General features: G+C 37.3%; 6 protein-coding genes across 7 annotated transcripts; 2 read left to right on the top strand and 4 right to left on the bottom strand.

The window, feature by feature from the left end:
• The first annotated feature begins 15728 nt into the window (after positions 1-15728).
• LOC128861295 (uncharacterized) lies at positions 15729-16757 on the top strand. Its single transcript, XM_054099329.1, has 2 exons — positions 15729-15998; positions 16153-16757. Exons 1-2 carry the CDS (start codon positions 15827-15829, stop codon positions 16419-16421), a joined length of 441 nt encoding a protein of 146 aa, XP_053955304.1. The 5' UTR covers positions 15729-15826; the 3' UTR covers positions 16422-16757.
• Positions 16758-22417: 5660 nt separating this feature from the next.
• LOC128861809 (uncharacterized) lies at positions 22418-25697 on the top strand. Its single transcript, XM_054100185.1, has 3 exons — positions 22418-23335; positions 23395-24106; positions 25405-25697. Exons 1-3 carry the CDS (start codon positions 22418-22420, stop codon positions 25695-25697), a joined length of 1923 nt encoding a protein of 640 aa, XP_053956160.1.
• A 3739-nt stretch (positions 25698-29436) lies between these two features.
• LOC128861491 (probable insulin-like peptide 3) lies at positions 29437-30164 on the bottom strand. Its single transcript, XM_054099660.1, has 2 exons — positions 29933-30164; positions 29437-29799 (listed from the first exon to the last, which is right to left on the bottom strand). Exons 1-2 carry the CDS (start codon positions 30090-30092, stop codon positions 29576-29578), a joined length of 384 nt encoding a protein of 127 aa, XP_053955635.1. The 5' UTR covers positions 30093-30164; the 3' UTR covers positions 29437-29575.
• A 6925-nt stretch (positions 30165-37089) lies between these two features.
• Positions 37090-41000, bottom strand: LOC128861292 (probable insulin-like peptide 1). The gene is made up of 2 exons (XM_054099325.1): positions 40754-41000; positions 37090-38456 (listed from the first exon to the last, which is right to left on the bottom strand). The coding sequence occupies exons 1-2, from the start codon at positions 40911-40913 to the stop codon at positions 38260-38262; spliced, it is 357 nt and encodes a 118-aa protein (XP_053955300.1). The 5' UTR covers positions 40914-41000; the 3' UTR covers positions 37090-38259.
• A 7123-nt stretch (positions 41001-48123) lies between these two features.
• On the bottom strand, positions 48124-49051 carry LOC128861362 (probable insulin-like peptide 1). Of its 2 annotated transcripts, XR_008454366.1 has the most exons (3): positions 48803-49051; positions 48364-48666; positions 48124-48311 (listed from the first exon to the last, which is right to left on the bottom strand). XR_008454366.1 is itself a non-coding variant. In XM_054099460.1 (2 exons), the coding sequence occupies exons 1-2, from the start codon at positions 48960-48962 to the stop codon at positions 48470-48472; spliced, it is 357 nt and encodes a 118-aa protein (XP_053955435.1). In that variant the 5' UTR covers positions 48963-49051; the 3' UTR covers positions 48125-48469. The 2 variants fall into 2 exon arrangements, 1 of the variants encoding a protein (XP_053955435.1); XM_054099460.1 differs by having other exon boundaries at positions 48125-48666.
• Positions 49052-53861: 4810 nt separating this feature from the next.
• On the bottom strand, positions 53862-54572 carry LOC128861594 (probable insulin-like peptide 3). The gene is made up of 2 exons (XM_054099835.1): positions 54337-54572; positions 53862-54208 (listed from the first exon to the last, which is right to left on the bottom strand). The coding sequence occupies exons 1-2, from the start codon at positions 54494-54496 to the stop codon at positions 53985-53987; spliced, it is 384 nt and encodes a 127-aa protein (XP_053955810.1). The 5' UTR covers positions 54497-54572; the 3' UTR covers positions 53862-53984.
• Between the last annotated feature and the right edge of the window lie 17348 nt (positions 54573-71920).

Raw genomic sequence — 71920 nt, 5'->3', positions numbered from 1 at the left:
GTCATTTTTTTGGTTAAAAATAATGAAGTGGCTCATATTTCTCAATTCGATTGAAGTTTTTTTGGTATTTAGTGTTCAAAATAATTTCGAGCTTGTGGTTATCTCAAGCATTTCTTATAAAGCCCAACCGGAAGCTTAATTAGTGAACTACTTTTTCTAGCCGCCAACCTTAGCCCTCTAATAATGCCAAGTCTTCAAGCGTGTCTGGTTTATCAGCATCCTACAGGACCACTTGATAGGTATATTTCTTGGGATGATTTAGTTATCAAATTTTTGCTCGAAATAAGTCATGGCCTCATGCGATGTATGGCATGTTGCATGGGCCATTTGCCCTATTGACGCGAGAAGCTTAAAGCCTAAATTTGCTAAACAGTCACCATTTCCCCCAAATTTGGCACAATCTTCAAATTTGAGAAGTATGGACCGTCCGACACCATTTCACAATAATAAAAAAATGTAAAAAATAACACACCAAGTACTAGTTTAGCTGATATCTCAATCGTAGGTTCTATGCGTTTAAAAATATACCCCTTATTGATAACAAAAACATATTCATTATCTATGGGTATATAAATATTTTAAATGTAACATAACTTAGCGGTTCCATTGTTACAAATTTTCTTTTTTTCTTTCAATGTTTTGTGTTTACCGCGTTTGTAAAAAAAACCAAAACAAAATTTGTTTTCTACATCGCACCGAATGGTCCTTGGCTGCAGCATGCGTATAAATTAATCTCTATTTTCTATAAATGGGGAATGAGCAAACAGCGGGAAACAAACAACACACGAAAATATAAAGAAACTTGACAACAACGCTGATAGCGGTTATTGACGTGCCCCAGCCGAATTCGTTGCAAACACACGCATTCAATATTTACATAAATAGGGTTTTCCAATACGAGCAAATGGAAATGAAATAAAATGCATATGTGGCAGGTGGCAATGCAATTCTTTGATATTTTCAAAAAAGCACATTTATGCCTCCATAAGTATTGAGAACGGCACCGTTCAAATGCCCACCGCTGCTTCGCATGTTCTCAATTATCTCAGAGGTCCACTTTTTATGAGTCCGGTGCGTAGTTCAGGCCGAAGTTGAGCGATGGTTAAGTTATGTTGACTTTGAAGACATCAATCAATTGCGAGTTAGATCCGAGTGGATCCGCGACTTCAGAAAACTCCTACAAAACATGTTGCACGCTCACATTGCACCATCTTAGTGACCAAATCAACATCACCGCAAGTCGTATAACTTTGTTGTTGGTTTAAGATCAGTGTCTGAGCAATAAAGAAAATATTTGACAACAGGTCCTATTACAAAACCCTATAAGTACATACTTTTGCCTCAGCCTTTATCATTGGCATGCTTGTGGCCCAATCAGCTGTTTTGTTGAAAAGCACTCAGATACTAAATTTGTTATTTAGTTGCGACAATTAATAAAACAGATTTCATAATTGTTGTGTATTAATAAAATGCGGTCGTCCTTGTTGTGTGTAGTGAACGTATGCGCGTATGTATGAATTTTAAGTACACACTTATAATGGGGGATATACTCGTACACTCTTGAGCATTAGTTTAGCAACCTTATATGGAAGCTTTGTGAAACTTCAATATTACTGACATCTGGAAATGAATATCACAATGTTTTATATGGACGAAACTGATAGAATATAGAGCAAAAAATATTGCATATGAAACATATACATAAGTAGATTATAGATTATAAAATTCAAAATATAGAATATGCAACTTATAAGCCTACTATCTACCTACTAAAGAATATAAATGGAGTATGGAATATAAAATATATAATATAGAATAGGGGCTGTCGTAGCTAAATGAGTTCGTGCTTGACTATCATTGGCATAAAAAATATTTATTTAAAAATGGTCGCCCCTGGGCGGGCAATGACAAACCCTCTGACTGTATTTCTGCCATGAAAAAGCTTCTCATAAAAAACCATTTGCCCTTCGGAGGCGACCCCAACTGTAAAAACATCAAGACGCGTACAACAAGTAAGAGGAATAACTCGGCCAAACACCCAATAAAGGGTATAAGCGCCAATTATATATATATATCATTTACTTATACATATAACCGAGGTCATAATAATAACACGGCGACATATAATATTGTAATTTTGTTTATTTACTTTTCCTCTTTCGTAATTAAAAAAAAGTCAAAAAATTTTCGTCAAAACTTCAAACATTCATGCTGAGTTCTTAGAAAAATTCCAGGTACATAGTTAGCCCTATCAATTTTTTACAACATTCGCCAGCTTAAATGGTTACGATTTTTGATATTTTTTTTGGTGGCGTTGTGATGCAATTTCCTCTGTATAGAACACGCTTCGAAAATGTAATGCATAGCAACAAAGAGAACATAGCATTTATCAACCCGAATTTCATAACAAAATGTTTATTTTTTTTTCATTTAGTACTTATGGATTACGAATATCGGACTCCCACAAGAAAAAATTTGATGTTTTCGTTCAAAAAGTAGTAATATGAAGTATTCATTTAGAATTGTGAATGATTAGTTATTTAAATAATGTTTAAAAATGCAGAAATTTAAGGTTTTACTAATAGAAAAAGCTGCGCCAATTACCACAGCAGATGAGTGATACCTTTAGCAATTTCAGGCTCAAAACGCCATTGAATTAAAAGTATATTAATTTGATTATATTATGCAATACATTGGGTATGATTTTACATCCTATCATAACACTTTTAGCCATTTATTGAGCTACTGGTAATAGAATCGCTTCTTTATAATCGATAATTTTCCAAATACATATTAGAAGACAGATTATGTTAATAGAAGTATAAAGAATTTGGGGAGATAGGTTTTGAACACACATTTTTTGAGTGACTAAGCCCTCAAAGCATTTTAAAAAAGGGCTTTAAACTTTTTATTTTCTTATGTGTGCACATGAGTTTGATTCCTGGAATCTGATGCAATAAATCACTCTGTATACTACAGTAAGTAAAAAGTTATCGATCTTTTTCATTAATTGGTGATAAAATCAACATATAAAAGTAACTTAATTTATTCATATGCCAAAATTGGTCGCCGAAAAGTGTATTAATCTCTTACCAATGGAAAAGGTGCAATCATGTCAGTCAGGCTTGGTTTTATCAACATTTTCGACATTAAGCTTACCAGAATGGAAACGTTGAGCCATCACAGCGAATTTTTTTCGCTTATATTCTTCGACTTTTCACCTTTATTTAACTCCAACTTGGAACGCTGTTACACACAATTGACTTCATCAAACAACTGGCTTTCCAAAACTTTCTTGAAAGCATACTGTCATCTTTTAGTCGCTCCTTAGTGAGATCCGATGCAATGTGCGCACATACCTCCTTGATCAATAAGTTCGCGGAACAACCGCAAGGTGACACACTAAGTCAACTGATTTCAGCTCTATTTTTTTTTTTGATTAGGTTGTCACATCTGTGACGAACATTCCTACTAACAGCACCATTGTTTGATATTTGCTAAAGTTATTTCGGCTCAGTAAATCTTCCTCTGCACTTTCTCTCATTTTTTTACAGTTTTAAAAAAGGATTTGAATTTGCAACAACGAGTTTGTATTAATCTTTTGGTGAAAAATGCATTCTGTGGTGCGAAGACCTTAAAAATATTGGGCAACGCGTTCGTTAATTATACTCTAAAGAAAACAGCCATTTTCGACGATGACGAAAGTAGTGGCCGTCGATATCGAAAAGGACATTTATTCGGGTTTGGGCCGTGCTACTGCAAATGGGACCAAAATTTCAAGGCTGAATCCGGCCTAACATTCATCAAGAGTATACGATACAAAATCCAGACATCAAACGAGTGAGTAAATATCGCCGAATGAACCAAGAACAAAAAAACCCACTTCGTTTTTAGTCAAAACAGAAATCGATGCTTACGGTTTTTATGGATTAAAGAATGGACTCGAAAAATATTGGTTGGGTTGAAAATCATTAAAAAGCAAATGTGAATATGCTATCAAACCAATTTTTACTTTATTTTCTTCTCTATTAAGCGTACTATTTTAAACAAAAAAACTCATATCAATTCTTTTCATTGTAAACGAAATCGCGCATTTTAGACTTGAGTCCTTTCGTTAGGCACTGGACATCTGTGTTTGATACGGTATCTGCTGTTCTCTGCCAATTTATTTTAAACTCCTGCTCATTTCTAATTTCTTTTTTTAACTTTAGCACTGTTCTTTTAGCAATTGCCAAAATATTTTTCAATTGACTTCAATTGTGGACAGTTTGGTGAGTTGTGGTCTTTTTAAATAATATTTAGCCAGAGATTTTCATACCAGTTCATGACAAGACGGCTACAAAGATGCAATGCTAAATCAGCCTAGAACAGAACTTTTTGTTGTTTTGTGAATAGCAGCAAACGTTTCTGCAAACACTACTTGATTGCTGCAAACACTTTCTTGATTTTTAGTGCTTGTGGTTATGAACGTTTTGCTTTTCATGCCACACTGACAGATGTCTTGTCAAACCAAATATTTTTCAGGATACTTCTCCAACACTTTTAGGTTAGATACCTGGGAGCCCCTCTCTTCGTTGCTATATAGAAATCGGCGCCGTGAATCTGCTTAAAGTCTACTTTGACCTATGTTTCATCGCCCATAACAACACAGCCATATTTATGGCTGTATAATTTTCGCGCTCGTGTTTTAGCACTCTATTTGGTTTAGTATTTCGATTGGGTGCTACGGTCATTTTATTTGATCGACATATGGGCCTGTTTTGTCGCATCTCGAAGTGAAAGGAAAGGTTTTTTCGAAATAATGACAGCACTTCTTGGGCTTTTGACTGCGACACAAATCCTTTTTTTCTTCTATTTCCAGACTTTTGTTCCACCAACAAGGTTTTTTTAACTTTTGTAACTCATAAGTTACCGTACTTTTCGGACAATTTAAAGTTTTTGCTATGCCATTGCACGTCAAACCACCATTTCTTGCTTTTTGCATACAAATTTCTCCGCAAGCTCACACTAAACCGAACACATTTTCTAGAATACTTTGAAGTTACAAAAAGTGAATACCCCAAATTAATAATAACAACAAACAATATGAATATCTAAACTTATTTATTATTTACAGTTAATGTTACGCCTGTGATGAGTAAACATATTCGACTAATTTTTTTTCGTATACATAAAGAATGTATGGTTTTTTTTAAGTTAATGAAAACTTTGGTATTATTTGAAGGTATTTGTTGGCAAGCAACTCGGAGATTTTGCACAGTGCCACCATTATTCGTGAGTTTTTGGCCAAGAACGAAACGCATACCATCCAGCAGTGGGTGCTGATATGGGTGCTTGTGATTTTCTTTGTCTGATCGAGTCAAAAAGCCACTACGGGGAATGCGTTTTAACAGCTCAAAGAAAGTAATGGAAAAATCGAAGACAGTTCTGATGGTTATACCGAAAATAGAGTTCCTGAAATGCTTCGAACGCCGGATCAAACGCTGGCCTTGTAGTTAATGGGGAATAATTTGAAGGCGACAAAATAACTTTGGAGGGACCTACCGTTTTTAGCCGATTCCGAATGGCAGATATTTTTTATGAGGAGCCTTTCATGGCAGAAATATATACGGAGGTTTGCCATTGCCTGCCGGGGGCGACCGCTATTAGAAAACACTTTTTCTTAATTTTTGTGTTTCACCGAGATTCCAACCTACATTCTCTCTGAATTCCGAATGGTAGTCACACACCAACCCATTCGGCTACGGCGGCATAGTGGGATACAATTCATTAAGGGGGGAAACCAGTTTAGACTTATCAGTTAAGACCTTTTTTATTGCATAAATTGTTAGTATAACTACTCAAGAATATGTGGTAAAAATTTTAAAGCGAAATTCGCATTATTCCCGATTCTATGAGCACTTAAGTGACTGCCCGTCGGTTCCGCACCGTAGAGCGCGTTAGTTAGAAAGACGTTTTTTTCGAAACTACTTTTTTTTCAACTGGTGGGAACTCTAGTTCAAAAAGTTATCGACCAATCGTTTTACATTTTTTCGGAGTATTCTTTATTAAATCCTAATTCATATGAACCTAATTCTGGGATTATATTATCATTAAAATATGTTTTTTAAGCAAAATGGATAAAAAAAAGGTATGAAAAAATTACATTGTGTTTAATCGCCTCAAAGATATGCAATTTTCAATATTATTTTATCAAAATTAGGTTCATATTCTTAGGAAACATGTTGTTCACGAAAAAAATTTTTGTTGATTAGGGAGAAAAATTGCAACTTCAGGAATGCCCACTAGCAAGATACGCGGATGGCGATCGTCCATGGACAACTCACTCTAACACCACTATTTCCGGCGGAAATGGCTTGAAAGAATTTTAAAGTGTACTTAAAAATATGAGCAAAATACACTCCAAGTTTAAACAATTTCTGATTATTCCTTCCTTGTTCAAAAAATTCACGAAGAACACCAAAATTTCGGCCTCCTAAACCGGTTTCCTCCTTTTAATGGCATCTAGTGGTGATATTCAAAAATTTGTACTTCGCCAATATATGACTTGTTACATATTTTTGAAAAATAAGACTCCCATAAGACATCAGAAAAAGTTGTTTAAGTTTGGCACAACACAACTGCATCTAATTATGAATGTAACAACAAAGTATTTACATCAGCAAATAGTAGCCTCACAATAGTTACTAATGGGCAAAGGTTCAATGATGCAAAACTAAGGAAAATTTATTGATTTCTATGTGCTGTTTTTGACACAGTAAAATAAATGAAAATTATACTATACATGAGCAAATGTGTTAATAGATATGAGAAAGTTTGCCTAAGTAAACTAAATATTAAGTATGTATGTACGCGCATCCAGCGTTACCGAGAGAGACGTTGTGATATTTCTTCATTAATCTTTTCTGACTAATTTGCTGGAATGACATGATGTCCACAACTTGACTGTTTTCAATATATTATATTTTGAAGATTACACTGAGAAACAGTAGCTTCGTTAAATAAAATTAAGTTGTTTTCTAGACAACACTACCTAACCGCATTGAAACCTCATACGTAGTTTATTGAATTACACTCAGTTTTCCTTAAAAATTAGCTGAAGTGATTACGAGTATTTTGCATTTTTTTGTTTGTTTTATTGTCGGGACATGCTAGCAGGTACAGCTCTAAGTCTTCAGTCCATTGTACTGCACTCGGATTCTTTAAATCTTTTCTTTTCTTTGGATCTTGTGGTGCCAAGTCGCTTCTTAACATATCAGTGCCAATGACCTCAAGCCAGATTCGAGCGAAGGCGGGGCATATGCACCGAAAGTGGTCTGCCGTCTCATCCTCCTCTCCACATGCTGAGCGGAGTGCGCTGACTGAAATGCCAACCATTTCCATGTGCTTCGCTCATAGAAAGTGTCCCGTCATCAGTCCAACCAACTGCCTAGATTTGCTTACCGTATTTTCTGTGATTGTTTTTTCGACACATCGTAAAAAGATGCCCAGAGTGTGTGCAAGTCATTCTGATAGCTTTCGTTTTATTTGCAGTCAACTAACTGTTAAAAGTCAACGTCATTGTTTGGCCACATCAGTTAAGCAGAGTTATTTTATTTGTTTTAAATTATTATTCTTATTATTAAATATTTACTAAAAGTATTTATCATTTTGTTAGCTTGTATATAAGTTAACACAATAGTTTACAACAGTCGGCCAATAACTCCGCACGAGCAACCGAAGAATTGCTGACGAGTCATGAGCTGTTGACAAAAGCCAAGTAAACAACAGTCAGCAGCAATTGCCAAAATATAAGTCAGCAATAATCAATTAGAGGGCACATGCAAGTGCAACGTAACGTGTAGACCATAATAGGTATAATTTTAAGTTAAAGAAATTAATGTAATTAATCTTAAGTTTTATGGAAACTAATAAAGACTAAAGCGGACGCAAGTCCGCCGTTTTTTTAAAAGTAAAAATTAATAAATGAAACATTAACTTATATGCAATTTTGTTGTTTTATTTACGTGTGTATCAGGTTAACGAAATGTTCTCCATACTCTTTTAATAAATTTTGAAGATGTTTTGATACCTCCATTGCACATCAAAGTTATTCGCAAAGATGGAAGTGGTTTTCTCTTTAAACATAAATTCCTAATTTCTCACGGGCATATTTGTAGGACCACAAATTACTTGGCAGAATACAAAGATCAACCTGTGCAATAACGGTCGGTACAGTTAGTACTGGCACATGTTATTAAGATTGATCTGGAGAAGGATTTTGATAAGCTGCTATAAAAAAAACTATCTTACTCGGGTAAAAAGTATAATAATTCGCAACAACCATTTTTAGGCGTCGTGGCGAATATTTTTGAAGACAAATCATACCCTTTTCAACTTACAATTTTCAAAATCTTCTGACTTTTTATTTACTCACGTACCGCATACCACGATCCAACTGCGAATGTAAAGCGTGCTTATGCACAGAAATGGGAGAGAACGAGATCATAACTACGCATACGAGCGTAACTGATGGTGTAACAACTAATATGAGGAATAAACTGCACAGCACTGTAAAGAAATATTCGCATTTCAGTTGAACAAGAGCACTTATTGGGGTCTAAATATTATATGTATGTATGTAATGTTAAGTAAATTCTGGCCCCTTATAAAACTAGAAACCTTATTTTTTAAATTTTAAGAAACTCGATTTTTTATTACACCCATTTCCATTTTGGTTAATGCACGAGCAATACATTTAAAAAATCATTCAAAAAATGTATGCATTTTTTTAATTTGGTTTTACACTGCACTAGAAGTCGGACAAAACTAAAATGTTTGCATTAGACAGTAAAGATGGCAAAATGAAAATAAATTTCATTTACGTTAAGGATAATCAAGGGTACATTTTCAAATAAAATTTTCTGTTGTTTTTTTTTTTTTTAATGTCAATATAGGACTTATGCTCAATTACTACGACTTTCTTTTTCATTTGAGTGAAGTTTAAGCCATGTTTTCAATGTTTTTTAGAGAAAAAAGGTGAAGAAGAAAACAAATCAAATTTTTCGAAAATTGTACGTGGGCACTGATGAACTCAGTGGTCCTAACCGGCAGAATTTCTACTAGAACGTTGATGGAAAATTTTCGTGCCAAGAACTGGAACAGTGTATTAAATAAATTATTTCATTAGGAAATTAATATTAAATACTAATCTCTTCAAACCAGATACCCATAAAATTTTTTAATTACAAATTTGGGTCAGCCACCATATTACATACATATGTATGTATATGTAACTCTATACGATTTTGGCTTAATTATATTAATTGTTTAATTCCTTCATAAAATTCAACTGGTTTTAGTTGGACAAATCCCTATTATTGATGTTAAGGAGATAAGAGAAATTTATTTTTGTATTCACAAGTTCTTGAGCCGACTGAGTGTAGTTTGAAAATTCCCCACCGGAAGGTGCTTTTGAGGCTGTATAGTACATGAATTGACTCATTCATATGAGTGAAAATGCTGGTCAGCCTGTTCATGTGCCATCGATCGAAAGAAATGATGGTCGGAACTCCATTCAAATATGCATGTCTCTACAATTTAGATAAATTATAATATGATGTTTTTTCTTGTGTATTATACTAATCAACGTATAGGATGCATTGGATGTACCTCTTCGAAGGCAATGTGTAAAGGATTGAATGCAAGGTTGTTACTCTAACCAAATATTGTCTGTGAAATGTTCTTTAATTCCCGGCTTCTTGCGCATTTTCGCAGAAAAAATAGTCCATTGATACCACCCTATGGAAATCCCCACCAAACAGTCATTCGATGGCGATAGATCGACTTCTCAATGATAACGTGTGGATTTTTCTTCCCTCAAATGTGCCAATTATGTTTGTTAACATATGTATGTATGTAGATTTCGACCTGAGAATCATTTCAATCTAAATGTATAATGTTTTGGTAAAACGGCTTTCTTAATCTAAGAGTTCTTCAATTTCATTAGACGATCTTTGGTCTTTGCTCTTTGATGCAGAAAGCGATTAATTTTTTCATGTCATACACTAAATTTTGGACTGATTACAGATTTCATTTCAGCTGCAAAAAATTATCTATATATTTATATATAGATAAAAATCCATACGCTATTTACCATACGCTTCTTCTAATGCATTACTTTTGTAATATCTACATATTTATTAGCTTCGGTAAACCTCTGAGCGCATTTATCCTGTAAGAAAGCATAATTTTACTCGACACCTCCCACATAAGTATACAATACATATGTATTATATGTATGTATGTACAAGGTGGCGCACAGTTGTAAATCGCTTAAAAATAAATTCATATATAGTTAATAATAAATTAACAAAATTGCATTTATTTAGGTCAAAATTTTAAGCAATTCAGGCATATTTGAACTTTTCGCCTTTTTCTTAACGTGAAGGTCCATTCAGAACTTGAGTTGTTTTTATTAATACACCCATCCGCCATTGTATGTGACAGCATAAACTAATATAATAAAAATAGATACATACATAAACAGTGATGAACAAAAGTATTGTGATGAACAATCTTCCAATTTAACATTATTTTTGGTCCACTTATGACGTGATTTTTAATCACAAACAAACTCGCTAGGTAGAAGGGCACATTATCTATTATATTCCCTTTAATTTATTTTAATATCTGCTTTATTCAATTAAAATTAATTACTAAAGAAAAAAGTTCTTATTTTAACGAAACGAAAATATTGGTACTGTTATGTTTTAAGTTTGATAAGCAATTACGTTTTTGTCAAAAATTAAATTGCAAACTGCAGGTACTACCTTCAGTTATTGCGAATTTTGCCTAATTTTTTAAAAATGATATAAAATAGGGCAAATTATGCCCCAAGATTAATGAAAAGATGGACAGAAGCCGCACACTATAAGGAGCATAGTTCAACGCACCAAGAGCGCATAATCTTTGCAAAGCGTGAAACGTACGTGCAGGTCTAAGGTTTTAAACGACTGTGAATGCTGCTAAATATTCAGAAAGGCAAAAAAAAAACCGAAGAATATCCTCCACACAAATCGCTGGGGAAGTTAAGTAAGGTATGGGAAAGTATATTCATCCATTAACGGTCCCGACGGTATTGTTTGAAGAGAACTACAATTCTCGCGTGACTAGACACAAACCTCTATTTCAGAAGTGAACCATAAAAAGCGTTTAGCCAACGCTAAGGAATATCTGAACAAGCCAAGGGACTTTTAAGATAATGCAGTCTTCTCAGATGAAAGCAATTCAACATCTTTCAATATCATGGCCGGCAAAGGGTGTGGAGAAAGCCTAACACCGAACTGCAAAAGTATAACCTTGCTGCGGCTGTAAACAGAGGGGTGGAAGAGTCAAAGTGTGGGGCATATCAGCTGCAGGTTTCCATGAGCTGGAATTCATTGGTGGCATTATGGAAAAGAGATATTATATGAAAATCCTGAAGAGAAACGTCAAAAAAGTGTTAAAAGCTGAAATTGCCAAACTCATTTCCATCCCAACGCGATAAATACCCGAAACATACTCCTCATGGTGTGCGTATGGGGCTTGCGCTCCACATTAAACATACATTATCGCATCCGCCTCAGTCGTCTGATCGAAGCCCAAATGAACACTTGTGGGAAGCAGAGCTGAAGGAAGCACTGATGGAGGAATGGCAGAATATTGGGGCAGAAACCACTTAAACCAAAAATTGGTTTCATCGATGCCAAGATGGCTGGAAGCAGTCATCCAGAAAAATATTAATTTGTTTATATTTTACCATTTTGCTATTGTTTTATATCTTTCAATGAAGTGTGCCAATACTTTTTTTTTTAAACTAATGTTAATTAAATATAACAGATAATAAAATAAATGAGAGGGAATATAATAGATAATGTGTCCTTCTGTCTAGCTAGTTTTTTTGTGATTAAAAAATTACGTCATAAGTGGGCAATAAATAAGGTTAAAGTAGAAGTATATTGCTGTGACAATACTTTTGCTCATAAGTGTATATGTATGTATATATCTATGGATACTTATATGTATGCTCAGAATGAGGATTCATTTAGCTGCCTGTTAATATTGAAAATGAGCTTAAATGGTCAACAGCCATGCCCACCTCCCACATAATGATAATTTTGACAAAAAGAAAAAAAACTTTACACCTCAGTTATAAATAAAGCAAAATTGGTCATACATATGTATATATTTGGAGGAAAGAAGAAACCCACACAAATAAATTCGGTGTTAGCAAAATTTTGAAAAATGGCCGGAGTCACGCTTATTTTTGGGTAAATGCGTGCATCTCGATGATGACTAAATAAATCTCGCCCAAGCTTGGCACATGTGTGGTTACTAACTTCATTTAGGTTCTACGTATGTGAATATTATTGATACGTTAATACTATTTTCATTCGTTCAAATTGAATTTCTAAGAAAATTTTACTAAAATGCGCTCGGGTACATGAAGTTCGGTCCGAAGCGAGTTTAGCACTTCCCTACTTGTTCTTAGATACAGATGCATGTATGCCTCTATTTTATCTCCCTTGTTGTATAGTAAGCAAGCACTTAATTTTTGAATGCCCCCCTTTACTATATCTACACATGTTTTTATGAGTCAACCATCATATCGTCATCAAGGAATGGCAATGCAATATTTTTTAAAACATACATATGTATATCCATAGACAAAAACAATATGCATGTAATTTGTTTATGTTTTTGTTCTATTTATAGCCTATTGAGACCGCGTAGGTTTGTATGGATGCATACAAGTTGGCCCAAGCAAAAGTATCTTTCAAAAAATTAAATAAAATTTACAAAGCTTCACTACTTTTATGACATTATAACTTCAAAAACAAACAGAGCAAACATTCCCACTAGTTACAGGACACGATTTCAGTTCTGTGACTCATCATTAGCGTATCCTGTAAACCGACTTATCTAATTTTAATTGTCGGTTTCCAGCTCTATCTGATGAATTAGTAGTTTGGAGTTTTGGTGTGAAGACTGCTGCGTGATTTTCGGGTTTTATTACACTGCAACTTATTAGAAGGATTGTTGGCATGGCGCGTCACATTGTTAATATAAGGGGATTCAGCACTGTGACTTGAAAAATCTGTTTTGCCACCATGTATGATACTGACAGTAAACATTCTTAGAGCACAAGGTGATCTACGTCCAAACAGGGTTGGGCATTTTGAACTACCACTAAAGTGCTCTATCACTAATTTTTTTATTGGTAGTTAGAATAAGGGTTTCATTATGACTAAATCTTCAATTCACTAAATCCGCTTATTTCGCTAATTATTTAGTGCACTATGTCCAATCCTGTGTCCAAAGAACATATGTATAACTTAAAATTATACCTGCACTCGGGGCACCCTGCATATATGTAAGTGTTTGTTCATTTTTATATGCCCTTAAAATAGTGGCGAAACGTCATATTTCCGGCATCTATTCGATACTATGTACAGTCATGCCCACGCATGCATATGTAGATGTGTAAGTATGTATGTACATAGAAATGCCCATATAATAGATAAATGTATTTTATCATCGCAGCTGTGAGACTTACTAAACAAACATTTTCGAGTTTTACTTGTAGCCAGTGATCAGCAATTGACTGCCCAGCTAATTATATTGTTCGCATGTTTTGTGCATGAGTGAATGCAATAGATCATTTTCATTTCCTAATGTATGTACCTAAAGAAAAGAAAAAAAAAAAAAAAAAAACAAAAATTAGAGAGCGACCGAATTTCGGACACGTTTAGCCATAAAAATTCGCTTCGGTTTCGGTTTGAATTACACAAAAAAAAAGCCAAACCCTTCTTATTTTTTATTCTTTGTGAAAAAATTCCAGACAAGAAATTGGGATTTACATGATAGCGATTTGACAGGCAGCAATAATAATAAAACCAATTATTTTTCATTAAATAAAGAATTGGATACAAATACATCTGAAAGAAATCTTTAGCTGCCAAGAAATTATAACATTTTTGAATACTGTTGTAGTCTCAGAGCCCATATTTTCCGCCATCGAGTGTATCTAGTGGGCAATTGATCAGTGCCGCAGATCGGCTTTATACAGATTGGATGTGATTGAAACGTGTATACTTTTTCTTATTTTCTACTAATGCAAATACTGGATTTTTCAAAAAGTATAGCTGATTTATTACTTAGACCCTTAGATGTATTCGAATCGGTTTAGCTTCAGCCGGAATTGATAGCAGTTCTGAAAAAAATTTAATTAAATTAAAACTAAAAAAAATAAAATGCAATAAATAAATATCAAATATGTATATGTAGGTAGAATGAAGTGAAAACAAAATAAAGTAAAACGAAACCTACAAAAATATTATATTTAATAAAGTACTGATTGGCAGGTGTTCGAGTTGGAAAGAGATGCCTCTTACTGTCGAAATGATTTAAAAAACTTACTTTTAGATCACCCAGTAGCAGCCTATTTTCTAAAGTATTGTTATACATTTTTTTTTTTAATTTTTTAATATATACAATAAATTAAAGTAAAAACAAATAAAGTAAATTTAAATAAGATAAAAAAATAAAATAAAATAAAAAAGTAGTAGCCAGAATGCTAAATATCTTAGGGTTGTATTATATATATCCCCTATAAATAATAATACAATAAAAAAGTCTCAAAAATAAATACAATGAAGTGAAATCAAAACAAAGTAAAATGAAACAACAAAAACATTTCATAAAGTACCGATTGACACGTGTTCTAGTGGGAAAGAGATGGCGCTACTGTCGAATTGATTAAAAAAACTTACATTTGGACCACCCAGTATATTTTCTAAAGTATTGTAAATGACCTACACATACGTATGCATGCTATTTTTATAACTTACATATGTATGTATAAGTTATTATTAAATTAAAAGGTTTTCTGTTTTCGATTCATGACAAAAAAGAAATATATACACGTACACATACATACGCGTTTGGTACATATACACATAGAACCTTACACCATTGAATGGTTGTAGATAAGTACATCTCTTTCATCCCCTCTCCCGTTTAGTAGTAGTATCATATAGGCACACACACATATACATATATGTATATGTATAGACAAATATTGGAATATGCAATTTCCCACACACATTCCTACATACATACATATTTGTATATATTGTATATGTTTATAATTGGCTCTTACACCCTTTTTGGGAGTTTGGCCGAGCTCCTCCTCCTATTTGTGGTGGGCGTTTTGATGTTGTTTCGCAAACGGAGGGACCTACAGAGGGACGGCAGATAGTTTTTATGAGGAGCTTTTTCATGGCAGAAATACACTCGAAGGTTTGCCATTGCCTGCCGAAGAGCGACAGCTATTAGAAAAAAACCTTTTTCTATCGTTTGGTGTTTCATGCACGGACACTCGAACCTGCACACTTCCGAATAGTAGTCACGCACTAAGCTATTCGGCTACAGCACCACATAGAGAATAGTGGTATATATGTTTGTATGTACATACATTCGCATAAAAAAAAGTACGCACATATGTATATATGTATGTACATACGCTTGTAGCAGGTCCTTATTCGTACAAAACTTCTACCTGACACATAAAACCTTACCCCAAACAGCTGTTGGTTACATGCACGCGTAGTACACACACACACGTACACATACAGCTTTATATATCAGTCAGCTGCATAAAAATATGTATGTATATATACCCCATACGTTTGCTGCGTTTCCAACGTTTTAACATTTCTCAGTTCAAAACAATCTGTGGCACTGTAAAGTTCGCGTCTGTGTCAGTTGGAACGAGATGTGAAAGATTCATTTAAAGTTGCTCAAGATGGCACCCGGAATTTGGAAATTAAAAGATCCACTTGGACTTCTATTGTTGTTATCGATCGTACTCTTGGTAGATCTTTGCCGTTCGGATGATTCAAAAGTACGATGCAGTGTAGCTGTCGACGACGCTTTGGTCACGATTTGCGTAAATGGTTTCAATACCAAGAATTTGGGTAAGAACATTGTTCAGTACATTAACTAGTTGGCACAGAAAATACATAAAAAATCCCTATTATCTTGGAATGTGAAAAAGTAGTTTGAGAAATCTTTAAACGTGAACAGAAAATGAGCATCGTAATCGTTTTTTATGTTTTACGCACTCAACAGGTGGACCGTTGCGGCGTCGTAGACAAGCAGGCTTATTTCTGCCACCACATATTCTGCCTAACCAGTTCGTGCAGCTTGATGCAATAGTGCATGCGAGAGGAAAACGCAAGCTAAGCTCCCGTTGGCGGCGAAGACATCAAATCACTGGTAAACGCATGCGTCGCAATTTGACCGTTAAAACGGGCGTTGTGGACGAGTGTTGTAAAAATGGCTGTACATATTCGCAAATTGGGTTCTATTGCAGAAGACTTGCGGAAGCGAGAAATTGAGTGTAGTTGTCAACATGAAAAACTGTTCGAAAAATTGTCTGGAATACGTAAACATATTTTTTTCATCATTTCTAAAAGTAAAATGCATTAAATAATAAAAAAATAATAATATAGTTATATAATAGTTAATTTAAGGATCACGTCCCTTGTTTAACTCACCTCCAATCAAATGAGCTCCGTGTGAATACATCTAATATTATATTTAGTACCAAAAAAAACCATAAACATACAGTCCTCTATACTTGCATAGTTATTGTTTGTTTGTAAATAAAGTATCATACAGTGTCTTGAAAGTAAATAATACCAATTCAAAAATAAATAAAAACTTAAAAACTATTCTTTGATTGAAGTGTGAACAAAAGGTATATGAGGTCAGAAGAATTGTGATGATAAGAAACAAATACACTTTTGCCTTCAAAGAATCGCTTCTGATGAAGTTTTCTTTGTCCAATTTGCCCAACATTTGAAGTAAGTAAATAAAACCATAAGTCAGCAAGATTGATTCGTTAAGGTTCAATGGCCCGATCTCCCGTATCCTCGTAGCTACAATTGCGATGCACATTACTGACGAATTCAAGTTTGCGGTGGCATTTGTTCTCTGTCCAGCTCTGTCATAGGCTTATAATAGGAACTTGAATAGAACTTAATCAAATTAGTAAAATGTAATACGTTTTGAAAAAAAAGGTTACAAAGGGGGAATAGAGGGGTGTATCTTCATCTTAAAACTGAAAACCTCACCCTCTGGAGACTCATAGCTTTTAAGTAATTTATTGTTAAAGTCTTGTAATTTAGCGAAAAGTTGATGTTGCCAGTCAACTCAAATAAGAGCGAAGTTCGCATGTAGTGGCGTTCACTGGAAGGTTGTTTAGAAATCTAAACTATTTTTTGCTTAAGTTCAGAATTGAGAAACATTTTCGAAAATATAATCATATCAACTTGCATTTTGACAGGATCGTCGACTAGAAGGGTTTTTGTAAATTTGTATTATAGAATTTTTTAATAGAACTTTTTTCCACATGGGCGGCCTTCGACAGTGCTTCAAAAAAAAAAAACCCTCATCAATTCAACTCCACAGTACTTTTGCGTAGAACTCCTTCCACGTGTGTAGTAAGGATGCACAATAATACCCATCATCAGCACTGACTGAAAGACTTCATTTTTGTGCATATTTTTATTTTAATTTTCAGGCATCTGGCAACACTATACTGTTATCAATTCTAATGAATTGTTATTCTCGTTTGAAATTGGAAAGTCACGATATTGGTAAATGCATTTGCATTTAATTTTCATTGAAAAATTTCGAATACAAATATAAAAATAAATAAAACCACGCGAGTCAGTATATATTTTGTGAGTTTAAGAAAAGTTTTGAAAAATATATATTATAATGGGCCGACCTTGAGTAAAGTTCCCGAGGTCACTTAGAAGGCCAATAATTACAAAAATATTATTTTCGGAATAATTGGGAGTTATAAAGATTGTTCCTGAAGCACTCTCTTACACTTTGCCTAAAATTGTCTACGTTGCATTATACAGGGTGGGCTATATAGCGTTTGCTTTTAGAAACACCTATTTTTTTGAGAATGGTAACAAAAATGGCATGTCAAATGTGTTCATAATTTACTTAAAGGTTTAACATTTACGAAATGGGACGCTATACGCTTGAACAAAATTGGGAAATATTGAAAACCTATTTCCAAAGTGGTGAGTCTTCTTCTTCTTTTCTGATTTTCACATCGGTGGCTACGTCAATAAGCAAAATTGTCGGATTTGGGGCTCAGAAAATCCCCACGTTACTGTAGAGAAGCAAATGCATCCACAACGAGTCACTATTTGGTGCGGTTACAGTAAATGGCGAGCGTTACCGTGACGTACTCAACGAGCTTTTGTTTCCAAAACTTGAAGAGGATGACATGGACGACTTTTGGCAGGACGGTGCAACTAGCCACACTGCCAAAGTTACACTCGAACTATTGGCTACCGTTTTTGAAAACCGAATAATCAGCCGAAATTCCGATATCAATTGGCCGCCTCGGAGTTGTGATTTAAGCCCGTTGGACTATTTTTTGTGGGGAGCCGTTAGGGACAAAGCCAGTCGTGGCAGTCATTTGAAACATATTATTTTTCATTCATAAATGACAATGTTCAATCTTCAAAATAAAAAAAAAATTTTGAAAAAATATTGATTAGTTTTTTTTTTTTATAGCCGATTCAAAAAGCAAATTTTGCATGGCCCACCCTATACTAAACACGACCAACGGACGTAACGGACCCTTAACGAGCGCCGTTTGAACTTAAAAATATTTTCACTTCGTCAACAAATACGAGGGACACAGTTCGCAAAGGAATGTTCCTATCGACATTTAAGGCAATTGGCCGGCTGATTCTAAACTACGCTACAGGGCGCAGCTCGCATCACTACGGATCATATTTGTTTTGGCGTTGGGCTAAGTGTATCCAATACTAGGCGCGCAATGGGAAGCAATGGCCTATAATTTTGCATGTTTGACAGCCAATTGGTATTTTTTGTGATGAGCACCTTCAGTCATCGTTGATAATTTTAGTTTTCCAGACTGCGCATTTCCCATTCCTTGCAAAAAGGATTCACGCAAAATCTTTGCGCCTATTCATCGTATAAATCAAACAATGATTTCAAACAATCAAGAGCGCGTGCACAAGCCATGGTGAAACGATTTCAAAGGCGAGCTCTTTAACAGACCGTTATTTCGCTCTGAGCGATTTGATAAAATCAGCTGATGGGCTGGCATCACTTGAGGTGTGCTTACAAAAAAACTCAGATTGTATTAGTGGTACACGAAAAAATTAACAATATCACTTCATTGCTCCATAATTCAGCTGCTGAATATCCAAAGTTCCCCAAACAATTTTCTTTTTCACCATTGCTAAATAACAAACCTGGTAAACTATCATCCTCGAGCACAGGGTACTGGCTTGTTTGACGGCAACTTCACCCAAAATGATGATAACGTGACATGTCAATGTCCACACTTAAAATATTGCCTTCGCATTGAATCTAATTTGACATTTATTTTAAAATAAACAATTGAGTGTCGAGATGTTAAGTAAGAAAGCCTGGAGTTTCCTAAGCATTGAGAACTAAAACAGTTTAGCTACCGAAAAAGTTCATCAGAATAATAGAGGTCAATCATCTACTTGTATAATTATGAATCGGATTTCAATTACACCATAAGATGAGGTTCTGAGCACAAAAAAATGAAGCTCAAAAACTAATTTTTACTTCTGAGAGAAAACTTAACGCTCTCTTGTAGTTTACTTCCGATCACACAAATAAAACTCAAAAAATTGTAATATATAATAATTAGTTTTAAGAAAACTTGAAAACTCAATTATGTAGATTATCTCTAAAAATTATTTTATTTTTGATGAAAATGATATAACAATGTGTTTCAGCTGTCATAACTGCGGTAAGATTATTTTTTATGAGATGGCGTTTAGATTTCCTTCATTCAAAATTTTAAAATATTCATTATTTCGCTCTTTCATAAGGTTCGAAAAGTTTGTAAATGATTTTACTTGGATTTAAAAAAAGAGGCTTAAAGTGTCTTTTTACTCGAGCGGGAACTTCAAATCCAATGCCTAAAGAAATGGGACAGAAATATGCTGTTGAGTATTAGTTTAAAAATACTTTATGTTTTTTCAACTCATATTATTCAATATAATTTTCTGTTAACATAAGTAGGTTTTGAGAAATAATTGTGTATATAAAGGGAATAGTTTTGTAATAAAATTCAGTAAAAATTGTAGCTTCAAAGCTGAAGCATCAGAGTTTCATTTTGCTCTGGATTTTTGGCAACTTTCGCGCAATAATCAAGGATTCTTCCCGCAACATTCCCGCAACATATTTAGGATTCTTCCCGCAACATATTTCGAATTCTTCCCGCAACATTACCGCAACATATTTAGGATTCTTCTCGCAACATTCCCGCAACATATTCAGTATTTTCCACGCAACATTCCCGCAACATATTTAGGATTCTTCCCGCAACATTTTGGTCCTTCAAGCCGGATCAGTCAATTCCGCAACATTTTGGCCCTTCGAGCCGGATCAGTAAATTCCGCAACATTTTGGTCCTTCGAGCCGGATAAGTTCAAACCCGCGAACATTTTGAGTTTAGCCAATAGATTTTGGCTAAGGTGCAAACAGGTACTATATACATATCTCAATTAATTAGCATTTTTTGGGTTTTTCTACCAATCGGTTTCGGTGCGTTGATTTGTGCGTGATAGCAGTGCAAATATCGTCCTTCAAATCTACAAGGACAAGAAAAAAAAAAATGTCGAGCTCGGTAAAAACACGCGACTCTGCACTTAACGCCATTAAACGGTATATGGCTAAGAGTGTGGACGATGCCTTTACACACTGAGCAGTGGACTCGCTTTAATAGCGCTCAAGATACGGTCGAAATTTCGTGTGGAAGTGAAAATGTAGATATTGAAGAAAGTGTGCGAATTCAAGCTGAGACGTGGTACTCTACAGCTTTAGCAAATTTTAATCGCGTACAGAAGTGTCGTGCCGAAGCGCAACCCGCGTCCGTGTCAACGCCTGTGTCTGCAGCAATACGGCTGCCAAAGATGGAGCTGCCTAAATTCTCTGGGGACTCCACTGAGTGGATCGGTTTTTTTGACGCATTTTCTGCCTTGGTCGACTGTAATGCCGCATTGTCAAATGGTCAAAAACTTCACTATCTTCGTAGTTGTTTAAGGGGTGACGCGTTAAAAATCATAAGTGGGTTTAAAATATGTGATGTTAATTATGAAGAAGCTTGGGACCTACTAAAATCGCGTTATAAGGTCATGCGCGTTATAGTTGAAGGACATTTTAGAGCTATGACCAACGTAAAGAGGGCAGCTAGTGATACCTCCGACGCAATTAAGGGAGTGATCGACGCTTTCCAGCAACATATACGCGAGCTTAAGGCTTTGGGACGCCCAGTGGAATTTTGGGACGATTGGCTAGTGTACGAACTAGTCAATAAATTAGGCTTCGAGACACGAAAGCAATGGGAGCTATCACTTGTCACTGATGAGCCTCCGACATTCGAACAGCTGGCCACGTTTTTAGAAGTTAGATGTCGTTCTCTATCAATGCTATCATCGTCAACGGTATTATTGCCAGCTAAGGGTAAAACCGCGTCGGTGTGTAAGTCTACGAATGTGTTTCACGCAGTGCAAGATCAGGACAGCACGGGCTGTGCATTTTGTAACGGGCCACACAAAATATACAGTTGTGAAAAATTTCGGGACCTTGACGCAAACGGTAAGTCGAAATTTGTGAGAGAATCGCGCGTGTGCATGAACTGCTTAAGTTCAGGCCATTATAAGGCAAAGTGTAACAGCACATCTGCATGCAGGATTTGCCGTCAACGCCATCATACGCTGTTGCATAATGCTGTCGCTACAACTAACGCTACAACCGTTACTCATTTCGTCAACAGCGCCTCTCTTAGGCCTTTCTCCCCCGCCGCAGACGTCATGCATCAAACGAACGTAACCGTTTCATCCGCTAACGGTCCTTCCACAAACACCGCTGCTACCTGTACGTCTTCACATTTGAATGTCAATCCCAACCAGCCTCGTCCAAGAGAAAGAACTGTGCTGTTGGCGACCGCCTTAGTCAAGGTACGCGATTGCTCTGGTCATTGGCAACCCGCTCGCTTGTTGTTTGATTCTGGTTCGCATGCTTCTTTCGATTGGGATTACCGCGAAGAGGGTCCGCAATATTAATTTCTGGAATTGGTTCCTCCCAAGGGATACGCTCTAAAGGTGAAGTATTGCTTTCATTATCATCTCATTTTTCAGATCTATGCTTTACTGTTGACGCATTGATTCTGCCTAAAATCACAAGCGATTTGCCAACACAGCCCTTGAAGGTTTCGGCGTGGCCGCACCTACAAGATTTATTTTTAGCCGATCAGCACTTCATGAAACCCGGGCGTATCGATATCTTGGTCGGAATGGACGTCATGGGACAGCTCCTCTGCTCGGAGATTCGCAAGGGTCCGCCCGGTACGCCCATGGCTCAACGAACGGTTTTCGGTTGGACGTTGTTTGGAAATGTCGATGGGTCCGAATCCGCTTCGCTCGGTTTACAGTCTTTGCATTGTGAAGTTCATTTTGATCGAGCGCTCACTAGACTTTGGGAGTTAGAAGAAGCACCGAAAAAGGCCCACCTCACTTACGAAGAACGCTATTGTGAAGAGTTTTTCGAAAAAACGCACAGAAGGTCACCTGACGGTCGATTTATAGTAGAGCTGCCGCTGAAATCTGACGTACCCTTGGGAGCATCACGAAGTTATGCTGTTCGAAGTCTACTAAGTATCGAAAAAAGACTTGCGCGAGATGACGACCTACGCCAACGCTACAATGAGTTCATGCAAGAACTCATCGACATGAAACACATGGAACTTGCACCACCGCCAACGGATCAAACGTTCTATATGCCGCATCACCCCGTTATAAAAGAGTCAAGTGTCACGACTAAATTGAGAGTCGTGTTCAATGCGTCCGCCAAAACCACCACCGGGAATTCGTTGAACGATGCATTATTTGTTGGTCCCCAATTGCAACCTGATTTATATTCTATTTTAACACGTTTCAGAACGCATCGCTACGCAGTAACAGCGGACATCGCGAAAATGTACCGCCAAATATGCATGTCCACGAAAAACCTCGATCTACAACGCATTGTCTGGCGTCGTGACCCGACGTTACCCATAAAGGATTATCGCATGTTGCGCGTTACTTATGGCGTTGCCGCTGCGTCCTACTTAGCCGTTAAATCGCTGCAACAAACAGCAAAATATTCGTCACACATTTGGAGAAGGCTGCTGCCGTCATCCATAAGGACTTTTACATGGATGATCTCCTCACTGGTGCGTCTTCTAAAGAAGAGCTGCTATGTTTACAACGAAACGTCTCCGAAATACTGAAGGAAGGGGGTTTTGAACTTCGAAAATGGGCGTCTAATTTTGCGGAGCTTTTTGAAAATGTTTCGAATGCATCAGAAAATATATCACACTACCTAGTCGATAGTAAAGATGTCCATGCCTTGGGCCTTATATGGAATACAGAGGAGGACTACTTCACGTTCTCAGTTAATCTGAATCAACCACCCACTATTTTAACGAAGAGAAATTTCTTGTCTGATGCTAGCACGCTTTTCGACCCACTGGGTCTGCTCGCTCCAGCGACCATAAGATCAAAGATGTGGTTTCAGGAGATCTGGCGTATGAGTGTCGGTTGGGATGACGTTATTCCAGACTGCATCGCAGCACAGTGGCGACAACATCGCTCGGAACTGCTACTGCTATCAAGTTTAAAGATAAGTCGCTGGTTTGGCACAGGAGCAGGTGAGTCGTTCACTGAGCTACATATTTTCGCTGACGCTTCCGAGCGCGCTTACGCTGCCGTAATGTACGCGCGCACATTACACAACGACGGCAGTATTACTGTCGTGCAGATATCGTCGAAGACTAAGGTAGCACCGCTTAAAACAACAACCCTGCCGCGCTTAGAATTGTGCGCTGCACATCTTGCTGCTAAATTGGCGCGAAGCGTGTTACATAGCTGGGGTGATCTCCGCTATCCGATCTATGCTTGGAATGACTCAACTATCACATTGGCATGGCTTCAGGCGCATCCTAGTAAGTGGATAACTTTCGTTGCCAATCGCGTTGCTGACATACAAGAAGTTTTACCGCCTGAATGTTGGAACCATATCCGTTCTGAACTGAATCCAGCAGATTGCGCTTCTAGAGGTGTAACTCCGTCTGAACTAGTGCATCAAAAACTATGGTGGTCTGGTCCTGAATTCTTAAAAGGTCCTGACCATTTCTGGAAGTTATCACCTTCGCAACACACAACTCAGTTGAGCGTTCGTAGCAAGGTCGTCGCCCATGCTACGAGCTCAGATGACCACTGGCCTGTATTGATGAGACATTCATCGTATTCCAAGCTGCGCCGCATCATTGCTTACGTGTTAAGGTTTTTCGTCAACGCTCGAGTTAAGACACGAATCAACGCTGCTAAACGGGTCGGTCCTCCCTGCTGTCAAGAGATATCCGAAGCTGAACTGCGCTTGATCAGGTATACACAATTCCTGTATTTTTCTAATGAAATTTCTCTTTGTAGCAAAAGAAAGCCGATTCCGCTTCGGAGTAGTATTTTGACATTGCAGCCATATCTCGATGAGAAAAACGTCTTGCGAGTAGGAGGTAGGATCAAGAACGCTGAAGTAGCTGCTGACGTAAGACATACGATTATCCTGCCAAAAAACTGCCCACTTGCGAAATTGATCATTCACGATATTCACGAATTCACGTTACACGCTGGACCTCGCATCATGCAAACCATCCTGCAACGTCGATATTGGGTTATTGGCGCCCGCAGCCTAATTCGTAGCACATATCGCAAATGCGTAAAGTGCACCTGTCTCAACCGCAAGCTCGCCGCACAATCAATGGGGGATTTACCTGCGATCCGAACCACCTACGCACGCTGTTTCATCCACGCTGCTGTCGATTTTGCTGGACCATACTCTTACAAATTCACTCATGGGAGAGGAGCGAAGGCCACCAAGGGTTATATTTGCGTTTTTATTTGCATGTGCACCGGGGCGATGCATTTAGAGTTTGTAGGAGATCTATCAACATCGAGCTTCCTCAATGCCTTTAAAAGATTTGTAAGCCGCAGAGGTTTTTGCAAGGTCCTTTCTTCTGACAATGGGACGAATTTCGTCGGGTCCGAGAAGGAGCTTCGAATTGCGTTTGAAAGGTGTATGGCTGATACCAAACTCCATTCGTTTTTTGTAGACTCTAACATCGAATGGCGTTTCAACCCTCCGTCCGCGCCTCATATGGGGGGGGGTACTGGGAGATTGGCATAAAAAGAGTCAAATATCATCTGAAACGTGTTATTAGCGAAATTCTTTTGTCCTACGAAGAGTTCAACACGCTGCTGACAGAAGTAGAAGCCTGCGTCAACTCCCGCCCACTCTGTGACAATTCTGCAGCCGCTGGTGATGTAGAGGTACTTACGCCTGGTCACTTCATTGTCGGTGAACCGCTTAAATCTATCCCGGAGCCTGAGGGTCAAGGGTTCCGTGGAAATCTGCGTCAGCGGTGGCAAGCGATCTCTGCCATGAGACAGCATTTCTGGCGCCGTTGGAGAGACGAATATCTCGTCAGCTTGCAACGTCGTACCAAGTGGATTCGCCCTTCACGCAAGGTGATGTAGTTGCAGTCTTCAACGAGCCTACCCCTCCGATGAAGTGGACGCTGGCACGTGTTATTAAATGCCACCCTGGCGCCGATGGACGCGTGAGAGTGGTTACGCTGAAAACACCGCATGGCGAATTAGTTCGGCCCATAGTAAAGCTCTGCCCTTTACCAACGAAAGAAGACTTGTTTCACGAAGAAACTACTAATTCATCATAAATGTTATCAATCTTTTCATATTGTTCTTTGCTATAATTTGTAAATTTCTATATTGAACTTATTGAGATAGTTCAAGGGCGGCGGTATGTTGAGTATTAGTTTAAAAATACTTTATGTTTTTTCAACTCATATTATTCAATATAATTTTCTGTTAACATAAGTAGGTTTTGTGAAATAATTGTGTATATAAAGGGAATAGTTTTGTAATAAAATTCAGTAAAAATTGTAGCTTCAAAGCTGAAGCATCAGAGTTTCATTTTGCTCTGGATTTTTGGCAACTTTCCCGCAATAATCAAGGATTCTTCCCGCAACATATTTAGGATTCTTCCCGCAACATTCCCGCAACATATTTAGAATTCTTCCCGCAACATTACCGCAACATATTTAGGATTCTTCCCGCAACATATTCAGTATTCTTCCCGCAACATTCCCGCAACATGTTTAGGATTCTTCCCGCAACATTCTCGCAACATATTCAGTATTTTCCACGCAACATTCCCGCAACATATTTAGGATTCTTCCCGCAACATTTTGGTCCTTCGAGCCGGATCAGTCAATTCCGCAACATTTTGGTCCTTCGAGCCGGATCAGTAAATTCCGCAACATATGCCCTGCGATCAGTTTTAGCATAAATATTATTCTTAGCATTTTTCTAACACAAGCGACAAGCAGGAAGGCTGATAAGCTTCAGATGTTTATCGTATGGTCTATAAAAAGTAATAAATATTCTTGCATAATATTGAAAAACCAATGTAATAAAAAGACCTTAAGCGCCACCTCTTCGATTTTTTTGAATTCGAAAATAAATAAATACAATAAGTAAACAGTGCAGCAAAATAACTGCGACATTTAACAGAGGAGATAAAATCGAGTCATGGTTGGTTGGTTGGTTAGAGTGGTGATTCATCCAGAATCCAACTAGCGCTTCCGCACCATTTTGTTGCCACATCCTCGTTACCAAATTGTTTAACAGTTATTTGCAGCAGGACTATATCCAGTCTGTGCGGTTTACGAACCTTATTAGGTTGTTGACGTCTAAGCCAGACAGTTGCTCGAGACTCTCGAACAGCGGTTTGCCCAGGGTTAACATTCTGTCCTTCCATAGGGCAGGGCATTCACAGAGGAAATGGAAGATTGTTTCTTTTTCTTCGGTTGTTTACAACTATGACAGTATGTGTTGTGAGGGATGCCCATTTTGGCGGCTTGTTCTCCGATAGACCAGAAGCCAGTTATGACTGCCGTAAGTCTACAGGTGTCCCGTCGTTTCATATTTATTAATGTCGACGATTGCTTGAGGTTGTAGGTGGGCCATAACGTTCTGCTGAGTTTGCATTTCGTCTGGTCTCTCCATCTACAATCTGCAATTCGAAGGTATTTTAGGGAAATTGCATTCTTGACCGCACCTAGTGGAGTGAATACTGGTATTGCAAGAGCGCTATTCATAGCAGATCCCCCTCTTTCCAGTTCATCAGCTTTTTCGTTACCTTCTATGTTCCGGTGTCCCGGGACCCAAAATAAGGTTACTCTATGGTTTTCACTCAAGTTGGTGAGGCTATTCCTACTTTGCTCCACCACTTTAGAGGTTGTTATAGTCGCGTCCAGCGCCTGGATTGCGGCTTGGCTATCCGAAAGAATAGCGATATTGCCCTTAAAAGAGAAATCTGCGATTAGTAACCTACAGGCTTCCCCAATTGCTAGTACTTCCGCTTGGAAGACGCTGCTGGTATTAGGGGGACGCACAGATTTTTCCATTCCAAGTCTATGAGAATATATACCAGCCCCAACACCACAATCCATTTTACTGCCATCTGTATAGACTGTGGTATCGAAGTTGTTTAGAGAGAATTCCTTATTCCATTCTTTTTTAGATGGAAAGAGTGTGGCAAAATTCTTATTGAACGTTACCATCGGGACGATGTAGTCAGTCCTCACCGAGGTTAACTGGGTTTGTCGCAATAATAGACTAGCGTGACCATAAGTTTTACCTTTCCAGCGACCCGCTTCATTTAACCTAAATGCACTCATGGTTGCCGTCTTCTTTATATGTAGGTCTATTGGAATAACGTGTGTCAGTGCATTGAGAGCCTCTCTAGGACATGATCTGATTGCACCGACCGTTATTACACAGGCTGATCTTTGTATTCTGCCGAGTAATTTGGTATTGTACTCTCCCCTAGAGCTTTCCACCAAACTACCGAACCATACGATAAAATGGGTCGTATAACCGCCTTATACAGCCATAATGTATGCTTAGGTTGAAGACCCCATCTTCTTCCAAGCATACGTTTGCAGGCATATAAAGCAATTTCTGCTTTCCTTACCCGTTCTTCGACGTTTAACTTCCAGCTAAGTTTGGAGTCCAAAATTACCCCTAAGTACTTTGCACTGGTTGATAAAGACAGAGTCATAGTGGATTATAAAAATCAAAAAAGTCTACTTTTCCAACAGTCGACAGTTTTCTAGACATAAATATTATTCGCAGATTAATTTTATGTTCGTGTCATTGTAAATTGGTGGAGGTTGTGAAGAAGAAATGAGGATCACAATGTGAGTCTGAGAAAGCTATTAAGGTATGCCTTACTGAAAAACGTATAAACCAAACCTTGGTTAAACTGTATTTCGAAAGACACTGTTTGAGCACTCTGAGAGGGTAAATACAAATTTCAGTTTTATGCTCGTAAGATACTTTATTAGAATTCCTATCTTATCAAAACGCTTCCAATAAAATTCTAGACGTGGTGTCCAAGCTCAAAGAAAATAGAGTAGATTGTTACTTATGCTTCCATAGTTTGAGCACCTACTTTACCCTCCCTTAAACTGAAGAGAGCGATCTTTCTCTCTGCCATCATGAGAAATTATTTAATTCCGGCGTTTGAATCTGTCATAGAAATACTTACTCTTTTTTTACAAGTGCCAGCAGCAACTTAGGTTGCACAAGAACTTTATTAGGTTTCAACAGAAACTTGGATTATTTATTCCAGATAAGAAGGCGGGTGCAGTGGTATAAAGGGTATGTTTAACGGGCCAAAGATGTATGTTACAGGTTGGATGGATGGGTTTGGGCAGTGTTGTATAGACCAATCACCAAGTACTCCTTAGCGATGGGATTAAGCTTGAGTTGCTACTAAGCTCCACCCAGCATAAGACTTGAGGAATGTTCGACCATATGGACCATATGGATCTATTCATTGTTGTTCAATTGTAGTGTAAACTCGATATATCTAATTGAATTTCGGCTGGGATCTATAAATGATATTTTGGTAAGTTCCCTATTAGCAAGACAGGACGTAACTTGCGTGCCGGATCGAAGAATTATTAGCTCCAGTGTGGTGTGTTGGATGTTCAAATTTCATGAATCCCTAAATTGTATATTAAGGGCACTCATCTAATGGACACTTGGTATTTTTCACGCATTTTTACCGTCTTCGGATGTACGCCAATAGTAAAATACAAGGCGTAAATGACAATACCGCCATCGAGAGCGCTTCACTTCAAATGTTTATCTCCTTATTGATGTTCCATATTTGTATTTGCAAACACAATATTTATTATTATGAAAATTAAACACAAATCTTAATTTATCAACAGCGTTTTAAAATTGTATGCATATACATTCACGCACATCCCTCACTTTTCTACCTTTTGTTTAATACCTTTCGTATTTATAATTTTAAAAGCCTAAAGGCCGCGAATCAAATCTTCATATCGATTGCAGTACGATAAGATTTCGTTATAGGTGCATCCCTTGTTGCAACATTCATCATACACACCGTCACGACGGCGACGTGTTTTGGCCAACGTATCAACATAGCCACCGTGTATCTTGCCTAAGAACGGCGAATTTGCATACGGGAAGGGCAGTTCTTCTACCAGCTCATTGCCGTTATGTTCATCCAAATCCACTAGAATTCGATCAGTTTCAATATTTCCGATAATTAAATAGAAATTAAGAAATATTTATTTAATATCGATTATCGTCGTATGTTTTATATTTGTGCAATACCACTTTTGTCATATTTTATGATATATACTCACTTGATCTCTTGAATTTCGTATTATAACCGTACTGGCAAAGAGTACTAAGTACCGCATCTAAGGCCGGACCACAAACTGTGCGCTGGGCAGTGTTTTCCTGCAAACCTACTATCAAAACAAGTAGCAAAGCGTAGAGTTTCAACAAATTCAGGGCTAACATGATTTAACAAATATTTAAATTTTTATTAATAATATTTTTTATAAACAATTTTTTAAGTAGCACAACTTTTTATTGAAGCTATGTCGAACAATTGATGTGTTTGCACCTTCTGCTTGTGCTTTTATACACAAAATGTCATAGCTGTTCACACACACACACACAGCTTGGCGTATGTAAATTTAATTCAACAACAATTTTCTTAATATGTTGCATATTTATGAGCGCACTCATATGTTTACTAATGAGGAGATATATTAGAACATCTTACGCACAAATAGGTACGTCCACGTGGATTTCTCCAACACAGAAATGGGAAACATTTGATTGCAGCTATGTGTAAAAACAAGCGTCATTTGATTTTTCAGTTCAGTTCATGCAGTAAATATAGAATTTACTGTGTGATTACAGGTATAGAGTTTTCCCGTAAAAGCAATTAGATGCTGATAGGCTACGGCGGCCATGTTGTTATGCCATCGTTTGTCAAATCTGTTTTTAGTGCCAAAGCATCCTAAATCAGTGGCAAGATAATATGAACAATTTGAGTTTACGATTATCTATCGCTGAGGTGACGTCAGGACATTTGACTCAGCTAAATTTCCGCTTACAGAGTTTTCGCTTTGTATTTGAGCCAAACTAAGAAAATTCATTATTAAACTACATTTCTGTATTTTGCCTACTTACATCCAAATCCAAAGCACTCAAATCGATATTGATACTGCTTAAGTATGGCAACTGGTTTTGTATGGCAACATTATATTCATAACAATAGCAGCGCATAGCCTGATTTTAGTAAATACTTTTTACTGTGTACTTCTGTGTGGCCCTGCTCTAGTTATGCAGTAATTCAATATATGCATGTAAATTATATGCATGTAATATAGGTTTAAGTAGAGCACAGCGATGGCTCTGCAATGCGGGACTGGAGCTGGCAGCGCCAAAAACGCAGGCCGTGCTTTGAAGCGGACGGAAGCAAAAAAGGATTATGTCGATTACGGTTGGTGGACACGAAATATTCTGACAGAAGGTGATTAAGTATCTCGGAGCCATAATTGATACGAAGCTATGCTTCAAGCATGGCGACATCAACTACTACCTAACTCAGATACTCCCCGGACACGGCTGCTTCCTGGAATACCTACACAATTTCCAGCTAGATGATAGCCCTTTTGCCTCAGTTGCACGAATACAGTTGAGAGCGCAGAGCATGTGGCCCTTCACTGCAAACGTTTAAGTGAAAAACGAGCAGTGCTGGAGAAAGCATTTGAACATCCATCATCTCACACAAGATTTGTCCGGGATATGTCCTTAGCCATTGCTAAATGGGACCCCGTAAAATTATTAAATAAATTTAACTATCAATCTAAATAATAATAATAATAATAACTATCAATCAAATAAAGGTTTTATTTATCGCACCATTACTCATTACAATGACACTGGTAGCATCACGAAACGTCATGGAGGTAGTCATCAAAGGACTGCAACGTCACGTGTAATAATTCAAACTGTGAAAAAGCGATTTTAGCGAAGTTCCAATCAAATTGCGAGAGAACTGAAAATATCTGATCGTAGTAACCGCCGTATACTAAAACATGATCTCAAAGTAAAGACTTATAAGATATAAAAGGCGCATGATCTCACACCATAGCAGCAATAAGTCAGACTTGAGAGAGCGAAGGAGTTGCTTCGCTTGGCCGAAAGCAGTCAATTTCCTAACATTGTGACTTTTGACAACACAATTTTTTAAATTTAGCAATGCGTAAACTCCCAAAATGATAGGGTTTATTTGATCGACTGTTCATATGAGAAGTTGAGTCATCGATTGGCCACCAGGAGGCATCACTAACCACAGGTAATGGTTTGGGCCTCTGAAACCGCAGATGGGCGCTCTCCAATCGTTTTCATAGAGCCTGGCTTCAAGGTAAGTGCGAAATATTATCGGGAGAGTATTCTTGAGGTTGCTTTGGAGCCGTGGGCAGGCAAACATTTCGGTGACAGACCAAGGACATTTGAACAGGACTCGGCACCGTCTCACAAACCTCGAGTGAACTAAGAACTAACGTTGCAAACTTCATAACGTCGACACAATGGCTCTCAAATTTACCGGACGCGAATCCGAGGGATTATTTTCTTTGTGCCATGTTGGAGACAAGATCCGAATCTAAAAGATTTATCAGTCTCGAGGCGCTGAAAAAAGCCATTGTCTGCGAGTGAGCCAAAATACCTGCACGTCACATTCGGGCAGTATGGGATACGTTTCTGAACCGTCTCAAAGCCATAGTCAAGGCAAAAAGTGGTCATATCGACCAAAAGAAAATTGATTCTTAATTTTGTATTATTTTCACACATTTTTTACTTTGAATTGAATAAAAGTAACTTTCAAACTAAATGTATGGCCTTTTTAATTGATTACACTTCGAGAGCCGGACCGTGAACAATAACTTGAGGGTAATACTTAGCATTAATCTGGGAAAATAGCACTTAATATGGTGATACTGATGGGAATGAAGAATAAAATGATAATATATCAATAGCCTTAGTGTTGCTTGATTTGAAAAGGGCGTTCGATCAACGGAAATAACAAATTTTGAGTTATTTCTTAATCTATACTACAAAGGTGAATGTCTGTACGTTGCCCGCCCAGCACTACGAAACGACAACACCAAATGATGCAAAAATTTTTATACATCCATATTTTAACCCAATGAAAGTTATAGGCATGTTTTGGATTGGAACTCCCTTCCCACAGCCCGCAATCCGCGCCACCACTCTCATTCGTCACTAATAATCGAATATTTGCTTAAATTTAATCTAAAAAATTTTAGTTTTTCCTATTTCCCACTATTTATAGCACACTCTAGACTTCATAATCCGCATAAGCTGTTCAACTATGACCCAAATGCAAAGTTCAAAAACAGTTTGAGATAGAAAATTAATAAAATTAATTTTGCTTGATAGTTTTTTGATTGGCTGTTTTGATTTTATTCAACGAGGCATAGTAAAGGATGCCGGGTATTGTAACACTATGGTTATTAATAAAAAAATATTTTCTATAAAATTATTGTTTGTAATTCTTTTATATACATATCCTAAATCCCTCAAAACTACTCCTACGCGAGCGGGGCCGCGCGTTATAGCTAATTACATATACATTCGAATAAAAAGCTATAAACCCTGACCCTCATTCAGTACGCAGCATTTCGGAATAAACGCATCAGCTTTTATGCCACGTGATAAAAGGCGTTCCCGGTAACGTGGAAATCGTCAGTTAAAATGGTTTTAAAGCTAAAAAACCAACTCCTTTCACAAATGAACGACCAAATTCTTTTTCGGGGAACCAGTCCTAAACCTTAACCTTAACAGGATGCTTAACAGTTCGTTGAAGTTTCGTCGATTATTAGCAGTGCACCACGACTGGGGTATGCAACTCTTCGCCCAAAAGAAAAATTCACCCGTGTTGCCAAATTTCGTGCTCAACTTTTTTCGATGTAATGGGTGATTTTTTAGCTACTATCTTTTTAAACAGTTGGTTTAAATAGCTGACGCACGTTTCGTGTTTTGTTTCACTGTCAAACATCTCCAGTTTGGTTTATAATTTAACCATGAATCGCCTTACAAACGAACAACGCTTGCAAATCATTGAATTTTATTATAAAAATGCGAACTATTCGAGCTGGTGCAAGAATTGAAGCCGAACGACCTACCGCAACGCAGAATTTTTGGTGAATGGATCTTGTAAAGTTGGCCGAAGATCCACTTTTTTATCGAAAAATTGTGTTCAGCGACGAAGCACATTTTTGGATCTTAATAATCAGAATTGTCGATTTTGGAGTGAAGATCAGCCAGAAGAATTGCAAGAGCTCCCAATGTATCCAGAAAAGGTCACAGTTTGGTGCGGTTTATGGGCTGGAAGTATCATTGGACCGTACTTCTTCAAAGATGCTGCGAATCATCTGTGAATTGTGGGCGCTACCGTGAAATGATATCCAACTTTGTTTTGCCCAAAATGCAAGAGCTTGACTTGCATGACATGTGGTTTCAGCAAGATGGTGCCACATGCCACACAGCACGCGTAACAATGGACTTGTTGAGAGGCGAGTTCCGTGAACATTTTATTTAACGTTCGGGACTTGTCAATTGGCCACCCAGATCGTGCGATATAACGCCTTTAGATTATTTTTTGTGGGGCTATGTTAAAGCTCATGTCTATTCAGGCAAGCCTGCTTCAATTAACGCGTTGGAAGACAACATTAAGGTATTTATATGTGAGGTACCGGCTGAAACATTGGAAAGAGTATGCCAAAATTAGGCTAAACGGATGGAGGGCATTTGAAGGGCAGCCGCGGTCAACATTTGCATGAAATTATCTTCAAACATTAAATTATATGGACTGTACTATTGATTGCAAAAACTATATAATGCCACTTGCTAATAATTTACTAACTAATTTTTATTAATTTGCTATTTTTTCGTATTTTCGACTTTATTCTTATATAGTTTTCTGAAGTTTATATAATTTTCTGAAGTCCAAGATGATTGTTCTCTTTTTTTTCTATAGGTCACAAAGCCTATTTCTGATAAAAATTTCTTTATGTGAATAAAATCCAAGCATGTTATTACATTATATTATCTGATATCCTCGACTAAAATAAATTAATCAATTAGTTTAAAATTTATTTTATCTAAATACTAACAAAAAACTTAATTAATTAAAAAAGTTTATGAATTGGGGTGAAACTTACCCAGTGTTTCGTTTACTTAAAAAAAATGGTTGTGTCTACCGAAGGTTAATCAAACTCCGCACCACATTTAAATCAAACTTTAGTGTTATTGAAAAAACGGCCGCTATTTCTCATATGTCAAGACTTAATTTCTTTCAGGTATAACCTTTATATAACCTTCATCTTGTCTTTTTTTCGAAAATTAACAAGCAGTCCAAATTCAATTTTACTAAAACATTAACAGTTTTATAAAGTTTGGTCCCTCTTTCCTTAAAAGTAAGTGCGTAAGTACTCGTATGCAGAATCTATGCAGTCGAAAAAAGATTTCGGAAAGTATCAATGTCACATCTTCATCAAGGAGGAGCAATGGCGGAGGGAGTTTACAACGCTGTCCGGTGCTGCGTTAGAAATTGATGAACGTATGCCCATCAGGCAGCGTACTGCTATAATGTCAACTGTCAGTGGAATGGAAAAACAATTAGGATATTTTAACAGCTTGGACATTTGCTACCCCCACTTTCAATCAGATTTTCCTCTTTATCTGACAGGGTTTCCATGAAGGATTCTTTCCCTCCACTCGCAAATTTAACCGTGGCGCAGTTTGCTCGGTTTGTCCCGCATTGCTAATCCAGCTCATTGAGGACTCTCTTACATTTGATATGACCTTTAGGAGGGTAAATGATTTGTAAATGACCAGATAGACGAAAGCTTCCTACTACCTACCGCATTCCTAAGCTTAAGCCCCTTTATTAAAATAAACGGCATTTAGTGTTTTCCCGCTTGTATCTCTTCTGTGGAAAATTTGTTTGTGAAACAGAATGGAGGAGTAGTAATGCGGAATGGACGCATATTTTTTGAACGACATCTAGAATTTTTGTGTATGTAACTCTAATGACTCCTTTGTCATGGTTGAGTTGTGTTCAGCTCGATTGTATTAGATCTGTCCTGCTTTTGTAGAAGTACATTCTGCCAAAAATTATCGGGATTTTTCATTTAAAAAGCGCGCGTTACCCATATGTCTAACTTTTTTTTGCTGGAATGTTGGTACAACCGCCCTCTAGAGTGTCGCAGAGTTTGAGCGTGATCTGTCAATTAGCTTGTTTTTGGCATTTAAATACATCAGTCAACCGCGGGTGTGGATAAAAATATTGAACAAAGAATTTATCTTAAATTCTGTGTTTTGAACGCGATTTCGTGTGCCGAATCATTGCAAATGTTGCAGAAAGCCTATGGCGAGTGTACTTTATTATCCAGAACACCATAACAGGTGATGAAACGTGGGTATATGAGTTTGGCATGCAAGCCAGTCAACAGGCGGCTAAATGGCGCTATCCACATGAGCCGAAACCCTAAAAACCACGTCAAAGTCGGTCGGAAATGAAAGTCATGCTACTCGTTTTCTTTGATTATCTTGGTTTGGTGCTCGGGGAACTCATTTCAAATGGTTGCACGGTAAAAAAAGAATATTATTTGGAAGCTATGCGACATTTGATAGTGAATGTGCGTAGGAAACGGCCCAATTTGTGGAAAGAAAACTCATGGATCTTGCACTATGATAACGCAGCGTCTCACAACGCTCATATTGTGAATACTTTTTTGACCAAAAACTCGGCAAATATCATCGAACAGCCACCGTATTCAACGGATTTAGCCCCCTGTGACTTTCTCCTTTTCCCAAAACTTAAATTGCCACTCCGCGGACGCCGCTTTGAGTCGATAAAGGCCATTATGGAGATTTTGCTTAAGGAGCTGAACGCATTTGAAAGGTGCTCTGATGACTGAACTAATCGTGGGCATATGTGTATTGCTTCGAATGGGGCATATTTTGAAGTCGCCAAAATACATTCTGATGATTAAGCAATTATTTTGCGTTTTATGGAACAATTTCTGTTACTTTTTACAGAATGTTGATGTTAAATAACTCTTTACATTTTACTCCCAGAAATAGCCTTCTTAGGCGCTGGCCATCCAATAGCGAGCCCATACGAAATAATGTATCATGCCGGCCACATAATTTAAAAAATAAGTCTTTCTAGGATCCCATATATGATTTTTTATGTTAGCATTAAGTTTACTGAAAAATATTAAATCTTAGCCAGATCTCCATTTTTGAAAATGTATAACCTTCACCATAGAGAGACAGAGAAAAAAGTAGACAGGAAGTTCTTTGAATAAGTGCTGCTATTAATACGAGCACAACTGTGTATATATGTATAAGTACATCTGTATATATGTAGAATTACACAGACACCAATTCAAAGGTTTTCGTGCACAGATTAAACATTCACCAATGAGCTAAAAATCTCGACTGTCAACATTGAATTTTAGCTTTTCAACACACATTTTACGAAAAAATTGCTGAGCTCAAATTGGACAACAGAAAAGTGTCAGTCAGTTGCACGTTCAAATGGTTGGCGAGGAAGGGGCAGAAGAAGGTATGAGTAGTAATATGATAAACCACCAACTGGAGAACTGCAAACAACGAAGGGAAGAGAACGGAGAATGAAAAATAGCCAATAAGTATGAAATTAATTTTAGCTATCTGTAAGAGGCGCACCAGAGATACCGAGTTGCTTGGGTAAAGTGGAAAGGAGACCACCAAGAATATACTGAGAAAAAAGCAACAACACAAAATCGAGCAAGGCATGAACGTTGTGAACAGGATAGTTACATTTGCCAGATGGCTAGCAAAGCATAATCTGACAAACTGACTGCAGCAATGTCAACGTCAATTACAACAACGAAAAAAGTGGCAAGAATGGCGGTACTAGCGCGAAAAGCATTTGCTGTTGCCCGTGCCAACGTTTAATGTTGCGGGTAATAGAAGCAGAGGCTGAAGTGGGGGCAGGACAGCAACAATGGTGGGAATAGCGCTGTGGAAAGCACAGCTGTTATTGGCCAACTATGCAAAATTTTATTTATTCTTTGGCAATATTGTGCGGCAATTTATAACAAAATGCGAAATCGTCACTTGGCCAGACATACAATTTTCATTTAAATTGATACACTAAAATCATCTCAATATTTTGTAACTGAGTTTACAGAGTTATTGCAGTTCAGCAGCAGAAGTGCTTTTCCGTATTTTTCCAAATTTGCGCATATATTTTATTTATGAACATTTCGTTTTAGACGAGTACAAATACATAAATAACAATTTAGGTAATTGAGCTATACACGAACGATAAAGGATATATGAGACAGCGTATGGTATATTTTATTGTGTTTCTTTTTCATTATTATTATTTTTTTTTTAATTATTTTCGTTTATTATTTTTTTATATTTCTGCATTGCAGCATATGGCTCAGAAGCATAAATAAAAAAACATTCAGCTACGAGTGATTTCCATTGAATATTTTCAAGCGTAACTCCTTCTTAGCCACTCTCCTCACAATATCTTCCGATTGGTAATCATTAAACAGAACTTTTATTCTGATCCAGATAAAATTTACAAACAGTAAGAGACCAACTCATTGTAGGTACAACCCTTGCGACAGCATTCATCATATACGCCATGTCGACGACCACGCTGCTTGGCCTTCAAATTAACTTCTCCACCATGAACTTTAGCCAGGAAGGGCCATTTTGCGTAGGTGAACGGCAGCTCTACTCCGACTTCATTGTTGGTGTAGTCATCCCATTCCACTGGAAATACAGAAATTGGCAATTTGACAGAAATTAATAGTTATTTAAATGTAGGAGAATTGGCTCATGAGGCAATTCGTTATTGCGACTTCAAGTGATCGGATGGAAAAATAATATATTATGAGAAATTTGCTTTTTATTATTTGCCATGAAAAAAATAACGTATTATGGCACGAAAGTGCAGTTCCAGTCCGTTCTTCTATACACACTCGCACACTCGCCCGGATGAAATTATTTTGCCTGGACTGCCCCGCAGCTATTCAGACCGATTCCAGCCTTCAAATTCAGCAAAGCATCTGCCTTTCCGAGCAAAGCTTTTTTGGATCAGATAGACATTCTCACATTAAAATCTTTTCGACAGGCAGTCAGATGGCGCTTAGGGTGTTCAAAGGATAAATTCTGCGGGAAAAAGGTGAAAAGGACGTTGACGCAGGAAATATTTCAGCTATGATTGGGATAAGAATGTGGGATGCCGAAGTGCTGGGTATTACCAAAAATGTCTGCAAGTGTCTAATATACAACCCTGATAGCTCTTCAACTATTCTCAAAGTGAAAACTTGAGTTTTACTAACGGAGTGATGATGTTTGATTTGAATGTAAAAGTATAACTATATAGCTGTCGTTAGTACCTAGAACAGTGAGCAAGAGCCGACAATTAAATGCCAAAATATCGATGAAGAAAATGGTTAAGCAGATGTTTTGAAAATTGTATATGTATAAGTAAAAGTTCTCCAATAAGAGGTGTTATTCCCGTCTCGTTGCTTATGTGGCACGTAGCGCCGTCTTGTTGAAAAAGAACGTTGTCCAGATCAATACCATTCAACTCCGGCAATAAAAAATTGTTATTCACCTCTCGATAGCGCAACCCATTCATCGTAACTGTTTCTCCAGCTTCATTTTCGAAAAAGTAAGGTCGAATGACTCGGCCAGATCATAAACCGCACCAAACAGTCACACGTTGAGGATAGAGAGATTTTTCAACAATAACTCTTGGATTTTCTGAGCCACAGATCCGACAATTTTGCTCGTTGACGAAGCCACCGAGGTGGAAATGGGCCTCATCACTCATGACGCAAGATGGAATTCCGGATCATTTTCATGCATTTCAACGACCTAACCAGCAAAGACACGACGTTGTTGATGATCGGTCGGCTTGAGTTCTTGTGTTAACTGAACTTTATAAGCCTTAGGACCCAAATCTTTATGCAAAATACGGTGTAATGTCGTTTGTGGAATGCCTAATTCCAAAGAATGACGAGGAATGAACAAACCTGGGTTTTCTTCAACATTTTCGGCTACAACAGCAATATTTTCGGCTGTTCTTGAGCGGCGTGCACGAGTTTTATTCTTCACATCACTAACTTGTCCCAGCAGTTGGAATTTTTTCACCAATTCCTGTATTGCGGTCCGACAAGGTGCTTCACGATGACCCAAAAATGTTCGAGTTTTACGAACTCTCTCTGCCAAAGTTTCACCATTTTTATAGTGAATTTTAATAATTTCAATCCGTTGTTTATGCGTGTATCATTCCATTTTTATTAATGGCGTAGTTTCTACTTGTCAAATATCAAAAATGACAACTTCAAAAGAGACATCTACCGAAATAACGGGCTATTCAAAATAGCACCTGTTATTGGAAAACCTTTTATTATGTACAAGTATGTATGGGACGTGACAATGGAGAGATCCTATCTACATAACTCTGCTGCACATCCGGCTGAAATTGATCAATTGATTAGGTTTTGCTAACGTTGAGGGCATCTATTGATTATTGCCTTGAATGGCATAGCTCTGCGACTTAAAAAAACTCAAGTTGTACCGAGGTGAAGGCGCACGATCTTGCTAAGTAATTCACGTCACCTTCGAGAGAGATAACCAGAACCTCAAATCGTGTATTAAAGTTCCATTATTTGCACGTGCTACTTAATCTTGTAGCTTGCTATGTTGAATTGGCATCACCGACCGAACAACAAATATGAAGACAACACGTAAAAGTAACCCAATGCACTACGCTTTCAGTGTTATTATAAATTAATTTATTTGTACTAGTTTTTCACTTTGAGATAAGACTACCTAAGTAACAATTTTTTTTTTTCAAAACGCGTTTAGCAGTAGCAGAAGGCAATATTCAACTTCATTAGTGTCTTCTCGATATTTATCTTCTAACTCATTTGAATATTTAATTTTACCCGTTTATATGCCAGGCAATCCTTCATTTTATACTCGGCCGAAACACATATTATTATTCTCTTAAAACGCCTGACTGCCTTGTCTTACTTGCATACTCGTTGACTTACTTGACTTTTTAATTTTCGTATTGTAACCATTAAAACAAATCTGATCGAGCGCTTCTGGTAACGCTTTCCCGCAAAAGCGCTGTGAGCCTGCGCACTGTTGAAACAATGTCGCCAACATTAGCAAGGAAGCGCAAAATTCCCACCAAGTTGGTTTATACATTTCGCTAAAATAGCAACTCTTTGCTTTGGCTGAGTTAATCAACTGGTTGGGTTTGAAACTAGGGTACGCGGTTTTATACTCATAATATATATTTATAATATGTATGTGTGTACATAATACAAACATATTGACTTTGTACTTACTTAACCTACTACATATTTGCTACGTAGCTACCGAATTTCGTATGATGTGCATGTTGATGTCAAATAAATTATTGCTCGTGTCATCTGGTACGTCTACAGCTCATAAATGAAATCCGTTGCATATTTATGAGCGCATGGGAGTATACAAATTTGAGTTAGCTACGAACTCATATGGAGCGAACAAAGCAGCGTTGGCAATATCTGCAAAACTTCCAAGGTATGAGCTCATCTGATTCCAGACTGAAATCAAATAAGAAAGGAAGACAAAATTTGGTCCGGACCGAACATTCTATACGTGCACACATTTTAGCAAAATTTTACTTGGGCTGGCTGTTAACTTTGCAATCAAACAAACTCATAGAAAATGAGAGTTTTTGCTTGTAATATTAGCTGAACGGATGGAAATTTAGACTTAACATATAAAGAGTGGCCGCCGTAGTCGAATGGTTTGGTGCATGACTACCATTCTGAAGTGCGAGGTTCGAATCTCCGTGCATGAAGCATCAAAGTGAAGAAAAAACGTTTTTTCTCGGCAGGCAATGGCAAACCTCCGACTGTATTTCTGCCATGAAAAAGCTCTTCATAAAAAAATATCTCTTATTCGAAGTCGGCTGAAAAATGTAGGTCCCTCCATTTGTGGAAAAACATCAAGACGCACATCACGCATAGAAGGAGGAACTCGGCCAAAAACCAAAAAAGTAAGTAGAAGTACTATATATATAAAGAGTAAGCTTGGCTTTTATCCGACCAGAGTTATAAGAAATGGAATCATTGTGACTCAGAGATATCAAGCTTTGTTCTTCTTTGAAAATTATCGTTACATGGGAGATGGGAGTGGTTATTTACCGATTTTGCTAACTTTTAAAGCCAACATATGTACCTTGAACAAAGTTTCATTAAAATATATTAGTTTTTGATCGAATTATCGCCCACAGATCATCTTAGTTTAATCGCCTCCATTCGTAATTTTAAGCACTGTGGTAAATACAAGTCTATATCTATCTCGATACCTGTATGATGTTACATGCACCCGGCTGCAAGTGCGCCCTAGTGTAGAAATCATTGCGGCCCTATCCAAACGAGTCTAATTGAGATGTAAAATTGACGGTGAAGGGATAATAGGTGTACTTTCCTAGAGGTCTTGATGGCAGAGGAGACGCAATTTCTAAGCACCAATGGCTGCTTCAAGGCATATGTACCAGCAAAGGCTTAATAAGCACATGCAAGTATATATCATATTTCAGTATTCAAATACTAGCGTTGTTTGCTGATCCCGGGATCTTGAGATATTCGTGTTTCTTCCTGGGATACAACTTTCTTAATTTATTGAAATAAGCATTTGGTTTTTTACTAAAAACTTAAAATATTTTAACGTATCTTGGTGTGATATTAAAAGAAAGCTGCTGAAAATCAGAGATGCAGTTTTTGAATGAAGTTTTGGTGTTTTATGATTTAAGATGTGTCAGTAGGGATAACAATCCATTTAAAGCAAAGTATTTTGACAGTTAAATAAATTCATTGGACTCGAAATCTGTTGCATTTTCTAAAATTGGCTTTGTAGCAGGTAACATTCTGTAAGTTTGATTAATGTCAAGCTTCTGTTAATAAGATTTTATGCCAAATACTATTCCGAACTATTCCTACACTTAAACAAGAAACTATTGCGTATCTCAGGATTTTTATCATTAATCCACTCCGAGATTAATTAAATAACAGGGTCTCGGGATTGTCAGGATTTAGCGAAATTATGAAAACATCTTAAACTTTTTTTAAATATTTTTATGTGAAGAGGGAAGAAAACTGATCGAACAAACGCAAACACTACGCGAGGCTGTTGCAAAAAAGGTATTTAAGAAGTGATCTACGGGTGAGATGGTTCAGCTTTCTAACAATTAGAGATGTCTAATGGCGTTTTGGCGGCTGCCGTATGAATTGGAAAGTGAGTTATATGTAGTAACCGTCGCCTCTCTGCAGGGAATGGCCAAAACTTCTGTCATAAAAAACCTCCTCATAAAAAACCATCGGCTGCTCGGAGCAGGCACAAAACTGTAGGTACTTCCTTCTGTGGAAAAAACATCAAGACGCACACCACAAACACAAGGAGGAGCAAAATTTGTAGTGGAATATAACAGAGTGAAACGAGACTATCCCAAATTTAGTTAAATTTCAATGGATTCAATTGAGTTGGATGTATTTGTGGGCATTATTTTACATTACGACGTTCACAATTCCAGCGATTGATAAGTGGTGAATTTGTGGGCTCTAATGCTATTACTACAGGAAAGTGCTACAAATGAATTATTAGGTAAACCTGTAGGTGCAAAAGCTACTTGCGTTATGCGCGAAAATCAATTATGAAAAAATTAATAATGAAAAATGAAATTATGAAAATCATTATGCTTTAAAATTATCTGAGTTAAAATTAATTGAAGTCACGTAAACTCCCCATCCTATCTAAATAGAACCACAAAGATATCTGTAAAATGAAAGCGAAAAGTCACACGAGTAAGCAACACTAACACAGTTAGTTGAAGCAAAAGACTTAGATTAGGTTAGGAAAAGAGATGGCCGGTTGCTCAGGGAAGAGCCCATAAGATTAGTAGGCACACACTGAATCAGCTATTCAATTCAGAAGCCTGCTGAGAGACTGCCCTCATATAAGTCTAATAAAACGTCACAGTATGATGCGGTTAAAAGAAAATTTAAAAAATTCAAGTAGTGGTTGGCTGCTCTCCAATAAATTTCCTATTTACATTGCATACTTAAAGGCTAGAGGAATGAAGTGTAGAACTCGCTTAAGCAAACCTCTATTCTTTTATCAACGAAGTGGCATATATATTTGTCACCTTTACATGACAATTTTGTGAATACCATCAACCATCCTAGTGTTGCTCAGTTCAGTTCTTTCATACATCCAGAGCAGGACCACAAACCGTTCGCTGGGCAGTGCTTTGCTGCAATCCTACTAACAAAATCAATAACAAAGCACAGATCTTTAACTAATTCAGCGATATAATGACGTTCCATTATTCTAATTCTTTAACTGCTATCACTACTTTTTCTTGAAACTTAGTTAAACAACTGATGTAATTTGCAGCTGCTGACTCCTCTTTTATACCACTAACAAATTCTTGGAAATAGTTTAGTTACTTGTACATATGAGAGTATAAGCACAAATATTTGTATGCCAATTTAATTTAGTTCACGCTTTATTGCCTGTCTGAAGCATGCATAGAAACCTGAACTAAAAATAAATTCTTGTGAACGCACACGTGGCTCTGCACGTGGAAGAATTAAATGGAATATCGATGTATTATGCGCATATGTTTCCTTATGTATATCCTGAGCCGAAATTTAGGCGCAATGAAAAGCCTTTTAATAGGGTCCAAGTACTGAAATTCAACATTCATTTTTACCTAAATTTTAATATCAACTCCAAACCACGATATGCTGGGTGGAATAATACACATTTCTTTTATTGAAAGCTAGAAGGTTATATGTGTTGGTGGTTTCAGTTGGAGTCGGCGTGAGTGCACGCGGTAGGTATAAAATGTTCACTAAGTAGGTAGTGTCACTTTGGTATTTTAATCAGGTCAAAACGAAAAATGAGTATAAGATATGGTTATATGAAAGGCGCTAGAATACTTTAAACATGATGTTGCAACATTCAACCACATACAAATTAGTGTAATGTGAAAACGAATTTCCGCATGTTGCGTCATAGAAAACAAGGTTTCGTATCGTGGCTGAATTTCCCTCATTCGGGGCTTACAAATAATATAGCATTTCTCGCTGCAGATGCAATGATTGATAATAAACGCATTTACCAACTTTTTTTTTGTAATTAACCCAATACTAAAAATGAATTGTTATTGGAAGTAATAAAACAATAATAACAAGTTTGCCACTGAAAAAGAAAATTCAGAATAATCCAACATAATTCATTCCGTAGCTATTTTCTGCAGAAAGCTTTAATTCATAATGCGACTGTCAGTATATTTTAACTTCAAATAAAATGATTTTACAGGAAGATAGTCCCAATAAATTTGGGCAGTATTCAAATACTCAAAACTAGGTTTAGGTAAATATACTATCATTTTGTTGATGAGTTTGATTCTTTGATAGTCTCATAAAATGTTAATTGGCTTAACTTTAAATAAAGTGTTTGCACATTCCTTAATAAATATTTTAACAATCAAGCACGTTAAATTTAGTTTAACTTGAAAAGTGATACCATTTGTTAAAGAGTAATTACTTTGAGTGTTACAAGGGTTACTAACAAAATCAGTCTCATTTCGAAATTAATTATTTATACTGACCGTATTCTCTTTTACACGAAACGCAAAAGAACATTCAAACTCGGGTAACTCAGCTATGGAAATGCTGATCTAAGCTACCATTGACTCACAAAATTAAATAAAAAGGGAGCAAAAGAAAATGCTGTTTGAGTTAAAATTTGTCAAATTCTTTCATGACCAATCACAATAGCAACATAATTGAGGTCAAAATAAGTTGTTTAAAATAAGACATTGTTTCAGGTTTCTCTATTTTTATTCAAAATATGGCCCTTAAAAATTTAATTATTATAAATAATATATCATTTAAATGTCCTACATGAGCACGTTTACAGGTAAAATCCGCCTAACAGTCGATTCATGAATGCCTTATGGTTGAGAACGTCGAGAAATCGATGTTCAAGATTGTTCAGCAACACTTTGCTTTACAGCAGCGATATTCGCAACAGAACCAGTTTTTGATCTGCCATTAATTTTTCATATCCGCGACCGATCCAGTTTTTTGAAAGTTTTTCAACAGCCTATGAATTGTCGACTCATTGAGATGATTATTTCCCCCAAAAATATCAGTTTCAAAACATAATCAGTTTCAATAATTTGAACGCGTTTGCGAGATTTGTGAATTGGATAGCAGTGGAGTTAGCAACGAGGCGTTTAAAGGTCAAAATAAAGATTTCCGTTACTCAAAATATTATTTACAATATATATATATAGTATATAATTGGTGCATACACCCATTTTGTATGTTTGGCCGAGCTCCTCCTCCGATTTCTGGTGTGCGTCTTGATGTTGTTCCAATATTATTTTTTTACTTCTATTAAAAAAGTTATTAAGTTATTTTAAAACATTAATCATCCAAATTTTGCGTATTTATGATTTGTTGCTTTGCATGTAAATCAGCGTATAAACTAGTGCTCTTTTACAACTCATTTGGAAAACGATAACTTTACCATAAAAATTAATAATCTACATCCACCAAGAGCTCAACTACAGTTGACAACTCTGTTTAAGTTTCAAAATTATTGAATGTTTACAATTTAATGAAGTTAACTAAAGTAGTCCCAAATGGTAAACAGAATTGCCTGCACTTCTATGATGAAGTAACTACTCCGAAAAATTGGAGATAAAACAATCATTCCACCTACCCGATCACTGTAGTGTATTTCAAGCGGAAGTCACTGATATTAAAGAACTCACAGCGATAAAAACGAGAGTATTATTCACAAACGAAGTCTTCCTTCAGTCAAGCAACAATAAAAGCGCTAGAATCTAAAACGTACTCGTCAAAACCAGTCTTAGAATGTTTTAAACTACTAAAAGACGTGTCTCAATATTACAAAGTACATATCATTTGGGTACCAGGCCAGAGGAATATAGCAAGAAAATGCAAAGGAGATAAACTTGCTCGAATGGGTACAACGCTTGCTATCCAATTGGATGAAACGTTGATACCTTTGTCCATTGCCACTTGTAAGTTACTGATAGACAGAGAAACTAGTAAAATAGTAAATACAAAATGACAAAGCCTAACAACATACGAATTAAGCAAATTGACATGGCCGAAACTCAACAGTGGTCGTTCAAAATGCCTGCTAAAATTCAATAGAGATAATACAGGAACATTGATTGGTGTATTAGCCGGTAATTGTCTAATATGTAGCCATGCAAGAAAGCTGGGAGTTCCATTATTGTAGAAGCTGCTAGAATACAGAAGAAAAGGAAACTATTAAACACCTCATTTGTGAGCGTGAAGGACCACAGTATGGTTTAAAAGGAATTCCATAGTGTAAGGAAACAGTTCCAGTGGTATCACAATGGACCTACGACTGGTCAAAGTGTGTTATTTTGGCAGCCACCAGACCTGCTTACCCATGCACAGAAGATCATCTCATGTTTATTGTTTCCTTCCTTAACAGAACTTATGTTATATTACTCGCATGATGAATATGCAGAAAATGATAATTTTCTAAAGTAAAACTGTACCACATAAGATTTAGTTCGTGATCCTTATTTTTTTTATGTATATATACTTTTTTCCTTGTTCACTCTACTCGGGAACATAGAGCCTCGAAAAGACTCAGTCTTGTGTTGGTTTCGTTAATCTATTTTGCTTTCCGATAGGGTAGGTGATTAGCCTACCGCTACCAGTCCTAAGTAGTGGGAATACCCCTGGCTTTCTTACTGTTTGGAGCGCCATCTGTGTAGCAAATTATTCTGCAAGAAGGATGACACAGATGGTTGAGTACTTTGCTAAATTTAGTGTATCTGCGCTATTACCGCGATTGCCCGTTCCTCTTGCTGGCATCACTGATGCAATGTGTAACTGTGTCTTTTGCAATGCTTTTTGCTTGCTTTAGCACCCACAATAGAAGTAATGCGCTGACTTTTGTGCGGGTGTAAGGATTGGAAGGATAAGGTTTTTGGGGTTTAGAACTGAAATTATTTTTTTTGCTTTTTTTATAGAAACTAGAAAGTAGGTAAGTTGGGAAAAGTGCGAGGACCTTGCTTGACGTGGGATTCGACTTACAACCTCTGGGATCGCAGGCTAGTGCTCTTACGCTAGACTACCGAGATCGTTTATATATTTACTACCGCAGAAAAAAATTTATATTTGTGTTACGCGATCACTGTTAACTTAACATTTTCTATTAGACCAGCAAATTTGTGTTAATTCCGCTATCAAATATAGTTTACAAGTAATACAACAGCAATTGCCGGAAGTTTGAACATTTAAGCGCTATGTTTAGCTACAGAAAAGCGTAAGATGCATTTAAGGCTTTTAAAAACAGGTTTTGAATCGAAAAGTTTTAGCGTATATTTGTTTACGAGTATTAACATGAATTTATTTTGAAATATTTTTCAGCAATTCCAGTAACAGGCATAAATTTCAATCTTTACGATTTTATATATACAATTCTCTGTAAAACATATACATATATACATATATATATATATAAATGCTAAGTATTAATAATATTTCTGCTAAAGTTAAATATGTAACCTTTGTATCACATTTGCAAAAAGGGCATCCTATTTACGCTTGGTGGCCCTTTTTACTCCAACCTCCTTCATTATCGCAAAACCGGCAACATTATTTGTATAGAAACACATTGACAATTTATTTACAGTATGAGAATAACTCGCTGTAGGTACAAGATTTGCGGCAACATTCGTCATATACACCCTCACGGCGACGACGGGTCTTAGCTAATGTGTCGACTTGGCCACCATGAAAATTAGCTAAGAAAGGTGAAGCAGCAAAGCGGAAGGGCAGCTCATCTTCCAGCTCATTATTGCCATGATGATCCCATTCCACTAGAATTTGATAATTTTAAATTCATTTAATTTTCAAATGACATTGAGATTTTTTTACTCAATACAAATTATGAAAACATAATAACTGGGCTTAAAGAGAAAGTTTCATTACTTTTACATTTACAAATTTACTTACTAGACTTCTTGAATTTTGTGTTGAAACCATTTTCGCAAATGGTATCGAGTACAGAATCCAACGCAGGACCGCAAACGGTTTGTTGGCCAGCACTGTGTTGAAAACTTGCTAACGAAATCAGCAGCAAAGCGTAGATTTTTAACAAATTCAGCGACATCATATTTGATGTATTGTTTTAGAGATTTTATATTTTATTAAATAGAAGGTAATACGTATATTTAATGAACTCTCAGCAATACTTATTTTTGAAGCTGTGTAAAATAACTGATGGAATTTGCAGTCGCTAACTGTGCTTTTATACCAGCAAATCGGCTAAGTAGTTAAATACTAGCAAAAGATGCAAACAAACACACGCATTATGGCCTACTTTCTCATTTCTTAGCCTCTAGGGAAATCAAGGTCGTGAGAGGTTAAAATAATCGTGAATAATTTTTGCAGTTCATGTGTTGCATATTTATAAGCGCACATGTGGGTGTGTGAGGTAGAGTTTACACTTTCATATACAGACAGTTTGTATTGGCATAAGGTGGGCTTTATGTAAATAATGCAAAAAGGTTAATATTAACATTCACTACAAATTTATTCCCATATCACCTAACAACTGCGAGATGGGCCATGCTTAACACATTCTGCATTTTGCGACCAGGTTTTTCATGTAGAACTATGTAACTTAGGAAATTAATAGGCTACAAGAAGTTCGCATTTTTTGATCAACATACATAAGTAGATGAGGGTGAAAATTTTGTAATAATTAGCGACTAGAAGTTAAGATTTGGATAATCAATCAAAAAAGACATTCATAATCAATATTTTCAAATTAAGGTACGGAAAAATTGAAAGATGGATTAAAGCATACAAGAATAAAGAATGGCAGACAAGAAAAAGTTTTCCCAATTAATGAAACTCCAAACAAACTGTTTAAATATTGGGTTGAGGAATAAATTCATAGCGTTTTCATATTTTCTTTTATTTTACAACAAGTTGTCTTCTGTTTGGGAAAGGGTAAGTATTTATTCGATAAACCTCTCTCTGCTGTACAAAACATTGTTAAGTGCATTTTTAAGTTATTTATTTTATTATTAGTTTTGAGGCTTAGAAATGGAGTACCCAAACAAAAATCAATATTTTCGACACCTGCTTTTCTTTGCTTTTCATTAAGGTCAAACGGCTGCAGAAGCAGCCCGGACATTGGCGACGTGTACGGAGATGATGTCGTAGGCGAGTCTACAGCACAAAAAGGGTTTGCAAAGCTTAATGGAGACTTTGACGTCGATGATACATCTTGCAGCGGAAGGCCTTCTGAATTCGATAGAGAACGTCTCAAAGCACTCAAATCGCTGAAGGAGAACGGTCGCCAAACCAGTCGTGTATTGGCGGACAAAATAAACTGTGAGCATAAAACGATTCTTAATCACCTTTATTCGGATTTACCGACAAATTGCCTCACGAGCTCAACGAAAGAACGAAGAAAGTCGCCTTCAAATTACGCGGTCATAAACAGCGCTTTTTGTACCGAATCGTTACGGAAGATGATAAGTGGTGCCTATAAAATCAATACGAAGCAAAGAAAGAAGTGGGTGGCTCCAGGAGATTCGCTAAAGCTGAGAGTCAAGCCGGATCTTCAGAAGAATATTATTATACGTCTTCGGTAGGACTGGGATGACTTCGTGCATGGGAAATTCTCGAAAAGAACACCACGTTCAACATGCTCTACAGAGCTCTACCGCGTGAATGAGGCTATTCGACTGAAAAGACCTGATCGACATGGTCGAACCATACTCCTTCACGACAACTAAAGATCTCATGTTGCACAAGTCGGCAAAGCCGCACTCCAAGAGCTCGAATGGGAGGCCCTGTTACCTTGTACCGACCGATTACCATCTTTTCCGGTCCCTGTCAAATCATATGAAGGACGTTACATTCGATAACAAAGAGGTCCTTAAAAACTGGCTTAACAACTTCTTTGACACCAGACCAGGCAATTTTTGCCGGATCGGCATCAACAAATCATTCGAGAGGTGGGAAGAGATTGTAAACAGCAACGGGAAGTATATAACTGATCAACTTATTGAAATAATTATTGTTTTTTATGTAAATAAAAGTCTTCGAAAAAAACGCTAAGAACTGATTCCCCAACATAAAGTTAGGGGTAAAAGGAAATACTTCTGCTTAGTTTTTAACTTGTTTGTTTTACTAAATTAAGCGAAGGAAATAAAAATTCGTCTAAATAAAATCAATAAATAAAATTGAAAGTCAGCTACTTAGCAGACCGTTATTCGGCCCTGAGCAAATTTAACAGAATCAACTGAGGGTATGACATCACTTGTGGTCACGAAGCAGTTTGTTTACGAAAAAAATAAGGTAGTGTTAGTGATATTCAAAAAAAATTAACCTATGACACTTCTGAACAACGACGGCTTGGACGAGTGTGTGAATATGTGTGAATTGAACCTGCAAAATTCGGCTGGTGAATTCCTCTGTGACATGGGAGCCGAAATCCTCTTCACAATTTTGTTGTTTCTCATCATAGTTATTGCCCACAGCTGGGAAATCTATCATATTTGCATATGAAGATATAATAATCAATAACATACGGCGCATATGCACACAACCAGCAGTTTTTAATGCTTCTGTTTTCAAAATTTTAATAATAAAAGCTAAAACGAACAAAGCATAGTGAACGTAAATATTTCAAAGTTTTATAACAATAAGACAGAACTTTAATCAGTACAGCCATTTCTAATTTGTGGCAGTTTGAAAATTTGTTTTACGACATTTCATCAAATTTTTCATTTGCAGACACTGCATAGACATAGTAAGTTCATGTAACTTAAGTCGAACGAAACCTTCCAAGAGAGTTTTGTTTTAACCTGTGCTAATCGGAAAATCCTGTACGTACATATGCGTATTTTTATTTATTTATTTTTCATACATTTAAGTCTAGGAAATTTATACCTTACACACTATGATTGATATATTATATTACATATATTTAAAAACGGCGACCGTCGTAGACGAATGGATTGGTGCGTGATTACCATTCGGAATTCAGAGAGAACGTCGGTTCAAATCTCGGTGAAGTACCGATACGAAGAAAACATTTTTCTAATAGCAGTCGCCCCTCGATAGGAAATGGCAAGCCTCCGAGTGTACTTCTGCCATGAAAAAGCTCCACATAAAAAATATCTACCGTTCGGAGTCGGCATGAAACTGTTAGTCCCTCAAGACGTACGCCATAAATAGGAGGAGGAGCTCGGCCAAACACCTAAAAAGGATGTAGGCGCCAATTATATATATATTTAAAAACCATTATAGTATCGAGAAGACAATATTTAAAAAAGGAACTCTTGGAAGCGAAAAATTAAGATCAGCATCCTTATTAGTGGAATTTAATTTACGTGTAACGGGAGTAATGGGAGCATGACTGGCATACTTAGTTCTATAGTTTTCCCCATGAAAAGGTTCAAGCTTCCTAAGAGATCGCTGGGGAACATTAAATCGGTTCCTTTCCAGCTCGTAGGGACAATTAATTACTCCTGTAATGATATTATGAGTAAAGGGCAGGCGCAGTATAGACCTGCGAATTTCTAAGGACTTGAGACTTATATGCCTGAATCGAGCAAAACATGATGGCATGGGGCCAGTAAAGTTCAGAGATCGATATGCCCCTGAAAAAATAGCTTTTCGCATCAGTTGTGCTTAATCTTTAATTTTTCGGTCCTAAAATAAAAGTCACTATATCACAAAAAGTATAATTGTGGTTAAAAAAAGTCACTTTATGACTTTTATGTCTAGTATGATTTAACAATAGTTCAGTATCTTATTTTTTGGCGCTAATATTATCTGCAAGGGTCTTTAAAATAATGTAGATATTTTAAAAAACATGATTTTCTCTAACTTTTTGCCAATTAATTTGTTCTCAAATCCGCATATTCTTAAGCCACGCCATAATCGCTTAAGCGATTTTTCGTCGAACTTAACATAGGGCGCAGGTCTTTTCTTTTTCGTGATAAATGATGTCAGTTGGAGAAATGAAGTAAGGTCAAGTCCTCCTTCACGTAATCTTATTAACACAATGAAGGCCTCTCTCCCTCTGCTACCACCAGCCTATACCTCAACGAATACTTTTAGAGTTGGAGCGTTTGCATCCATTCAGACATGGCCCAGCCACCGGGCCGCTGGATCTTTATTCGTTGCACCGTAGAGCTTATCAATGGCTCCATCGCTCGTGATACGCAAAGGTCCAAACATTGGTCCACAAAACCTTTCTCCTAAACAATCCCCGGCACGCCTCATCGGATGTTATCATCGCACAAGTTTCTGCGCCGTATAATAGGAAGGGACTGATGAAAGATTTATAAAGTGTGTTTTTTGTTGGGAGAGAGAGATCTTTACAAATCAATTGCCTACTTTGATCAAAGTAGCACTTGTTGGCAAGTCAGATTCTCTGTTGGGTTTCAAGGCTGATTTTATTATCGGTGCCGAGGCTGATTCCTAAATAAACTAAGTATCTTACAACCTCGAAAACATAACTGTCAACAGTAACGTGGGTGCCGATACGCGAGTGCGCCGACTTTTTGTTTGATGACAGCAAGTACCTCGATTTGTCCTCGTTCATCACCAGACCTGTTTGCTTTGCTTCTTTATCCAGTTTGGAAAAGGCAGAACTAACAGCGCCGTTGTTCAGGCCGATGATATCAATTATACGCTCTTATAAAATTTTGTGCTTTAGCGATTGATTTCTGCGGCTCGCACGATCTTTTCCAGCATCAGGTTAAAAAAGTCAGACGACAGCGAGTCGCCGTATATATAGTAAAACCTCGTCTGGTATCAAATGGTCGATAGCGTGAAAATGTCTAAAAGAGACTTTGCTCTATTTTTTTTTCTATACTGATCGCAATGCATCCACCAAATACCACCATTAAATTGGGTTTGCCCTCAGCGCAGGAAGAAATACAGAAATCAATGAAGGGAATACAAATGGAAATAAGACCTGTTGAAATAAGTATAATTTCAAAAACATGAAAATTAAAGCACAAGCACACATTTATTTTTCATTTATCAATTTTGAATTATAAAATGTTATACACTTGCATGTACATACAACAATAATATTATACTAATAATCCACTATTAGTTTATCCTTTTGTTTAATTCCTTTCATATTTATAATTTTAATAGCCTAAAGGCCGCGAATCAAATCTTCGTATCGATTGCAGTACGATAAGATTTCGTTATAGGTGCATCCCTTGTTGCAACATTCATCATACACACCGTCACGACGGCGACGTGTTTTGGCCAACGTATCAACATAGCCACCGTGTATCTTGCCTAAGAACGGCGAATTTGCATAGGGGAAGGGCAGTTCTTCTACCAGCTCATTGCCGTTATGTTCATCCAAATCCACTAGAATTCGATCAGTTTCAATATTTTCGGTAATGAAATAGAAATTAAGAAATATTTATTTAATATCGATTGTCGTCACATGTTTTATATTTGTATTATACCACTTTTACCATATTAAATGTACTCACTTGACCTCTTGAATTTCGTGTTAAAGCCGTGCACGCAAAGAGTGCTAAGCACCGCATCCAACGCCGGACCACAAACCGTGCGCTGGGCAGTATTTTGCTGCAAGCCTACTATCAAAACAAGTAGCAAAGCGTAGAGTTTCAACAAATTTAGCGCTAACATGACTTAACAAATATTTAAAGTTTTATCAATAATATATTTAATAAACGATTTCTTAATTGGGAAAACTTTTTCTTGAAGCTATGTCGAACAATTGATGTAATTGCAACTTCAGCTTGTGCTTTTATACTCAAAATATCACACCTGTTTACACCCACTGTTAAATGTATGTTAATTTAGCGCATACCTTAATGTATCCATGTGGCAGTAGTGGGGGTTGAGGGCTAAAGAAGCAACAGAAATATTCGTAATATATTGCATATTTATAAGCGCATATGTGGGTTTATTAATGAGAATATCCATCGCCCTATTAAGAAAAAGACTCCCACATGAATTTCTTCAATACACAAGAGTGGTTTGCTTATGTTTCTATTTTCATGTATACACACATAGTTGCATATGAAATAAAAACTTAACTTTTAACTTTAAAGGAATCCCTATTTTGTGTTTTGTTCAATAATTAGATATGAAAGTCACTATTTTATATTAAACTAAGTATGCACTTATATAAAACATATATGTACATACAAAGTATGTCACTTTTCAAATAGTTGGCTTTAACAAACTGTATCCCGCGTTCTAAAAATTTAAGTAAAAAAATCAAGAATGGCCAGTATTTCGAACAAACGGTTTATGATTAAACGTGCTGCTCATCGGCAATAAGGAAATGCAAAATTCCTGCTGGCTGAAAAAAAAAATTAATTTCTATGGTCTTGATTTTTTCATTTACAATTTTCAGGACCTTAGAAATATGGATCAGACATAGCAGCAGAGAAGGACGAGTTTTGGAATGGTGTGCCTTAACTTAGTATGGAATTACCTACCTAATATTTAAAAATGAAAGGATGAAAGCAGTTTTCTACAATTCCACTTTAGAGCACTAATACATACAGCAATTATTATACAAAGCTTGAACCGCGGCAAAAATATTGAGTCTTTAGACGAATTAACTTAGTGCTCAGTAAATGTTGTGGATGGCTCTCCAGGAAAATATATGAGAATGAAAAACTATTCAGAATTAATTTAAATTTTTGAAATTAAATTAAATCATGCGATTACATCAGCTTGTCCACGATTTTTCTTAAATACCTTAAAGCACTTTGCAACTCTTCTCCGAATCGAACTCTTCAACCCACATACCCCCTTTTAAATAAAACCAATAACAGTTTACAACCAAAGCGTCTTTTAACTTAACATTTTCCTCAAAAATTATTATTTACTTTTCGTACTAGTCGAGGCAAATTAAGCCGTCATTTACAACTACCATCGAGCGGAGTAATCAGTAATCACTTTTTTTAGAATACAATTGCACTATTCGCAAAAGGTACTTATTTGGTTGATTATTTTGAAAACAAATTTGCAAAACTAGTGGGAAGGAGTGTAGGTGTAACCGATGAAGAAAAGGTTGAATTAGTTTTAAAGGTTTTTTTCGAAGATTTGCGGCTTTATTGTGAAAAAACGGTACAAAATATTTTATTCGAAGTATTGGCCATCGCTAGCTACAACTTTCGCCCATCTTTCGGGCAATTTCCGGATGCCGTTTCTCCAAAATTCTGGCCGCTGCTTGGCTATCCATGACTCAACCCATATTTTGGTAGCCTCGTACGAGGAGAACCGCTGGTCCGCCAAATCGAGACTCATATGCCGGAACAAATGATAATCGGAGGAAGCTATATCTGGACTATACGGCGGGTGGGGTAACACTTCCCAGCCAAGCGTTCCAAGGTATTTTTTGACAGGTTGAGCAACATGCGGCCGAGCGTTGTCATGTTGCAAAATAACCTTGTCGTGCCTTTTTACCGTTTCCGGCCGTTTTTCTTTCAATGCCCGGCTTAAACGCATCAATTGCAGTCGGTAACGATCCCCCGTGATTGTTTCGCCCGGTTGAAGCAGCTCAAAATATACGACGCCGACCTGATCCCACCAAATGCAGAGCATGATTTTCTTGCCGTGAATATTCTGCTTGGCCGTCGACGTTGATGCGTGGCCGGGCAAACCCCATGATTTTTTGCGTTTTGGGTTATCGTATTGGATCCATTTTTCGTCGCCAGTCACCACCCGATGCAAAAAACCCTTCCGATTTTGTCGCTCGATCAGCAATTCGCACGTAAAAAATCGCCGTTCGACGTCGCGCAGCTTCAACTCGTACGGGACCCAATGTCCTTGCTTTTGGATCATTCCCATCGCTTTTAGACGCTTGCAAACGGTTGATTTATCAACGCCCAATGATTCAGCAAGCTCTTCTTGGGTTTGGCACGAGTCCTCGTTTACCAATTCCCCCAATTCCACGTCCTCGAACTTTTTGGGCTGGCGAAGACGCTCCTTGTCTTCGGTGTGAAAATCACCACTTTTGAATCGTCGAAACCAGTACTCACATGTTGAAATCGACGGAGTATGGTCTGGGTAGGCCTCCTGCAGCAATTCACGGGCTTGGGCTGTATTTTTTTTTCAAATTGAAGCAGAAAAGCAAAGCTTCCCGCAAATTGCGTTTCGACGGCACGAAAGTTGACATACTCGGAGCACGAAAACACTGCGTTGTTTATACTTCAGCGAAATGGCAGATACTGATAAACAAAGCCCAGGGATGAGGCTTTGTCATGAATATATATTCAGTATTGCCAACGCGATAAAGTGATAAATAGTGCCATCTGTGTGTCACCTTTAAAACTAATTCAACCTCCCAATATTATAATTGCCTAACCCAGTTTTGTTTTAATACTCCTCAAAATTGAACAAAGCAAAGAGAAAACACGCAGTATTCTACAGCTTTTTTTTTTTGATAAAGGTGAAACCACAAGCTAGGCAAATACAACTGAGATTCAATGAATGGGCGCCACACGAGTTAAAGCAATAAAATCGACTGACTTCTCTTTCCCTTTGAAGGAGCACAACAAACTGCTCAGCAAACAGTTTCTACAAGGGTGCTACCACAGGATTCATCCATGTAAACACTTGTTTGAACTAGAGTCGCCTTTTAGACACGTCAGGAGACACCTCTTCAATTACGCCGACGCGATTCAGGACAAAACAAATCGGCAACTGCTAGAAAACTAAGAAGGATTTGCTTCTTTTGTGAGAGATTTTTTCATTCTGAAATTTGCCATTGCCTGCCAGGGGTGGGTGCTATTAAAACCAACTTTTTCTGTCATTGAATAATTTATGCCCACAGTGAGTATTAAACCCGAGATAAAGGATTATTCTTTTCAAAGGTGTACTTCTTGAAAATTCATGCTGATTGGGCTCTGCACTTCGAGGAAAGTATTTTTTTAATATCATCGGTCTACACATCTAGAAGATGTCAGGTTATGAAAGTAGAGATAGAATACCGAGATGAAGCTAGATCAAATTTGGGCTATGATGCTGAATCAGAATGAAAGATTAGATGCACGAGATGTGGAAAATAAGTGCTGTATTTTGTGGCGCAAACAAAGCATTTAAGTATATATTTTTTACAGAAGTATTGCTTCAAAAAGTCTTAAGTTCATTGTCAAGGTTTTGTTCGAATGCAGACGACGAACTGTTTTCATATTGCAATTACTGTTAGAAGTGAACTACCCCATCACTCACTTTAATATCACTTACCAAATTAAGTATTCGATGCGGAAATATCTGTATGAGAATTTTAAAGATTGATTTTAACAGTTTATTCAATGTAGATATAGTATAAAAATGTAAGTGGAAAAAAGATATTACATTCATCTTAATATAATTTTTTTTGTTCCATCAACATTTTTTTGCTATACTTTTTTAAATAAATATATTACATTTGAGACACAGTTTTATTACATTTGCTCAAAGATTAAAACCATTTTAGTGCCCCCTAAATATCTATCTTTCGTATTTTAATTTGATGAGATGAGGGATAGATTAACAATAAATCCAACAAATTAAATTATTGCTTTTATGGTATTTGTTGGTGACAATTCGACCTCAATTAAGAGCTTTTTTCAGCACTGTAAAATATAAATAAATACCTTCATTGAGCACATTAATAATTACACACAACTTACACGCCTGGTTGTGCCTAGTCGATTAATTATTTATGCGAAAGCTGTAATTGAAAAAAAACAAGAAATTATTGTGGTCGCTATTGAAAACCATTCCACTAAAATGTGTCTCTAATTCTTTAAAGTAGGGATTGAAAGCAAGGCATTTTACCTATATGACCACCAATAATGGGTATTGCATACTCTTTTTCTTTCAAATAATGTATGTAGTCGGGTGCTGCATGAGAACTATCGATATGGATAACTATGGTTTTGTCATCCAAGAATGGCAAACTGTGTTGACATTTCTGTTCAGTAAGATTTGGCGAGTCATGATGAATCGTGTAAGGCCATAACAATGCTTATAAATTGTGGAAATTTACTTTGAAATGCATCTGAAAATCTTGAAAATAAAGCTGCTCGTGAAGTTCATAAAGCGAAGCTTGAAAAAGGCGCCGAAATGTCGTTTTGTCGTAATTTTACGTTAGGATCTTGACTTAAGTGCCTATAAAATGCAGCTCGTGCAAGAATTGAAGCCAAATGACCATCGGTTGAGTCCCATTTTTGCTGTTTAGCATTAGTGAGGTTTATTTTTCAGATTTATTGGAAAAAGTAGTCAAAAAAATGGACTGATTGAGTGTACGATGGGTAACTCGTAACAGCGGCGGACATATGCCGGAACATTTTCAAAACATAAATGCAAATGCTGGTGTTTTCACTTTGAACAAAACGAATAGCTGAAGCGACAGCACATGACAAGGCTGCAGCATACTTTGGTTGTTGAAGCTAACATTTGGAAAAGACGTAGAAGGTAGTACTGCACAGCAATAGCAGCAAATAATTTTTTAGTAATAAAATCAAACGAATAATCCGCGGCCGCCGTAGCCGAATGGGTTGGTGCGTGACTACCATTCGGAATTCACAGAGGGAACGTCGGTTCGAATCTCGGTTAGACAGCAAAATTAAGAAAAATATTTTTCTAATAGCGGTCGCCCCTCGGTAGGCAATGGCAAACCTCCAAATTTTATTTCTTAACTTCTTCTTCTTCTTCTTAATTGGCGCGATAACCGCTTACGCGATTTTGGCCGAGCTTAACAAAGCGCGCCAGTCGTTTCTCTCTCGTGCTAACCGGCGCCAATTGGACACACCAAGTGAAGCCAAGCCCTTCTCCACCTGATCTTTCCAACGCAGAGGAGGCCTTCCTCTTCCTCTGCTACCACCAGCTGGTACCGCATCGAATACTTTCAAAGCCGGAGCGTTTGAATCCATTCGGACGACATGACCCAGCCAACGAAGCTGGATCTTTATTCGCTGCGCTATGTCTATGTCGTCGTAAAGCTCATACAGCTCATCGTTCCATCGCCTGCGATATTCGCCGTTGCCAACGTGCAAAGGTCCAAAAACCTTACGCAGAATCTTTCTCTCGAACACTCCAAGCGTCGCTTCATCGGATGTTGTCATCGTCCAAGCTTCTGAGCCATAAGTTAGGACGGGCATGATGAGAGTCTTGTAGAGTGTTAGTTTTGTTCGTCGAGAGAGGACTTTACTGCTCAGTTGCCTACTTAGTCCAAAGTAGCACTTGTTGGCAAGAGAGATTCTACGTTGGATTTCAAGGCTGACATTGTTATCGGTGTTAATGCTGGTTCCTAAATAAACGAAGTCTTTTACAACCTCGAAATTATAACTGTCTACAGTGACGTGGGTACCGATACGCGAGTGCGCCGACTGTTTGTTTGAAGACAGGAGGTACTTCGTTTTGTCCTCGTTCACCACCAAACCCATTCGCTTTGCCTCTTTATCCAGTTTGGAGAAGGCAGAACTAACAGCGCGGTTGTTAAGGCCGATAATATCAATATCATCGGCATACGCCAACAATTGTACGCTCTTATAAAATATTGTGCCTGAGCGATTAAGTTCTGCGGCTCGTACGATGCTCTCCAACATCAGGTTAAAGAAGTCACACGACAGCGAGTCACCCTGTCTGAAACCTCGTTTGGTATCAAACGGCTCGGAGAGGTCCTTCCCAATTCTGACGGCGCTGCTGGTGTTGAGCAACGTCATCTTACATAGCCGTATTAGTTTTGCGGGGATACCAAATTCAGACATAGCGGCATACAGGTAACTCCTTTCCGTACTGTCGAATGCAGCTTTGAAGTCGACGAAAAGATGGTGTGTGTCGATTCTCCTTTCATGGGTCTTTTCCAAGATTTGGCGTATTGTGAATATTTGGTCGATGGTAGACTTTCCAGGTCTGAAGCCACACTGATAAGGTCCAATCAGCTGGTTGACGGTGGGCTTCAGCCTTTCACACAATACGCTCGCTAGAACCTTATAGGCGATATTTAGAAGACTAATCCCGCGGTAATTGGCACAAATTGCAGGATCGCCCTTCTTATGGATTGGGCAGAGCATACTTAAATTCCAAGGCATGCTTTCATCCGACCATATTTTGCATAGGAGCTGATGCATGCACCTTACCAGCTCCTCGCCGCCATGTTTGAATAGCTCAGCCGGCAGTCCGTCGGCGCCCGCGGCTTTGTTGTTCTTTAGCCGCGTTATCGCTATTCTCACCTCGTCATGGTCAGGTAACGGAACGACAATTCCGTCGCCAACGATTGGGATATCGGGATCTTCACATTCTCTATGACATGCGCAGCTGTCACCGTTTAACAGGTTCGAGAAGTGTTCCCTCCATAATTTAAGATTGCTCTGTACGTCAGTCACCAGATCGCCGTCTTTGTTTTTACAGGACAACGCCCCGGTCTTAAAACCTTCTGTAAGCCGCCGAACTTTCTGGTAGAATTTTCGGGCGTTGTTCCTATTGGCCAGCATCTCAAGCTCCTCGCACTCACGTATTTCGGCCTCTCGTTTCTTCTGTCGGATAATACGTCTCTCTTCCTTTTTCAGCTCTCTGTAGCGATCCCACATGGCTCGCGTTGCGCCCGATCGCAGCGTGGCTCTATAGGCGGCATCTTTTCTTTCGGCGGCAGCATGACATTCCTCGTCGTACCAATTGTTTTTTCGGGCTCGCCGGAATCCGATTTCTTCTTCGGCGGCGGTACGTAGGGAACGAGAAATGTTGCTCCATTGCTCGCGCATGCCGGTGTGTTGGGCAGTGCTCTCCGAGAGCAGGAGTGAGAGTCGAGTGGCGAATCTTCTGGCTGTCTGTTGTGATTGCAGCTTTTCGATGTCGAACATTCTTTGCGTAGGTAGATGTACGTTTTTTGCTGCACAGAGGCGTGTGCGCAGTTTGGCTGCAACAAGGTAATGATCCGAGTCGATGTTGGCTCCTCGGATCGTACGTACATCTAATACACTAGAAGCGTGTCTTCCATCTATCACAACATGATCGATCTGGTTTCGCGTTTTTCGATCAGGAGACAGCCAGGTAGCTTGGTGGCTTATTTCTTAACTCCTGCACTCTAATTTGATTACGTCGAAGCGATTTTAATATTATAATTCCCAATATTTAATATTCTTATTCCCATTAAAAGTGAAAACATTGCGCGCTATGTTAATAATTAAATTTAAGTAAGATGGTTTCGATACATTTTACGAGATGCTTGGCGAAAATGCTGATCTTGTGAAAAAATTTCAAAAAAAGGACAAATATAATTTTAAAAATAAATGATCTTGCTTTATACTTTTTCACAAGATACTGTTATTTTACTACCGATATTCATTCTCTGCCCTTAGTACGTGTAATGTCACGAATCTATACTTCTAAAAAGTGCCTTTTTTAAATAGATATACCCAGCGAATTAGTGAACTCGAATAAGTCGACCCTAGTTAGCGAAGCGACAGTAAACAATACTGGCTTGCTAATCCTTTATGTATGTACATATCGATGGTTTTCGAGAAAAGTGACATAATTCAAAAATACAAAATACTGAGTTGGGTCAGTTTTCTAGATAAGTGACGCGCCAATTCGATCACCTGACAAAACGACACTAACGCCATCTCTCAGAATTGCTTCAAGATTCGCTTATGACGCTTTTCCAGATAAAAATATATAAACTCTGTAGCTGATTTTTGCTTTTAACGGCAAAACTCCGAATTTTGAGTTGTGTCGCTTTTCTCGAAAACCATCGATATGTATTTGGGATGCGCTGGGATGTTGGCGCTTGGCTAGATCAGTTTGCAGGAGAGATCACTCCAGGTGGAATCGTTCACCGGACAACTTGAAACCCATTTGCGTGGAGTGACATAATGAGGATGAACAACACTTTCAGTGAGCCAGTGCCGTCATTGGATTGTAGATACTTCTTCCAATAGGATTTTTTTAACACATCACATGAGACTACTGTTAAACTACATATATAATTTTTCTCAGTACTCACTGACATTTCATAATGAAAAGACTTACATCTCAACAAAGATTACAAATCGTATAATTGTATTACGAAAATCGACGCTTTGTGAGAGTGGTCTTCGCGAGTTCAGGCCAATTAATGCCCGTCTTTTGACGTTCTTGACTTCTTCAAAGATTTTGCTGCAGATGCTTGTGCCATTTTTGGACTTTTAGCGTGTAAACATACGAACACCGCTTCAAATTGTTTTTCACACGTGAAAATTCTTTTATAAAAGCAACGTTCGCTTCTTGCACAACGCGTATTGTGGAAACGATACGCCTATTTGCAGTACTTGAATTTTTTTATAACGGAGCTCTAAGCTTGAAATTTGTCGGCCCCACTTTCATTGCTCTCACTCACCTTTTTATAAGGATATACCAATTCTAGAGGCAACACCTCTACTTCTAAAGGCACTACTACTTTTGTCTCTTTTTTTGCCGTATATCCGTTCCGATCTTAATGTTGTACTTAAGCCTTTAATTCTTTAATTTTTTTTTATATTTTGTTATATTTATGTTTTGTTATTTATTGACCCCGGAAAACCTAATTTTGACAACTATTCTCTAGTCTTAAATAAAATTAAATCGAATTTATCTCTGTAAGTAAAAGACATCTCAAGTATGAACTGAATTTACCTCGAATACGGCTTTCATAAATGTCGCAACTTCAGCGCCACCTAATGGGTGTAAATATACTCGTTTAAAATAACTTTCAGAGTGAACTGAGAACGAACTGTTGGTTCAGGAAATGGCAATGTTAGCCATTTTACATGAGTTAGGAAGGAATTAATTTAAATAGGAAGAGAAGTAAAGTGAACACTTTAAAGAAAAGAATTCGAAAAAAGCACGAAGAATCATCTATGGTTGCTCACAATTTATTCCTTTTAACTAAGAAAAATTTGCGCAAGAAGGGTTTTGCAAAAATAAAGATTTTTCCTAAGAGGTGCTGTGTTCTTTTGTGGAAAACTATTCCAGAGAGATTTTCCGGATTATCAAAGTTCATTATAGCGATTTTCCACTGTAAATGCATACCTTGATAACGCATTACATACGTATATATGTATGACTTCATACATCTCGGTATAGAGTTTTAACATTCATGCTGTATCCTCCAACTTGAAGTCTACTGCGTGTGAAGAGGAAAAACTTCGCTTGTGTTGCAAATCTTTTGTTAAAGGAAGTGAACTTAAAACTTTTTCAATTACGCTTTATGCGTTAATTAAGCCAACAGCAGTGGAAATTATACAAATAGCAACAAATATTTAGTTAAAGCGAGGCAGCTATTTGGTATATGTCGGTATGTGTCGTGAATGAGTGAATGAGTGAAAGAGAAAATGAGGGTCGAGTGTTAATGGTTAAGTTAACGAGAAAATGGGTTAAACCAATTTAAATTTTTGCATATAAAAAAAATACGAAAAAATTTAAAAAAAACATACAAAGAAAAGTAATAGCATAAAGAATTTATTCATTTGGTTTAAATAGAAAGTTGAGTCTTAGCGTGTGTGGTTATGTGTTAGATTGTGTGAATGCATCTACATACGTATTTAGGTATAACTACACTAGAATCTGACTGGATGTCTATAGAAATTTCGCAAGACAGCTATGTTGATTAATTAAATTAAGAGTTAACAACTGCGTACATAAGTGGATTACGTAAAATGGGAGCAGACACGCCACGTGTATGCTTACGGTGCTGTATTAGTATGATACTTGTAGTTTGACCCTGTTAAGAAATCCCAGTGGTAGAGAGCTAATGAATTTAGTACCGTGACTAGTACGGTTTTTCACACCCCTTTCCTTAAAAGCAATAATTGAATTTAATACCGAGATTTGCAGGAAATCAAATGTGCCTCGCTGCAGTACTTTTGAATACATGAAAAACCAAAAAAGAAAACATTAAAGTTCCATAAGATCCAGATGTGCCGACGGGCTTAATATGAATTTTACTTATATAATTTACTTACGGTTGTATGTAACAGCATGAAGCAATCGAGATAGGTTTAGAAATATGTGTATAAGTTTGAACCGTACCGAATTTAGCACTTGCTTTCTGGTTTACAACTATTTTCATTAAAAACTATGTATTCAGAAATGCAACAGCAATAATATATGAATAAACCAACCCGCTCTGAGCTATCACGAGACATGTTGTAGTGAGAGTACAACCGTCGCCTGACAGCTTCTGCATAAGGTAATGAAAGGAAGATCACGTCTGGTGCATGATACCCTGCAAAGGATGCAGTAATACATGAAATGTTTGAGCGATAGCATACTAACATGTACTTCGTCCTCTGTATGTTGTACGGCGGCAATGTTTCTCTTGTTGTAGTGCCTGTAGTTAATTGCTTACACCTTTTTTCGGCTAAATCATAGTAATGGGAAGCAATGGATGTTGTTGCTGTGTTGAATGCGATGGCAACAGTCACTGCCTTTTCTTGCTAGCTCATCTGCTATCTCATTAATCTCTATATACCTATGACCCATCAAAGAAAGAATAATGAGATGGCGCCTATCGTGGTCCCGTTACTTTGCTCTCAGCGAATTTGACAACGAGTTACGTGATTTTAGCTCCAGTATGGCCAGATTACCATTTTCGTAACTTGATTTAGGATTTTTTTAGTTATTTAGTCTCGGAGTTTTAGTTCTTTCTTCTTGACATTTTTCTAGCCTGTTCTAATTGAAATGTAATAGTTGTAAAATATACATTTTTTAATAATTATTTAAATAATTCACTCAGTTTTATTTAGCTTTATTTTTTTTTACATCTGGTGGCATTGCCCCGCGATGCAGGTATTGTTGGTGTTCTTCTGCTTTCGGCAGTCAAATCTCTCTCTCGCTACTGCAGTGTTGCCTAGCTTTGGATATAAAAACGCACTAAAATGCCCATTTAAGGAAAATAAACACCAAATCTTTATTGAATTACTTAAAGAACTTTGTATGCATGACAAATTATTTTTAAAATGTGCGTTTTTTAAATAAATGTGTTTTTTTGTTAAGCGAAACTCTTTTGTTAAGGGAACGACTTTTTTGCCATCTTTGAGGTTATGTAACTAGATAAGGTACTCTTTTTGCAAAAATGTCAGTATGGTTTCTTTAGTATTTTCTGGTATTTTGTTGCTTATTTTTACAATGAATACACGTCTTGATGCCCTATGTCCCGCTAAGGATTGATGGCCGGAAGAAACGATTACACCTCTATGGTTTTAATCCGCATTCAGTAAATTCAAACGCCTTTTAAAATGTGTAAAACGTTTTCAATCTTAAGAAGAGTTGAGAGAGGGACATTTAATATGCTTGCATAACCTTAACCTATTTCAAAATATCAAATTTTATAAGAACCAACTAATTTTCATTAGCATTAAAATCTTCTCAGAGTGGCCTTTTTTAACCTTCTTTTGTATAATAATAGAGTTTTTTTAACTTAAAGTTTCGGTAGCTTTAAATTAAAAAAAAAAGAAACAAACACGAAACTTCAAAATTTTCGGTATAAAAAAGCACTAAATTTATTGCGAAGAGCAAATGGTTGGCAATACTGCACAACTTGGAAAAATGTGACGTCACGTACTCTCTGATGGGCGCAATCTTCTTTCTATCATTCTTGCCTATGACCGAGAACCCATATCAGAGTATTTAGAAGCCAATGACCAAGCGATTCTCGTTCCTCTCTGTACTCTAAAACTAGTTTGGATGAAATGGAATTGGTATCTAAGGCATTCTTAGCTGCTTGACTGTCTGAAAAGATAGCTACTTTGGCGCTAACTTCTTAAGCGCGATAATCGGAAAATCACAAGATAGTACATCTGTGGGAGTTCATTCAAAGTCATCGCACGAAAATGTTTACGATTTTATAGCATTTTTTGTCACAATAGATGTTCTAAGTACTTGTAGATAACACAATGAGAAAATGTGCTGAATGAGGTTACTATTAAAAATGTTAAATCTTTCTATGGCAATGTCCCATTGGTGTTCCCTATACCCTATAGGGCACCCTTTTTCGACTTTGGACGTGAATTGAACATATTTCTATTATAGCTAACTACTTAAGCTTCCAGATTGCTTCCTAAAATTTTCTATCCATTTATGAATATGACCTTTTAAAAATATTCTCAAAACAGGAGGACGAAAGAAAGGATTTAAAAATCTACACCTTCGATTGGGCACCTTGGTCTGGCTGGACCTTTGCTTTCTTTCGCAACATGTGGGATGTCATTGCTTTTGCAACTTGCATACATCGAAAATCATATGAACAATCCAGCTGTTATTTCTAAATTCCCTAGTCGTTTGGCTGTGGAATCATTTTTCAAAAAATTACTGGGAATTATATATTAAAGATGGAAATCAACCTGGCTAACGCAGTAGCTCATAAATTAATGATTTTAAAAGATTAAAAGTTCATTAAATCTTAATAATTAATGTTATAAAAATAAATAAATGAATTGTAGTCAAACAACCAACCGGAGCCGGTACACTCACAGCGAAGAGAGTTTGTCGCCTTTGTTCAAAACGAGGCGAAAAGCTTCGTCGAAAAGCTCATTTCTATTGTATTGTATGCAAGAATGCATTATGTCAACAGCACTCAAAAATCTCTTACACATGTTTTGCTTGTTTTCCACTGAATCCATATAAAGGGTGGTTAGGTTTCAAGGGCCGGTGTTGATTTTGAATAATATACAATTTTTTTAGAAAATTATTGTCATTTCTCTTTATTATGATAATATTGGCTCAATTACGAATGGAACAAAATATCGGCCAAGTGGCCGCCGCAGCCTCGGCGGCACACCTCCATCCGATGGTCCAAATTTTCGATGACTCTGAGGCATAATTGAGGTTCTATGCCGTTAATGTGCCGAATTATCTCATCTTTTAGCTCTTGAATTGTTGCTGGCTTATCAGCAACAACTTTTCTTTCAAATAACCTCAAAGAAAGAAGTCCAACGGTATCGTTGACGTTTAGGTGTGGTTCACATTCAACATCGGCCCTTGAAATTTAACCACCCTTAATAAATATCATTTTATATTTTACTATAAACTTCATTGCAATCAACTTTTATTTCTTCAACTTTCAAAGAACAAACCAAAACAATCGTTTTTTTTACAAACCAAAATATTTTCAGCGATTATTATTTTTGCGAAGCGTGGACGATGACAACATCCGATAAAGCGACGCTTGGAGTGTTTGACAGAAAGATTCTGCGTAAGATTTTTGGACCTTTGCACGTTGGCAACGGCGAATATCGCCGGCGATGGAACGGTGAGCTGTATGAGCTGCACGACAACGTAGACATAGCGCAGCGAATAAAGATCCAGTGGCTACGTTGGCTGGGTCATGTCGTCCGAATGGATACAAACGCTCCGGATTTGAAAGTATTCGATGCGGTACCAGCTGGTGGTAGTAGAGGAAGAGGAAGACCTCCTTTGCGTTGGAAAGATCAGATGGAGAAGGACTTGGCTTCACTTAGTGTGTCCAATTGGCGCCGGTTAGCACGAGAAAGAAACGACTGACGAGCTTTGTTAAACTCGGCCAAAATCGATGTCAAACGGAGAGTTGATAAACCATAATTAGTTAAAAAAATTCTATAAACAAGAATTGAAGAGAATTTCTGAGAGAGCTTACCAGATGCTATTATTCTACATTTTCTTTAATTTACACTTACACTAAGCATTGGGGGCATGGCCGAGTTCCTCCTCCTCTTTGTGGTGTACGTATTGATATTTTTTCCAGAAATGAAGGGACTTACAGTTTTATGCCGCCTCTCAGTGGCAGATGGTTTTTATGAGGAGCTTTTCCATGTTGACTGCTTTGCCCTTGCCTCCCGAGGGCCGTCCGTTGTCAGAAAAAAACCTTTTCTATCATTTGGAGTTTTCTGCACGGAGACTCGAACCTCGCACTTCCGAATAGTAGAGTATAATATAATAATATTTAATATTTTAACTCCTTCATAGGAGTTATTTGCCGGTAAATGGTTTTGCTCACTTCGCTTAATTTCATTATACGAATGTTGATAAATCAGAAGCCATTTGCAAATTTTGTCAAGAATTTCTTGTTCAAATATTCACACATTCTTTCATATAATTCATATAGAATTAAATAGACTTACATTCTTACGGTTGGATTCATTTTCATATCCACATATAAACATTTCTCTGCCCGCTTTGTCTATTTCATCAGATTTTATGGTAGTACAAATAATTTGATGAATTCCAAAATTCTTGCTTCTTGTCAATTGCAGGAATTATTTGTGATACGAGTATTTCTACCAGCATAAATACCAACCAGTGCACAGTCATTCGTTTGGAAAGAGACAAGTGAAAAAAATTCAACAACTAATAAATAATTTCTAGAAATGGATTATTAACTAATAAAGAATTAATTGAAAAGAAAAATGTTAGCTGCAATATTAAATTAAAATTTTAATTACCTAGTTTCATCCTGCAATTAAAATTCATGATGCTGAGTTTTTAGAATGTCTGTGGAGTAAGCAAACACTAGGCTTATCTACTATACAGGGGAGCTCCCCTTTCATTCCCTCAGTAAAGGGGCAGCAGCATCTACCTTTGAAACCCGGCTCGTAACGCGAAGAGAGCTTTTTTCTAATAGCAGTCGCTCCTCGGTAGGCAATGGCAGACCTCCGAGAGTATTTCTGCCATGGAAAAGCTTCTCATAAAAGAAGCTGTCTGCCACTCGGAGGCAGCATCAAACTATAGATCATTATTAAGCAATAAAAGGTGCAGCACAGTGTAGAGGAGCAGCTATGCAAAACACCTGACAAGGGGTACATGTATTTGTTTAACGAAAAAACACTTTTGTATTAGAAATAGTAACAAGAATGTCGACTTTTCGTTAATTATTTGCAAAGGGCATTTTCTTTATTACAAAAAAAAACCCTGTAATTTTCCTTAAAAAAAATAAAAAATTCAATAACCAGCGGACTTTGATTACATTTGATATATATTTTAAGCAGAAATTACTTGTACTACCCTACATAAATTTATGTTGTTTATTACTTAACTTAACTTAACTTACTACTCTTAACTTAACACTCTTTTAATTTATTTGTTAAATATGCGAGCTGTTTTTCTCTTTTTTTTAATATCATACTTTAAATTACCTATACCTATAAATACGTATGCGAAACACTGTGCATTCGTATTGAAAGTGGAAGTTCGTGTCACATATCAATTAAATGAATAAATTTATATGCGTACATTTCTGAATGTACATAATACGAAATTTCAAGTCAAAATGAATGACTTGTCGGCAACCTTTTAGCTTTAAGCCTGTTAGAAGGGTTTTAGCAGTATTTATTCGGCTGGAAGATATCTAGAAAATAATCACTGACTTCAAAAATAACCATGAAACGCTGACATTGTTGAATTGGCTAAGACTCAACTGAGTTAGAATTCTTCTATAAAGTCCCCAGAATATGGACAGGGGACACTGTGGGCAAAAAGTAAGGTGAATTTATTTGTCAAAGTTCGTGGGATTAAAATTTCGCTCTAGTTATTTTTTTCATGAGTTGGCAGCACTGTTAGTAACATCTGGGCCAACTTTCATGTGAATGTCATTAACAGATATATATTTACGCTTGTGTTTACCAAACGACCAAGAGTGCATTTTTCGATTTTTACAATGTCTGATTTGATTGAGCAGAAAAGTGCCATCAAATTTTGTTTGCGGAATGAAATTTCAGCTGCGGAAATGTTTAGCATGTTGCAGAAGGCATTTGGTGATTCGACCATGTCGCAGAAAAATGTTTATAAGTGGTACAAAGACTTCAAAGAGGGTCGAGAACGTGTTGATGACTTGGAGCGCTCCGGACGACCATCGACGTCAACAGATGACCAACACGTCAATAAAGTGAAGGAGTTAATGCTCAAAAATCGTCGGTTGACTGTTAAAGACCTTACTGATATGATCGGAATATCAGAAGGATCTGTGAAAACCATTTTGAAAGACCATTTTGGCCTACGAAGAGTCAAATCTCGTTTGGTACCGAAAACTCTCAATTTCTTGGAAAAAAGTCGTCGCGTTGATGTGTGTGAAACAATGCTTTCAGACTATCAGGACAAGTTCAAATGCATCATTACGGGAGATGAGACTCGGATTTATGCTTACGACCCTGAAACAACCGACCAATCAAGCGAATATCGTGCTAAAGGCGAGGCCAGACCGAAAAGAGCACGTCAAAGTCGTTCAAAAATAAAAATAAAGGTCATGGTGACAGTTTTTTTCGATTTTCGTGGTGTGGTGCACTATGAATTCCTTCCACCTGGCCAAACTATTTATAACGAATATTATTTGAGCGTTATGCGTCGTTTACGTGAAGCAATTCGTCTAAAAAGACCAGAATTATGGGCCAACAACTCTTGGTTTTTGCATCACGATAATGCACCGTCTCACACTGCACTTGTTCTTCAGGACCATTTCGCCAAAAGTTCCACGCATATCGTTCCGCAACCACCGTATTCGCCTGATTTGGCTCCGTGTGACTTCTGGCTATTCCCAAAACTCAAGAGGCCACTCCGGGGAACGCGTTTCGAGTCGATTAAGGAGATAAAAGCTGAATCGAAGAAGGTGCTGATGGCTATACCGGAAATGGACTATTTGTCATGTTTCGGGGATTGGAAAAATCGTTGGCATAAGGGTATTTCATCGAGAAGGGATTCTTTTGAAGGGGATGAAATTGATTTACAAGAATAAATAAATATGTTTCGTTTTACAACCAAATTCACCTTTCTTTTTGCCCATCCTATTATTTCTCTTGCTTGGCGAAGAGGCTCAGCGATTGGTATACTCATCTTAAATAAACTTAAACATCTCCGACATACGAGGGCTGAGTCTAAAGTCACCAACAATATGACAGCAGCTTATGTCTGTCCTTCTGAAGATACCCAAGCTATCTAGCGAAATCAAAAGTGAATTAGGAATTAAGAGCGCCAGTGACTTTTGCGATAAATGAGGAATTAATAAAAAAATAATTTCATCTTACATATTTACGCTGTAACCAATACAACCAACGCCAATTAGAAACCTAAGTGAGGCCAAGTCTTTCTCTACCTTTCACCGCTGAAGAACCTTCCGAAAACATG

Source organism: Anastrepha ludens, chromosome 4, assembly GCF_028408465.1.
Source record: "Anastrepha ludens isolate Willacy chromosome 4, idAnaLude1.1, whole genome shotgun sequence".
Lineage (NCBI taxonomy): Eukaryota > Metazoa > Arthropoda > Insecta > Diptera > Tephritidae > Anastrepha > Anastrepha ludens.
Note: the sequence above shows the minus strand (reverse complement) of the source record. Positions and strands in the feature narration are given on the sequence as shown.

What these genes read in the sequence shown, in the direction of transcription:
- LOC128861295 (XM_054099329.1), top strand. Translation starts at nt 15,827, where the DNA reads ATGGCACCCGGAATTTGGAAATTAAAAGATCCACTTGGACTTCTATTG. An exon ending in TTTCAATACCAAGAATTTGG is followed by an intron (nt 15,999 to 16,152) that starts GTAAGAACATTG and finishes CGCACTCAACAG; the next exon opens with GTGGACCGTTGCGGCGTCGT.
- LOC128861809 (XM_054100185.1), top strand. Translation starts at nt 22,418, where the DNA reads ATGGACGTCATGGGACAGCTCCTCTGCTCGGAGATTCGCAAGGGTCCG. An exon ending in CATGGATGATCTCCTCACTG is followed by an intron (nt 23,336 to 23,394) that starts GTGCGTCTTCTA and finishes GAAATACTGAAG; the next exon opens with GAAGGGGGTTTTGAACTTCG. An exon ending in ATGGCTTCAGGCGCATCCTA is followed by an intron (nt 24,107 to 25,404) that starts GTAAGTGGATAA and finishes TGTCCTACGAAG; the next exon opens with AGTTCAACACGCTGCTGACA.
- LOC128861491 (XM_054099660.1), bottom strand. Translation starts at nt 30,092, where the DNA reads ATGTTAGCCCTGAATTTGTTGAAACTCTACGCTTTGCTACTTGTTTTG. An exon ending in TACGAAATTCAAGAGATCAA is followed by an intron (nt 29,800 to 29,932) that starts GTGAGTATATAT and finishes ATCGAATTCTAG; the next exon opens with TGGATTTGGATGAACATAAC.
- LOC128861292 (XM_054099325.1), bottom strand. Translation starts at nt 40,913, where the DNA reads ATGTATAAACCAACTTGGTGGGAATTTTGCGCTTCCTTGCTAATGTTG. An exon ending in TACGAAAATTAAAAAGTCAA is followed by an intron (nt 38,457 to 40,753) that starts GTAAGTCAACGA and finishes CTGTATTTCCAG; the next exon opens with TGGAATGGGATGACTACACC.
- LOC128861362 (XM_054099460.1), bottom strand. Translation starts at nt 48,962, where the DNA reads ATGATGTCGCTGAATTTGTTAAAAATCTACGCTTTGCTGCTGATTTCG. An exon ending in CACAAAATTCAAGAAGTCTA is followed by an intron (nt 48,667 to 48,802) that starts GTAAGTAAATTT and finishes ATCAAATTCTAG; the next exon opens with TGGAATGGGATCATCATGGC.
- LOC128861594 (XM_054099835.1), bottom strand. Translation starts at nt 54,496, where the DNA reads ATGTTAGCGCTAAATTTGTTGAAACTCTACGCTTTGCTACTTGTTTTG. An exon ending in CACGAAATTCAAGAGGTCAA is followed by an intron (nt 54,209 to 54,336) that starts GTGAGTACATTT and finishes ATCGAATTCTAG; the next exon opens with TGGATTTGGATGAACATAAC.